Source organism: Prinia subflava, chromosome 1 (genome assembly GCF_021018805.1).
Source record: "Prinia subflava isolate CZ2003 ecotype Zambia chromosome 1, Cam_Psub_1.2, whole genome shotgun sequence".
Lineage (NCBI taxonomy): Eukaryota > Metazoa > Chordata > Aves > Passeriformes > Cisticolidae > Prinia > Prinia subflava.
In genome coordinates this window covers 35,036,189-35,098,891 of record NC_086247.1, presented here as the reverse complement: position 1 = coordinate 35,098,891, position 62,703 = coordinate 35,036,189, and the positions used below count along the sequence as shown (strand labels likewise).

Genomic DNA, 62,703 nt, shown 5'->3' with positions numbered 1-62,703 from the left:
TGCAAACAGCTTCTCTCTTGCAAGTGTTGTTTTTTTTTTTTTCCCTGAATTAACCAGAAAAACCACAAAATGAATGAAAGGGAGTGAGCAAGTCCAAATGGGTGGTGGGTGTATAACAACAGGAAGGGTGTAATGGCAAACAAGAGTTTGCAGGGGTGGAGGTGGTGCCTTTTTCTACTTGGGCATCTTGGACTCGCACCTATTCTGCCAGAGAGATGATCCACTGCATGCCCAGGCCAGGCAGGATAGAGGGCTTCAATGTAGGAGCTCAGAGATTCCAGGGATGCTACCCCTCCCTGATGAGATGAAGAATGATGTTAGAGAGGGATAGTCTCTCAGATTTCCATGAATTCCAACAGAATTTCTCTGAGCAAACAAGGCTGCTCGGTTTTGCCTAATGCAGCATGTCCTGCATTCCAGAACAGCTGTGTCATGGTGTCTGGCAATTCAGAAAGCAGGATCCAGTGAGATGGGCCCTGATTGAACCATAGAGAGGGCTGCAGCCAAGACTAATGGTTTGAGACAAAGCCTGGGTCAAGTAGCAAACAATCCTGGCAAAAACTGGAGTCAGAGCTGGGAATTCAGGCTAGTGGGCCAATAAGGCAGTGAATACATGTAAGAGCTAGAAATGAGAAGGGGTAAGACATCTGTTTGTAGGAAGACACTTCTCCTTGCCTCACTGTTGTCTGGGGGAGAGCATGGGGGGTACAGCTGAAGGGACATTGCTTCGGGTATTTCCACACAATGCTGTGGATGTCATGGAGAACAAGCTGGCAACCCAGAGTGCTGGTAAGGTGCCCCAAGCTGTACGTGGAGTTTTACCACATCCTTTGGCAAGGAACAAGTCATTAGTATCCAATTACACTGAAATCATACTTAATGCAAGACAGGTTAAGACAGAAAGAAAATAAAAACATATACTCACAGTTGCCAATAAGATAAACTTATAAAAGAGGTAGGTGGGGAAATGAGAGAAAACCAGGCTTCAGTTACTGGCTTTGAAGATTAAATCAGCACGGCTATTCCCTCATACCCAGGCATTTTGCTGCAGGCCCTCCTGACACAGTAAGAAGCAGACAGCCTACCTTCCCCCACACCTTTACGCCTCAGGCTGTGTTGACCAAGAAGCTTTTCCTTGTGGGGGAGCAAAGCACTTCTCATGTTCTAAAAAATTTTCTGCTAAAACCCCAAATTCTTCCAATCCTGCAAATTTCATTAATTTGGTATAGAGCTCTTTCTATTTCTTCCCTATTCAAGAGACAGGATGGCCTTTCCTCTTGGCAAAAATAGGAATGATTTCATTTCTTTAGCATTACCTGGCCAGCTAACAATACCTTGGCTCCAGTGCTAAGCCTGAGTGCTGTCATGGGAAAGGCACTGACTTGATGTCTCAATGCCACCATTTTCTTTTTCTCTCTCTCTTTTTTTTTTTCTTCCATGATAATGTAAACATCTCTGCCCTGCCTGCTATCATTATTCTGGTGGGCATACACAAACTGTGCGAGCCTAGTCAGCCTTGGTTTGGAGGGGGTGTGTTCAAGCTAGTGCTGGGAATAGAAGGGGAGCAGTCCCTGCCTGCTCAAGCAGAGGCTGTTCGCTGGTTGATGGGACTTGTCTTTTCAGGGAGAAGGCCAGACAGTTCACCCCTTAATGAAAGAGGATAAAGGAGACGAAGATTGATGTGGGAAGGGTGAGAAGCAGGTTGCTGTGCTGCTGTGAAGTAGCAGAGGAGGTGGAAGCATTGTGCTGGGCTTGAGAAATCACTTTGAAAGGACTTGTTCAATGCAGACAACATCCTGGGACTTACTGCTGTGCATGCACACACAGTCTCCTTCTTTATCCTCTTGTGTCTTTTTGCCTTTGCATCTTCCACTTCCTTCAGCAAACATTCACCTGCCAGTCTTACAAAGTGGCCTCACACAGGAACCACACAGAGATACCCATTAGCCAGCTGGCAGCACAGTTTCCTCCCTAAACTGGAAGGAAATGGTTCAGCACCCTTCTACCCTTCTGCATGGCTCCTACAGCATTTGGGGTGGAGGGAGGAGTGGGAACAACACCAGTCTTGGGTCAGAGACAAGAGGCTCTCCTGCCTTCCACATGCTTCCCCAAGAAATCTGTAAAGCAAGGGAAAGGCTGAAAATGAGAATACCAAGATGAAGAAAGGTGGAGCTTCCTACTCTCCCAGTTGGCTCCTTGAGAAGCTCTGTTTTTCAGTTTCTATCTCCATGTACCTTGTGAGGTCGGGTGTAAAGAATATTTCACGTGGGAACATGTTAACAAGTCACCAGAGAAAGGATGAAAGAGTTGGCACCTTCTTCCTGCCTGACTGGATGACACCTGGCTTGTTAAAGAGACATACTTCCCTGAACAGGAACGGTGGATGACTTTAGTTCTGGGAATGAGCATCCTGTCTGGACACACTCCAGGAGCCCGGGGAACTAGCTATGAGACCTGATCTATCAGGAGTACCCCAGTGAATACGACCTGAGACATTGCATGGGAGGAGGCTTCCAAGGAAGCATCGCCCCTTCTCAGGAATCTCACCTGAATACCTGATGGTGAGTGAGAGGTCTTGCCAAATTAACATCAGCAAGGATAGGAGCCCGTATAGTTTTTTTAAGTATTACATAAATATAATCTATTTTGGATGGATATTAATGGATTTGTCATGGATTATTTTGTTTCCATGACAAATCCATTAATATCTATCCAAAATAGATTATATTATTATTTTATTTCCATTCTTACTTCTTCTGGATTAAGTGAGATTTCAGTGTTTCCGATTGCCTGCTGACATGCTGAAGCTGAAGGTGGCAATGAACTGTTACTCTGTGGCCACCTAGCTCATGTCAGGCTCCTTGCCATGTTCTCTGGAATGCTAAAGTTTAGTGATAGCCATGCCTGCCCCATTTTGGCTGCAGGAATGAGGTCCCTGGTGAGTACTTCTGATGAAGGTGAGGGACGGCAGAGGCATCCTCTGCTGACAAAGGCAGCTGTGGACGCTGGCGTGGAATGGGACAAAGGCTCTGGCTGTGACTCCTGAGGTTCCTCACTGTGTCTGTCAGGGGTCCAGTAAGTTTAGTAATGAGTAGAAATCTTCCTCTCCCTGCCAAAATCCCCTGTCCTTTGAGCTGTAATTAGAACCAGTGACTGAGGATTACTCTGAAAGCACTGCAGCCCTCTACCCTGGGAGCTGAGCTATCAAAAGATGAGAGATGCAGCCCTGAGAGAAACTCCCAGCAGGATCTCGCAGGAGCCCCAGTCCCAGCAGCATGATGGCAAGTAGCAGACACATCATCACTGTGGGATATGGGGAACCAAGGCCTAAAAGGCGCCTTGAATACAAATTTCTGCACAAAACAATGCTGCTGCAAAGCTGTTGACTTGTTGTGAAGTGCTTTAAAGCACTGATTAGGGATGGAAATAGCACCAAGGCCATACTACGTGGGTAACTTGAAGAGATGTGATTTGTAGTTTACTCTTACATAAATCTATTATCATTTGCTTCACATTTGCATTACAAGCTTTGGAATTATCAGAAGCATCAGAACAAGGCCGTGTACTGCTTCAGCTTGTCACCTAAGGGTTATCTGAAGTGAGATTGTCTGCACACCTACAACAGGATGGAAACAAAGGGAGCTGACCCCACAGCATTATAAAAAGAGCAGCACAAGTGACATGAGGAAGCAGATCCATCAGAGGCTCTGTCTTTACACCACCTCTCCGTGTTTGCAGGCTTCATTAGCAGTGCGGCTCTAAATGCTGTGACAATGGAAATGCACAGCAGCTCTGGCGTTGATCCTATGCTCTGCTTTGCCACCACATCCCAGCCCTCCCTGTGCCCTGCATATGCCTGTTCTCTCCCCCACTTGTCTTCTCCTGATCCAAAGGATGGCAGTGACAGGATGTGGGGTCAGTGGTGCCCTGTTTTCCCAGCTTCTTGACCACAGTGGTGGGACAAAGGAGCACATTCAGCTCACAGCAACACACCTTCCTTACATCCAGTGCTGGGCAGCCTCCCTCAGTGCTGGTGGCTGGGGTCACGGGGGCAATCACCCTCCAGGCCAATGACAAGCTCTGTTGGTTGTGTCAGGGGGAGAATTTTGGAAGGAGAGGAAGACAGCCAGCCCCAACTCTGTGTCTTCCACCCAGATCATTGTATCAGACTATTATGGTGCTGTCTATTGCCATGAACTATTGGTTCATATTGACCAATCCTGACTGCAGAGTGTAGAACTGGGAAGTGAGAGATGTGCATCCTCAGTCACCACAGGCAAAGCCAAATCTTACTGCAAATCTGCCCCCTCCATGACGAGGTCAAGGCTTTTTAGGAGATACACAAAATCTGAGGTATTCTATGGTGAAAGGACTTGCTGTGCACCCTTTCATCTCTTGCATTCCCTAAACTCTGCCAGAATCAGAAGAGCTGACTCCTAGGGAGCAGCCTGGTGTGGGGAAAGGGTGATGCAACACCATGTGTGTGGACATGGGCCGACGTGCTTGAGATGCTTCCTGAAGTGATAATTCAAAAGGACGTTAATGCAATAAACTGCTGCTTGGTACAATGAACACAATGTCACAGTGGATGGCATTCCTAATCGTAGCTAAAAGTGCCTGGCTTGAAGGCTTTTACAGTTATTTTCCATGCAAATGCCTGCATCTCTCTCAAGTGCTGTGCTCCCCTATGCTCACAAAAATCTCATGTGAAGGAGTGGGTGAAGGAGCCTGACTGGAAAATGGCCAAAAGGGAAACTTTCTCTTCTTATCTGACTTTCAAAAGGAAAAAGAAACTATTGGTACTCAGGAAGGAAGAGTCATGCTGGTTTTGCTATATGCCTTGAAAGCATTTGAAGGTCATATAGCAAAAGGAAATAAAAGGAAAACAGAAGAATTTAGGAAAAAAAAAAGAAAACAAACCTAAGAACATTTGTTACCTCTGACTCCAGCCACTTGATAAACAGACTTCCCTGGTTTTGGTAACAACTTACTCTGTGAAAACCTTCCTGCCCCCCAGCCCAGTATTATTCTTTTGCTGTAATATGAAAATATTTGACCCTTTATCTTCAAGCACTGAATCTCTAGTCTGTCCTGAAAGAATGACCCTGAAGATGGTTAGCCCATTACGTAGCCCATCCTGGGGAGCTGGAACAGAGTCTCAGCAGGTCTCTGATGTGGTATAAAGTTTGTGCTAAGTACAAATTTTTAATCAGTCTCTCCTTTGAACTATGGACCTGAGCATTGTCCCAGGAAAAAAAAAATCCACAGTTCTCTGCTCTGCCAGCTGAGCAATGGAAAGCATACTGAAATAGCATCAAGAGTGGCTTATGTCAAGCAGAACAAGGCTAGGGAGAAACCTGACACCAGGACAGGGCTGTATCCCTGTGAAGTGACGAGCTGATGCCAGCTGGGAAGCCTGAGCTGGATCTGTGCTGTGAAACACAAGTCTTCCTCTACTGAACATCACCCTCCTTTCCTACTGACAGAGCTAAGGCTGCGGCAGTGGGGTTTGGAGTGCTATGCCTGTTCAGTCCAGAGCAGAAAACAAATCTGTCATCCTGTCAAAATTCCTTTTAAAGCTCCGCAATACCCTCTTCCTTAAATTCCCTAGCACTGCCCCTGCTGTGCCACTGCTGTTCCTTCCCACTGCCACAGCACCAACTCCTGCACTCCAAACATCCCTGTTATTCCACAAAGTGCAGGTAACCTGGGGAGGATTCACCAGTCCTACTTTTCTGCTAGTATGGGAGACATTGAGCCATGATTTACAAACAGGCTCTCATGGGATGCTGTAATAGCAAAGTAGAGGGGAAAGGGTCAGGGCTGCATTTTGAAAAGCAGAGGGTTGTGTTAAAATAGTAAAGTACTTGGTTGCTTACTTTTCAAAAGTAAGTGGGGTTTCCCCACTTTTCTGATGTGCTCTCCCCTTTTTCTAACTGCTTTTGTTTTACTTATATCCTTTCTTCCTTCATGTCTCATTTGCACTGCAGGATGTGTTTGGGGGTGTGGAAAAGCAAGCCTGTTCCTGTTATCTGTGAAACTTGTCCATAGCCCAGGAAAGGGCCTATTTTTAGGTAGGCAGTAGTGCAGTACTATCCCTTTCCCACATGCAAGACTTTCTCCAGTCCTTTGGACATACTTGTATGCCTCGGCTGTGAAATATGGATCTCTTTCTAGCAGTGATGTGTGGAGGGGATAAGGGTTTAGGTTTGGGAATCTCTGGGTTTGTAAAGTTGCATGTGGTTTGGGGAGATGCTGAACTGTTCATCTCATGTTTGTTGTCCTGCATCTGGTCTGATCTCACTGATTTTGAGACTTTAGACAATGCAGATAACTGCAAGGAACATGATAAATGCCTCATGTTAATCACCTTGCAGGGTCACCCTGCCTGCCTGAAGGGTATGGCCTGAACACCATTTCACATCCTGATCTTAAGCACTCTGAGGAAACTGGGACTTTCTTTCAGGAGGGCTTTGTTTCTCTGTGTCCCCTAAAGCTGGGTGACAGGTTCATGCTGGCTCGCTGGCACTGCTCGAGGGCAGAAGAAACCAAACGATCTTCCTTTTCCCAGGCAGACAGGTGGGGCAGTGACCTCATGTTATGGTGTCACAATGATGGCAGAACCACAGCATGCAGGAATGAGTCCTTGATGCAATTTGTCCTCAGACCCTCCCTGTTTCAGTGTCTTTTAATCCAAATCTCTGAGGTTTGTCTGTTATAATTCATGTTGGTACCACTGATTAATTTGGAACAGAAGTTATTATCTACTTCATATGCCCTTTTATCCCATGTTTCCCCTAGTTTCCTGCAAACTGTGGAAGGTTCTTGAGCATGGATAAGCCCAGAGAAGGCTGCTTTTGAGCACAGTTCAGCTCAGGGCAATGTCCATCCTCTATTAAAGAGAAAAGGGCAGACATCTCCCTCTGTCTGGTCTTTATAGCTTGTCCCTGAAATCTCATGTCCCATACATTTGATGTGCTCCCAGTGACTCACCCTTGGAAATGCTTTGAGCTTTCCTCTTCTGCTGTGATTCCATATGTGCAAAAGAAACTTTCTAAAAGATGTCATTATCTCCTGTGCTGGTCTTTGTTTTCCTGGAGATCTGAAACCAATTGTCAGACTGTTTTTAGAAGATCTCCAAATACTGACCGCATATGGCCTGTCATCACATCTGAGGTACACAAAGACAAATATACACATATATGTATATGAGTTGAGTGAAAAAAATGTCAGTCTCAAAAGGCAACTGTTCTTGAAAGCACTTGTCTTTGCTGCAAAGGCTCTCTTTGGCTGCATAAATTGATTCATACACAAGGGTAGTCTCAGTATTTATCATGGAGTGTGTATCGATCACAATAAAATCATGAAATGCAAAATATAATTTGCAGTTTGCACTTGTACAGGTAGGAGGGCTTCATCTTCTAGCTGGCTTGTCGGCTCAGTAAGTTGTTGCCAATGTAAGAGAAATCTGAGTCTCTGCAACATGCTGGCTTGTAGGTGGGAATGCCAGTACTTGCCACCTGCTCCTGAGGGACTGTTCATGGCATGGGAAATGGGCACAGACAAAAGGTGAGGTTGATTGAGAACCTCCCCTAGCCTCCCCGAGGCATGCTTGGCTAAAAATGCAAATCTTTTCAGCCAGAACAACAAGCAGAGTTAGCAGTATGGGAAGAGGGGAAGGATGCATCATCATTTTGCCCTGTCTCACAGTTGGGTGAACAGAATTAGAGATGGCAACCTCATTTTTGTTAGGATGTTGTATTGCTTAGACACCCAGCAGCTCTGTCCTCTTCCAGCAGCTGGGCTGTTGTGGGAAGCCTGCAGGTGAGCCCCACCAGCGGGGTGGGTGTGGGTGTTGATCCCTGCCCAGGAATGATAAAGCTCTCATCTGCTTTAGGCAGCTGCCAGTGTAGAGGTCTGCCCACTCCTGGGCTGGGTGATGGGGTGCTGGCACATGCCCCAGGACAGGCAGAAGGTGGGGTGGCAGCAGGCCAAGGCATTGTCACCCCATGGACTGGGATGCTTCTCATCACCCATGTCCACACAGCATGCCTGGACAAGGAGCCTGCTCCTTGCAGAGTGTGCTTTGTCTCTGCAGGCTCCTTGGGGAAGCAAGTCATGTGGGAGCATATTTTTGACAGCATCCTCTGGCCAAAATATGATTTTTCTCTTCGTTTTCCAGTCACGTGAGAGAGGCATAGGGCTGATTTTCTCAGTGACACACAAGAGCTTCACCACTCTGGTACAAGGTAAAAGGTTGCAGAGGGGATTCTGTGAATGCAAAACCCAGAGATATCATTATGGCATTGAAACCTGAACCTGGACATCACTCGACCTCTCCTTCCTCCTCCAAATCCCTCTCCTAAACCCAGTGCTTTGCAGCCAGCTTTTCAGGTTCCAGGCTATCAGTCTACACGCCACAAGCTGTTATTTGGCTGCAAAATAGAGCAGTTAGAAGTAATGTCTGTAAAAGCAAGCCTATATTTAGGCATCAGTGTTCTAGTTATGTCAACAAAGCCAGGTAACACTCCCAGACAAGCAATACTGAAATAAAAAAAAACATTTCTTCTTGGTGATGGCTGGCAGATGTCCAGATTTTCTGTCCAGGAGGAGTGTTAAAGCAAGTCCTCTTGCCCTTTGTTCGTCCCTTGAGAGGTGGCTTGACTTGGTGACTCTTCAGAGGTGGACAGCTGTGTGTGCTGGTGGTCTTCCCCTGCAGGAGTGGAAGGGGAGGAAGAGAAGGGGGACAGAGCTGCCAGGGAGAGACAAGAGGGTGCCAGGCTCTTTCTCAGTGTGAGTTCTTTGAAACTTATCCTAAGGAGTCCCTGCTGAGGACCAGCTGCAGGATCTTTCTGTTTCTCCTCAGTGTCTTGAACTTGGCTCTTCTCTTCCTCCTTGTTGCATAGTGGTCATACAATGTGTGGCTTTCCTGGCACTTCGCACCCTGCCTTTGCAAGTGTGGTCAAGCCTCTGCTTTTCTTTACCTATACTTTATTGCTGTGGTTCATAATACCTTGTCAGAAAACCCTGTACTAATTTTTCACCTGTCTGGACTACATGTTCCTGCCAGAAAAATACTTCAGCTCAGGCCTGGTTGCAAAAGGTGGGTTTATCTTTGTTTTGTTGAGTCCTCTTTTTGGTTGTGCTGTTTGTTACCTGTTCCATGTTAGCATGCTTCAGCACAGAAAGGGGAAAACCAGCAGCACACTGTCCCTTACCTTGTTGCCACCAGATGTCCTCTGCAGATGCCTCAGATGTCCCCCTCAGCCAGGTAACAGGAGGCTTCTGGGGGTTACTGTGGGTGGGTATAAACTCACTAGAATCACATTCCAGAGGTGTGTTACACCCTGAGAGGTGCCTCGGTTCATTCTCCAAAGGGCCAGCATGGCTTTTTTGCATGCCATGTATAACCCCTTTCCTACATCAGCATATGCAGGTATTTTTGTGTGCTGACATTTCTAGCCTTCAGCTTTTCTCTCCAGAGTTTCTCTGTTTCTGCTTGTGCAGTGAGGTGGAAGTTCCTGCCTTGCCAGATGAGGATGGCTTTCCTCATCTAATTAAGAGCCCCTTACTGGGGCAGGTTTTGCTATGCAAGGAGCAGCTGACTCAAAGTTAGGAGGGCAAGAATGAGGCATTCAGATTCCTCCAGATGCACCAGTCACCTCTGACCCAGCTATGGAGGGGAGGCAAAGAAGAGAAAGATCTTCTTGCTGCTGCCAGGAAAGGCTCCCTGACAGAAGGCCAGCCCTGCCAAAAGCCCCAGCTGTCTGCAGCTCAGCTGCTGGAGCAGCGTCTCCCACCGGACTCCAGGCTCTGCTCCACACCAGGCAGTCGAAGCAAAGGTGTGGTTTCAAGTGGATTTAACTAAGCTATGACTAATTTCCTCTGAATGCAAGACTTAGAAAAATCTATGTTTCTATGGGACTGCTGACAAAGGTGTATAAGTTTACACAGGGGAATTTCCAGCTCGGTGGGCTGCAAATGAGTACAGGAGTTCACTCAAACACTTAAGAAGCATGTGAGCCACTGAAAGTAAGTCACTAATACATTTAATTTAATGTTATTTATTACAATTGCATGCAGAGGATAGTGTTGATTTTCATACAGAAATCCATGAAAACCTTCACTTTTATATTTTTCTGAAGTGCGCAGTTTCCAGACTGGTGTTGTATGCAGACTGAGGGCCCTGCTTTACAATTGGGGTCTGCCCCTGGATGTGGAGGGCATTCACTCAGCTGCTCTACTGCATTTTTCAGATGCAAGCCCTACACAATCATAAGAATAAACATTAAAGCTTTCTACAAGACACTGAACTGAGAAAGTATTGCAGTTATTGACTAAAAGAGATGAAAATATTCTGATTACATGTACAGTATGGTGGCAGAGGGGTATTATACAGTAATGCAGGGACTTTGGCTTAAATTTGAGGATGAGATATTTATTGCTTGTACAGTTGTGTGATAAATTATTGGCGAGTAGAAGCACAGATGGCTTTCCCTTAAGATCAGGCATCACATGTCACAAATTATCTGGGAAATTGTCATTTTAAAAATAACTCAGGAACAAGTGCCAAGCTGAAAGGGATATCAGTGTCTAATAAACAGATATAAACACAGCAGTGCCCAAAACTAAAATATATTTGAATTAAAGTGTTGGAGAGAGCATATACAATTAGTACCTATTCTCTAGCAGCACAAGTGAAAGCCTTTCACACTGTATTTCTCTGTTTTTTCCTCATCAGGAAATTCAAATAATGTTTTTCACGCATATTTAACCTGCCCATGGAGTTAATGGTACAAATAGTCCTGTTGGATTTTTATTAGCCCCTAAGACCAGAATCTTACCAGAACAAACTTAAGCACAGTTATAGGCAGGCAATTTTGTTTGTCTGGATTTCAAGGTGGTGAGATGTTTACACCCTGTAGTGTTCAAGCACCAGAGCAGCCATCACTCCTGTTGTCTTCTCCAGTAACCACAGGTACTTCACCCCTTGGAAAGGCAGGATTCTGGAGTCTGCCAAAACACATGGGCAAAATGACCTCCTGCCTCTTGTGGCCAGGGCTGCGCGCTCACAACAGAATGTCATTAGGCCGCAGGCTGTGGCAAGCCCTTTGGTCTCCATTGACCTGCAAAGGTGAGGAAAGGGAGCGGATGGCCTTTGCTTATCACTCCCACAGCTCCTCAAGGGGTGAAGGCTGCCATGTGTGAGTGAGGAGAGCCAGGGCCCCTCCGGCCTCCCCCCCTGCGCTGGCAGCTGTCACCTGTCCCAGCCCGTCCTGCTCTCACGCGCATATATGGGCACGGCAGGACGGCAGCTCGTGACGCCGCGCTGCTAAAAACAGCCCCGGCCCTGCTCGGCCCCTCGCTCAAACAATGTCCTCCAGCCTGAGCTACACGGAGAGCCTCTGATCGCAGCGCAGCCTTGGACTGATCTCAGGGGAAATTAACCCCAAAACCTCTCCACAAGGCCGTGGCCCAGAGTGGATGCCCCAGGAAAAGCTAGGGATGAGCACCTCCCTGAGCTACAAGTCGTTCTCCAAAGATCAGCAGACTATGGATAACCTGGAGAAACAGCTGATCTGCCCCATCTGTTTGGAGATGTTCACCAAGCCAGTGGTCATCCTGCCCTGCCAGCACAACCTCTGTCGGAAGTGTGCCAGTGACATCTTCCAGGTAGGTTCCTTCCCACAGAGAGCTCTGCTTCCCCAGCAAGACTGGCTAGAATGAATGGGAAAGAAGATTTTTTTACATGTTTTGGTAGGTCAATTTTAACACTTGGTGAGACAGGGTGGGGGCAGTAATTTAAGGCCGAAGTTGATGTATCGGGGGGCCAGGGCTGAGCTCACAGCAGGTGAAAGTGCCACCTGTTGGCTGTGGTGACATGGCCGAGCGTGAGCTGAGGAATTGGCCCCTTGCCCAGCAGTCACCAGGTGCTTTCCCAGGGGTGACATGTGGGAATTACCCTCTCACTGGGGATAGTGACAAATGGTTTCCTACCATTTGGTGCTTTTGGAAGAGGCTTTCATGTTTTTTCACGGCCATACCTCCCTCTCCTTGTGCTGCTCGGCAAGAACAGGCCTCCAACCCCTACCTGCCGACCCGGGGCGGTACAACTGTGGCGTCGGGAGGCCGCTTCCGCTGTCCCTCCTGCAGGCACGAGGTGGTCCTGGACCGGCACGGGGTCTACGGGCTGCAGAGGAACCTGCTGGTGGAGAACATCATCGACATCTACAAGCAGGAGTCCACAAGGTAACAAGGGAATATGTGTCCTGCAGAGGACACGCGTGAGGTTGGTTTAGTCATTTTGTCTCTTGGAAAAGCAGGAAGGGATCATGCTGCCATGCCTGAGTGTCTGCTGCACCATGAAGTCAGCTCTCACTGAGGACAGAGAACTATATCCAAATGGACGCCGAGCTTCCCTGTTTCCACTTACAGCATTGAGCCATATGTATTCACATGAGCAACACTTACCTGTGCAAGCAAGGCCCTTAAGGTCAGCACAGGTACTCACATGATTAAGGGAAAAGTATCTTGGTTAACATCATTTACTGCAAAAACAGTTCACATCGTTCTTTTTTCTCTTTAATCTGCACGTTCTCGTGCTAAAGAAGAGAAAGGATTTCAAATCTTATTAGAAAATCCTGAAGTACAGACAGTTCAAACAAGAAAAAACCTGAATTTGTCACAGAAGGTACCCTGCATCATAATGCCAAATGAAAATTCTGTTAAATATATCTCCATTCCTGTCAGTTTGGGATGGGAACCTATGAAATCAAGTCTTATTTAGGAGTCCATAAAAGAGAAGGAGGAGCAGTAAACAATATATATCAGAGCTGTGTGGCTGAGCACAAGAATCAAGACCTCAGGGCAGAGGAATGGGTTAATTCTAAAAAGTGAGATTACTCCTCAATGATCATTTCTTGTATTTGATGTGTAATGGATCCAGAAACAGGAAAATGTTTTCTCATCTTTATTTCCTTGGGATGGGTTGGATTCGTGGTACCACCGTGGAGAACTTAGAAGGGGGGAAGGTGAAAGAGATAATCCTCTCCCTCTATTTTGCTCTTATGAGACTCCACCTGGAGTACTGCATCCAGCTCTGGAGTTGTTAGTGCAGGAAAGACATGGACCTGCTGGAGTGAGTCCAGAGGAGCGGCAAAGATGCTCAGAGGGCTGGAGCATCTCTCCTCTGAAAGAGTTGGAATTGTTCAGCCTGGAGAAGAGAAGGGTCTGGGGAGACCTTAGAGCACCTTCCAGTACCTAAAGGTCCTACAAGAGACTGGAGAGGGACTTTTGACAAGGGTATGAAGTGATAGGACAAGGCTTTAAACTGAAACAGGGTGGGTTTAGATTAGATATAGGAAGAAATTCTTCACTATGAGGATGGTGAGGCACTGGCACAGGTTGTCCAGAGAGGCTGTGGATGCTCCATCCCTGGCAGTGTTCAAGGCCAGGAGGGGTGGGGCTTCACACAACCTGGGCTAGTGAAAGATGTCCCTGCCCAAGGTAGAGGCGTTGGAACTATATGATCTCGCAGGTCCTTTCCAACACAAACCATTCTATAATTCTGTGATTCCATGGTGAAGTTAACCTGGCCCCAGGCCACCAAGCAAGGAGCTCTCACCCAGGGAGGCTGTTTTTGTCACCAGCATGGATCCTTAAAGCTGGTTCTGTATAGCAAAGTGTTCTGTTCACCTGGAAGGTGTAATCCTGGCCATGCTTCCTAACTTCTGAAGACTGATCAGCCTTCTGATCCCACCATAACGAGGAGCTGGGTTTCCCAGGGATAGAGAGATGGCATCACAGGTGCCATCACAACCAACAGAACCCAGTCCCTGGGGTGGCTGAGGACGCTTCCTCCAGCAGAGGAGGACAGTCACCAGCAGAGAGAACGCTTTGGAGCCTGACAGTGGCTTTGGCTATTCTCAGCTGTTTGAATCTCTCTGAGGACTGTTGCAGCTGGGTTGGAGCTCCAAAGCACTGGAGAGCACGAAGTTGGCTTAAAATTGTCCTTTCTGCTGCCCTTTGCGCTCCGTGCCAAGTAGAGGTCAGCCGTGTGTGTCATTGATACTCAGATATTATTTTAGTCCGGAGAATCTCAGAGGAAATGAATCAACAAAGCTGCAATGATGGACTTTGCTTTTGACCAAATAAGCTGGACATGCATGGCCTCGTGTCTTCCTTGGTTTTGATTTTTCTTTTCAGCTCACAGTTGTATTTAACTTCAAAAAAAAAAAGGAAAAAAAAGGCTGCTCCTCTTTCCTACATAGTTCAAGGAGAATTGTAACAAAATACAGTTCAGTAGAAATGTAAGAATAGATTTACTAGAATTTTTTTAATTCCATGAAAGTAAAACACATGATGAATAAAATGGAAGAAGAGGAAAAGAACACAAAAACAAACAAACAAACAAAGTATCATAGATTTGCTTATATATTTGTCCAAAAGATTTGTTCATTCAATCTGTTAAGATGCTTATTTAACCTTCATGTATGTCTTTAGAATGAAAGTTATTGTCAGGGTTACATAGTAGCAGCAATACATAGCAGCATTATCTAAACTATTCAGCCCTTTGTGGGCCTCAGCTGCTTATCTCCCTCTGCCCAACATTCCTTGGGCTCCCCTGAGAGTGTGAGCAGATCTTTCATGGCTTTCCCCCCCCCCGTGCTGTCCCACTGAATGCAAAACGTCAAGGGAAATCAAGTCTTCCCCACTTATTCCTTTTGTACCAGTCTCTTCTATCCTGACAACTGGGGTCTGGCAGAGATACGTAGGAAGAAGTGTGAGATGTGATCTTTGCCTCCTTGTTCTTCCCAAGACAACCCCTCAAACTGGCAGCATGTGTGATTTCCAGACAGGAGCCTCTTCCCGTGGAGTTCTCCTGTGGGTATATTTCACTATAAATGCCAGAATGAGGCCAGCTCGCATCTGCATTTCACATGAACTTGGAGTAAAGGGAGCAGGAGAGCAAGCTTTGACTCCTGCTTAGACAAAAATAGCTTATTTCAAAAGGTTTGTTGTGTGGGGTTTTTTGTTTCGGTTGTGGGGGTTTTTTTTGGGTTTGGTTTGGTTTTTTTCTGTAATTGGATTTTCTATTTGAATTAAGGAATTGGGGTTTTTTAAATAAAAACTGGGGCAGGAGCTGGACTGAGATAGGGAGATTCCACCTGAGCCCTCATATGCAGCCCCTCCTATTACAAAGTATCACATCATATGGTCTTTTATCCCATTGCACATCAAATTCCAGCTGATGGCAGCATAGCCTGTTGCCCAATTTAGAATGTGTTAGCAACACAAGGGAAGAATTCTTCAAGCAGGAGGTGGCTTGTAAAAAGCTTTAAAAGACAGCAAAGGACTGAAAACAGTGGAAATTGAGTTGGCTGAAAATTAAACCAGTCTTTGAAAATCTGTAGGACACTGATCACCTAAACTATCTGAGGAACATCAGGATCCCTGCTGTCACCAGGAAAGGGTAGCAACAGGAGGATGTGACTTTTTATGAAATCTGGCAGGTTCTAATGATCTCAGCTGGCTATTCCAGATCAAAAGGTGCTTTGGGCTTTGTTACCAGCTGAATCCTGATCAGGGAGGGTAAAGCACTCTTTGTGCCTTGCACTTAGCAGGAAGAGCCTGAGGAACAGGCTGTCCCTGCAGCCCTGGACATGGATGGAGCAGAGTGTGCAGCAGGGACCAGGCTGTGCTGAGAGCAGCCTGCATAGGCTCTGTGATGGTGCTGATGTCCTGCAGGGCGCCATGGCCAGCACCGCCAGAACATTCTGTCCCTGACATCTCTGAGGTCTTAGCCCAAACTCCCAAGGCAGGATGTGTCTCTCTAGGTCAGGCTGCAGGGGCATCTGGGGATCTCAGACAGGCTGGGCCAGGGAAATGTGCCTCACCAAGAGGGGAGAAGCCCCACAAGCTGTGCCGTGAAAGAGATGAGGAGTGAGATTATCTGGATCTTCTCCAAGTCCCCACGAGACAAAGCCCCAAGCTCACCTGCACCAATAGATTTCTTGGGCTGGGCATTCATGATAGTAGTGTAACAGAGCTACAGGAATCCTTATGTCCACATGAAAGTCTATAGCCTTCTCATTTTTCAAGCCTCATTTCTACCCTGGGTGTTGGTGGGCATTTTGTTGTTTTGGGGAGAGTCCTTCATTGAGGCTGATTTTCAAGGACCACCATCCTCCAAGGTCAAAAATGGTCTATTCCCATATACAGGAACTCAAGCAATGGTGACAAAATGCCTGTGTTGATTAAAAGGGAGCTCCTAATAAAACATTAAAAAAGAAGCAGAAAGAAGATGGACAGGTGATTCAGCAAGATTTTGAGACACTCCCCAAGCACATGCAGATGAAGTTAGAAAAGCCAAAGTCCACCTGGAACTGGAGGGACATGGAGTCTAATGAGAGCCTCTACAGCTGCATCAGCAGCAGCAGAAGGAAGATTAGGGAAAGTATGAGTTCACTGCTAAACAGAGCAGGGCCTCATGCAACATAGGACATAGAAAAGGCCAGTGTACTCAATCCTACCTTCACCTCAGACTTTACCATAGAGTTTTCTGGAATCATAGTACCCTGAGACCAGTGGGAAAGTCTAGAGCGAGGAAGACTCACTTTTGGTGGAGGGGGATCAGGTAAGAGGATATAAAAAATTAGACATCCTCATGGGAGCCATCTATAACTGGTGAGGGAGCTGACTTCCATTACTGCAAGGTCACTCTCAATAATCTTTGGAAGGCTGCAATAATTGGAACAGTTTTCTGTGGACTGGACTGGAAGAAAGGAATTGTTCCTCCAATGTTCAAGGATTTCAAGGAGGAGAATAAAGGGAACTACAGGCTAGTCATGCTCACTGGTCCCTAGAAAGTATTTCATGCAAACCCTCCTGGAAACCATTTCTGAATGTATAAATGACATGAAGGTGATTAGAAATAGTCAGCATGGATTTATGATGAGTAAATCAGCATGACCAATCTGATAGCAGATTATTTTAGTTTTTTATTGTGAGATGACTAACTCAGGGCACGAGAGGAGAGCAGTAGATACTGTTTATCTAGACTTTAGGTACTGTCTCCTGTGACATCTTTATTGAAAACTGTGGAAATAAGGCGTAGAGTGGACAGTGGAAAGTAAACAGGACTGAAAACTGACTGTACTACAGACTCAAGGGGTCGTGGTGAGCAGCATGATGTGGAGGCTAGTCATTAGCACTGTATGCCCAGGATTGATACTGTGGCAAATGCAGTTTGTATCTTCACTAATGACCTGACTGTGCCTCATAGTCATGCAGATCCTCTCCATCCCCTGACCAGGTGCATATACCAGGTGATGTGATGCCACAGATAGGGCTACAGCTGTCTTAGGATCCTCAGTAAAAACACTGTCAAAATGGGATTCAGGATTTCAGTAGAGGCCTTTTTTGATTTGAAAAAGTCCTACAGAAAAGATGATTTCTAATAGCAGTTTTCCTAAGATTTTACTCTGTTCTTAATTAAAGTGTGCTTCTTTATGTGCCCAGTGACTTTGCACTGCCTCACCAAATCACAGTCACAGAATGGTTGAGACTGGAAGGAACCTCTGGAGGTCATCTGGTCCAACCACCCGCTGCTCAAGCAGGACCACCTGGAGCCAGGTGCCCAGGACCATGTCCAGATGCCTAATGAGTATCTTCAAGGATGGAAACTACACAACCATCCTGGGCAACCTATGCCAGTGTCAGTCACTCTCACAGTAAAAAAGTGTTTCCTGATGTTTAGAGGCTACCTCCCATGTTTCAGTTTGTGCCCATTTCCTCTGGTCCCGGCACTGAAAAGTGCCTGACTCCATCCTCATTACACCCTCCATTCAAGTATTTAGATAACCAAAGGTGTTGATACGATCAAGGTCATGTTAAGATTCCCTGTGACTAAGATTCCCTGTGACCTTCTTTGATCTAGGCTGAAAGTTGCAACTCTCTCAGCCTTTCTTGACAGGAAAGCTGCTGCAGACCCTTAATCATCTTCAGGGCCCTTTTCTGGACTCTTTCATTATGTCAATGTCTTCATGTACTGGGCAGTACAGAGCAGGACCCAGTCAGTTCTTCAAGTGAATAGAATAAGCCCATGGCAGTCAGACACAGGCTTAGCATCTCAAAAGAAAAGTCCAAGAATGAACCACAAAGTTATCAGGACATTTCAGCAACCCCACATTTCTCTGGTACCAGCACAGCTGTGGTGAATCTTTTCTGTTACTAAAGCCATTTTCCTATCAGCTGCTCTTTAATCTCATGTTTTAGAAGCAATCTCCATTTTAAACTTAGAGGTTGTGTTTTGGCCTTTGCTACCCCAACACAGATCTAGAGGATCCTGTCTGAAGTCAGGGAGTGGCGTGCTAAAAATCTCTCTTTTTGCACTGCCTGGGGACGAGACTGTAAATCTGTTTATTTCTAGTCTTCTGACACTGTCTTCAGGGCCCCACTAGTTCAGGGAGTTCTGCCAGGTTGCTTCCAGCCCTTCACGGCACCTTTGAAGGTTGGCTGCTTCTGGCTGAACTTGCTTGACACCGTCACCTTTTTGCTCTGTGTAATGTGTCTTTCATGCAAGTGGCACCATTCCAGGGTCCAATAAAATTCTAGTAGTTTCTGGCTCTGATCTTGTAAATAATTGCAGGAAGAGCTGCTATCTCAGGCTTAATTAATCACTTTGAAATTCATTGTATTGCACTCCCACTGGTGCACTACGACATGAATATATTAGGGGCTGTTTGCAGTAATCCACAATGTAAAGCATTTTTTATAGAGGAGACACACCTCTTTTGACTAGCATTGAAACAATGCTGGATTTGACAAAGTGCCTTATGTTAATGAATGCTGGGAATCTGACCCAAATAACACAGGCTTTCTACAGAAGTGTTTGTCTTGTTTTGTTCTGGTATATCATGTTATATGGGAGATTACAGATTTTCCTTATGAACCCTTTAAATCCCAGGGCACTCTTGAATTAAAAAACAAACAACAAAAAAAGGAATGTGTGAGACATTTTGTTTCTTGCTAGATTTTTTAGACTTTTTAAAAATGCATTTAACTGATCATATTCTATTCCCTTCAGAAGAGAAAATCTGTACTTTGTTATTAAAAACAAATGCCATATTCACTCTATCAAATGGTATGGAAAAACTCCATGTAATATAATATAAAATAATTACTTTCTTTTTACATTTTAAGCTTAAATAGAATGCCTGGTTGCCTCCTTGCTACAGAGCTCTGTAGAAAGGCTTTAAAAAAGGTTCCCATGTAATTCCATTAAATACCATAGTCTCTAATGATGAAAAAATATTTATATGATGCCATTGTTATACTTGCTACAGGTAACTCATAGTTCTCTTTCCAAACAGTAGCAGAAGGGGATAATGGTTTATGCCTAAAATACTTAACATTGCCACAGTAACAGTGATGGCTTTTGAAGGCTTGAACCCCAGAGACACTCTTTCCATCAGACTACTGGCCCTGTCTTCTGTACCACATCCTTACACACTCATATATTTGCCACAGACGTGCTCAGGGTGCTAAGCCTGAAGTGTGGGCTCGGGAAAGGGCCACCCTGCCCGCACACACCAGACCAGACCTGTCACTTCCACTGGGAATGTTGGTTAAGTGGCTCATTTGAAGGAAGCTACAACTAGATTATCCTAAGAGAGTAGGTTGTGCAGATGTGTTTGTATACAGCTAAATTGTTTTGGTGAAGAGAGGATCAGACTGAGCTATAATGTGGTGACAGTTCCCAGCTTAGCACAGGAGAAGAACATTTGTGTAGCCCGTGCCCTTTCTGTTGGGTACAGATGAATAAACTACTGCTAAAACATTTGTCACTGTAATGGCAGACATTTACCACCTGGAATTAATTCGTGTAACACCTTGTTTTGGTTGCTGGCCTAACGTAAAGGTTGTAAGGACCCAGTGCTGTTTGATATGGACAGTCCTGACCAGGGCCTCACAAAGCTCATCAGCAGAGATTTAAAGTTACAGGCCTAAAGGTTCATCAGTATCTACAACTCTTGCTTAAAATCAGTCTCCACCAGAACAGCTTTGCTGCATTGAGCCAAGTGCACAGCAATTTGCATGATGAACCAGAAAGAAATTACATATGTTTCATATTTCAGACAGATGTTAGATAACATGCTAATTAAAATACATGAGTAGTCTGAGTCCAGGCTTAGTGAGGTTATTTAAATTTTTAAATATGAGCAAGTGTTCTGTCACACTCCCAGTCACATTCCTCATTTATATGGGAATCCCCATATGAAGTCATGTTGCTGTATTGTCATCACATCATTGTGTCAGGACATTGAGCTGTACCACTGTCTCTTTAGTCATCCCATGTGGCAGGTTTATGTCTGTGCTGCATATTCAGTCAACCTTAGATGCTGCTCTACAAATGTACCATATTTCATGATAACACTCTGAGTGCTGTTATCAGAAACCCATGAGCACCATCTTTGTTTTAAACAAATGTTTTCTTTTGCAGACCTGACAGGAAGTGTGACCAGCCAATGTGCGAAGAGCACGAAGATGAGAGAATTAATATTTATTGTTTGAACTGTGAAATGCCCACCTGTTCCTTGTGCAAAATCTTTGGTGCCCACAAAGACTGTCAGGTTGCTCCTCTCACAAAAGTTTACCAGCAACAGAAGGTAAATATATTTTTGTTTCTCAAAGTCCTTGAATAACCTGACAGGACCATTAACAGGAAAGTATTCCTATGAGCTTCCTGCGAGTTTCCAAAAGGGTCTGGGGTTGCCTTTGCCGCTTTTGTGTTGGCTGAAAGGCTCTTACAAATCTGTAGAAACTGTTTAGAAACACAGGAAAATGAATTTATGAGAGATCACACAAAAAAGACATTACAATTTGATGTGGAGCTGAGGATCTCTCTTTTGAGTTCCTAATCCCTATCCTGCAGCACTTTTAGATCAAACAAACAAAGAGATTTCCAACAATAAGAATTGGAAAGAGAACAGACTATTTCAAATCAAATACTTATCTATCAGACACTTTCACATTGAAGCATGCCATTTTTAAGGAAAGTTAAGTGAAAAACCTCCTCCTGCAAGTGAATGAAGGAATATTCAATAGTTGGCAGCACAGGATGTACCTAACATCTTCTGCCCTTGCTGTCACCAGTAAAAGACTTGTTTATTTTTAATACAGTGTTAATTTAAAACCTGACTCACTGGGTTATCCTCCTGAGATAAACAGCTCATTTTTCTGGAGGGCCCCAGTGGGGCAAGCAATCAGACAGGCCAAGTTTGCAATCCCAGCCTCTAACTTTGTCACACAGATGCATGTGTGTGTGTAAACTACAAATGAGGAGTTGCTTTAGGAAAGGAGTTAAAAACATCCTTTTCAATCAAAAAAAAGGTGGGAGAAGAAGGAGAAGTTTCTTGGACTGAATCCATGTCCCCAATCACTCATTTTGCATGGAGATTTGCAAGCTGTGTCTTTCTTTCCAGAGTGCCCATGGAAAGGGACTGTCGTGCCCAAGATAAGAGGCATAAGCTGGAGGCTGCAGGATGCATGCTTCAAAGGATCCTGTACAGAGCTGGGCAGGCCATGAACACAGTTTTCTCTGTTACTACACCAGTGTGCCAAGGGCCCCTTGCGTTCCCCAGCACCCTCCCCAGGTTCCCTAGGACTGGCTTCTTTTTCTCTCTTAGGGATACCTCACAATCATCTCCATCCCCACACTCAGCTTATTTTCTTTCTCCACTCATTTCCCTTGTGCCAGTGGCTCAGCCTGTACCTTCTTCTGTTCCTTTTCTCCTGTCCTCTCTTACCACAACACCAACCCCACTGCCTGCATGCCAGAGACTCCGTAACATCTTGGTCCCTCCAGGTCCATGGGCCACCTCTTCTCTATTCCAAAGCCAAGAGCTGCAGTCCTCAGGAAAATACCACAGTGGTGTGGCTAGACCCAGACACTGAAAAAAAAAAACCCTCAAGAGCCTTTTCTCTCAACAAACCCAAAGGTTTGTTGGGGTCTGTTGAAACAGCACTTCAGACAAAAGCATCTAGAAGAACTTCTTAGAACAGAGTGCTTCCCTCTTTCCAAACCACGGTTTCTTCTCCATTAAAAATTCAAAAATGTCAATGTTCTCATAATGTGTTGAGGGAGGAAACATATGTCAAAATAGAAGCAGGTATCTTGTGGGCACATAAAGCTCCAATTTTTCTCAGTTCTGGTGGAAAGACAAAGTAATATCCTGGGTACGGCTTATTTGTCCCCTGCTCCCCGCTGTTAGGTGTGTCCCCCTGAAGTGTGACAGCACCTAACACCCTTGTGCTTGCTCTCCCCTTAGTCTGAGCTGAGTGATGGCATTGCAGTCCTGGTGGGGAGCAATGACAGAATGCAAGGGATTGTCACGCAGCTGGAGGAGACCTGCAAGACGGTTGAGGTAGGTACCCCCTCTTTAAATGCTGTTATTTCAGTGTGAGTTTGCATCTTTTAAACTTCTGATAATTCCTTAACAGACCTCCCTTTACACCAATGCATTCCCACATTGTTTCACTAAACCATTCCTTGTGGCTTTGTACGCTATCAAGAAGTAGTGCCTCATCCAAAGGGTGTATCCTGCTCAGCACCCCTGACATTTGCCATATGGTGGAGGATAAAGAGTAAGGATAATCCCCAACAGCAAGTCTTGGTCAATATTCGTAGTGGAATAGAATCTCACTGCAGTTAAAAGCAGATCCGCCAAAATGCCGTCAACTCCCAACTCATTTAACATCTAAGATCAGATTCTAGAGCTGTAAAAGACCAGTTAGTCTGAAGTCTGACAGGTCTGGGGAGCAGAGCCTTAGTCTCAGACACAGCATGGTTCACAGGTATTTCAGTCTTTGTTCTGTATTTGCCTTCTGCACAGAAGTAGTGTTTTATTATGTTGTCCTTTAAGGAGTCTTGTTGCACATGGGAGAGAAGAGTTTGGGTTCTAACTGGACTTTCCAGTGAAGGCCCCACTCTGGAAGAGTTGCAATTAGTTTTATGTTATTCAACAGGAGAAGTGGCTTTCACTTTCTCTGAGAGCTTTACATCAGCAAAGCTAATATAAACAGCAACTTTGACCAGTCTGAGGATCACAGAACAATGGGCTGAAGGGAGTTCATATGAATTGATTTTGTGATCAGAATTTGATGAAGCATCTAGTGAAGGAGTTGCATCCCTCTCAGCCCAATTAGAATTATATTGACCCTTCAGAGCTGGAGCAGAAAGGAGAAATGGTAGGGAAAAAGAAGCTAGTCCAAGATATACAGATTCTAATTAGTAAGAGAAAACAATTACATAATCTATGTACACAATTCCAAGCAAAAAGGAACAGAAAATGTCTGAGTTTGTTTCAAAGAACACAAAACCATTGGCCCAAGTAAAAGAGAGAGCACATTAATGGCAGTCAGAACTTTGTAGTTGGGAAGCCTTCACGCCGCAGGGATGAAATTGGCTGCTATCAGGACTTTGCAGACAGAAACAAGCCTTTCAAGTAGGTTAACTGCAGAAATTTGAATTATACAAAAGAAAAAGCTTACACTCATTTAAGTTGAACTAGCTGAACCAGAAACAAATCTTCAAACACCTAGTCTGAAGTATGGAGAAAACACTGTGCTAAAAATACCTTAAAAAATACAACTAGCTTCAGAGTCATCCACTCAGTTTAAAATCTAACCTTTAAAGTCAAAGCCCAAAGAAAATGCAGCCATTTTACCTTCAGATGTTTTATCAGGCTTTTCACCTTTAAAGTCAAATGTTGTAGAAAACAGATCTTAGAGTCTACCTTGGCACTTCCATGTTACATTTCAAGCAAATCATGTTTCCGACTATGCCAGAGGTTTGTCTGAATTGACATCAGTTTGTCCTTGAAGACAAGAAACTAGAGCTGGAACTCAGAAATATTTACACATAGAAGTAACACAATCCAGGATTGTCTCTTCTTTCTGCTTTGAACTTTGCAGAGAACAATAAATATCTGCTTTAGCAGAAAATACATTTTACTTTTAGCTGGAATAAGTAATAGCCTACAGTTTTACATTTAGCCACTGCTCCTGTCCACCCTTAATAAACAGAAGAGCAAAAAACTACTTGTATAGCTTTTAACCGATTGAAAAGTAGACCTAATTCACATATTATACTGAAAATTGAGAAGAGAATATAAAATGCTAAATACCAGAAAACTATAATCAATAATTAGGTTCTGTGTAGCCCTGTAAATGAGCCTAATAACAAAGGAAAAATTACAGTGTTTTTTCAAGTGCTAAGAGTATAGGCCAGTCAATACAGGTTCTTTGGAACAAGCAGTGAGATTCATGCTCAGTAGCAAGGACTCCTTTCTTTTTGATGTAGCTGTGCTTTAAAAAACAAAAAGGCTGAGAAGTTTTTAGAATGCAAAGTCATGTATTTGTTAACCTTTTTCATTACACAGAATCTGATTAGAGTAATTCCATCAGGCAGAGAGTTCATATGGGAACTTCTCATGCAGAAAGAGAATATTTCAGAAATACTTCAGCATTTGCAGTTAGAAACCTGTTTTGCACTCTCACTCTTGAGATTCACAACTCTGTAATATCTGCTGGCAGGAAATATTATCTATTAGTGCTTAAAGACAGGGAAGCATCTCTCAAGGCATCCTGCTATCACTTGCTTGCTCTTCTTCCCCTAACACTTGTCCTGTGTCAGATGACAAAGATAGCACACAACTGTCTTGAAATTAAGGTTGTTTCACAAGTGATCTGAATGACATTTCATGGGGAGAAAGCTAGGAGAGGAGTGGGAGAAAGTTATTTGAGGTCTGAACATAGAAGGACACTCAGAAACCATGACTCACTTGGTTTGAAAACTTCCTTAACCCCACCCTGTAATTGCACTAAGCAGGAATTCCTGGGAAGTGACAAGGACTCCCAGAATGGCAGGACAAGCCTGCACCCCCTGCAAGGAGTGCCTGTTTAGCCTAGCCATCATTGGGAAGCAGAGGTGGATGCCTGGGTCAATGCATCAAGATGTGCATTCATTCCCCTCTCCACCCTTGTGTAGACAGTGATTCTTAGCCAAATGTAGATCTTTGAAAGGCTTTCTCCTTTGAATGATACAGAGCAGACTATCACCACTCATAGGAATGAGGTCTGGCTGGAAGTCAAGAAAAAAGTGGGATCCTCTCTGGCCTAGTGCTGTGAATAGTAAGTCTTATCACTACCAAAAGTTCTGTGGGACTGTTAATAATCCCGTGCTGCCAGGACCTCAGCATTATGCCTCAAGGGACAAAGATGGGGAATCGATTCAGCCTCTGTTCCTAGGAAAGAGATTTAAATAATCACCATCATCTACAACCAGGTCTAACCACAATAAGGGTATGACCTGGGGCATACAGATGACTCAAGTACTTCTATTTGGTAGACCTCAGACATTATATATAATCTGTTCCCCATTTCCTCCCCATAAATCCTCCTTTACAAGTGCAGTTTGTTCTTTTTAGAGATCACTCAATGCAGCAGTCATCAAATCCCTCCTCCTAACTCAGTGAAAGATGCTGTTGTCTGGTTGGAGGGACAATAGATGTGTCTCAAGAAATTATGTGAAAATCAGTGCCTGAAAGTACCGTTGGAATCTGATTCCTCCTTCTTGTCTTTGTGCTTCTGTCACACACCATTTTCTTTGCAGAACCTCTGCCTCATTAAGGGCACAGTAAATGGAGTATAATGGATACCTCTTGTCCAAATAGAGTCTAAGAGGGCATATGTGAAAATCAAGCCCAGCCTGGATTATTCCAGGTACTCTGGTAGAAAGAGAAAATTCTCCAGAGCTGTTTGAGATGCTGGCTTCTTTTAAAACCATTCTGCTCACGCAAATGGACCCAGCTGCTAATACGGTGGGAGCTTTTACTCTTTCTTCAGACTTTGATGTATCACTACAGACACCATAAATACCTTTTTACGTTTTTTAGCAGACTCAAAAGTTATACAATAACCTGTTTGGGGGCTTGAAACTCAGAGTTTGAGAAGAGTTTTTAAACTTTCGTTCCAACAGCTTGGACTTTGAAAATTATAAAAGTCTCTGGGGTCATTCAAAATCCTTTGCACTGTTCAGAAAGAGGAATTTCTTTGATAAAAATGCTTCCAAGTTACTGTAAAAATAGAAACCCTTTTAAGAACATAACATGTTTAACATAAACCAAATGATTCACAGGAATGCTGCAGACGACAGAAAGAACAGTTGTGTGAAAAATTTGATTATCTCTATTCTGTACTGGAAGAAAGAAAAAATGAGATGACACAAATAATCACTAGAACCCAAGAGGAGAAACTGGAACATGTCCGCTCCCTGATGAAGAAGTATGCGGATCACTTGGAGGCTGTGTCAAAACTGGTTGAATCAGGAATCCAGTTCATGGAAGAACCAGAAATGGCCGTGTTTTTGCAGGTATGAAGTCTATAAATAGAGATAGAAAAAGGTTTATTGATATATTATTTAACCATTTTTCAATTGTAGGCCCATTCAGAGTTTGGTTGTCATCAAGTGAACATTTATACAAACTCATTTTTTAAACACCTGACAAATAAGCTCAGACAAGTAACTATTCTTCTTGTGAAAAGTATCCAAATCAAGAACATGAGTATTTGCTATTTCCACCAAAATGTACTATTCTGTGTATGAATTTCTGGTCCCCATAGAAGAAACAGGAATTTAAACATTTTCCAGCTAATTTTTATTTTCCCATCAATATCATGGTGGAACAATATGCTTATGTGTACATGAACTTCAGAAAATTATAGGTTTCATTTGTAAATTGACAAAATTATTACCTTTTCAATAATTTATGAGCCAAGTTACATTTTTATGCCTTTACTTAATCTTTTTCTTCTGATTCCTTACTATAAACTTAAGAGAGATGAGTAGGGAACCATTAGCAGCCTGTCCAGTGAATTAATTGGTGTAGAATTTCTGTCTTACAAGTTTACAATTCCTCTATATTAGAGGCTGGAATGGCATTTTCTACCAAACAAACCAAAACCAAACCAAACCAAAATAAAACAACCAACGCTTACTTTCATCAAAGAATTGCCTCTGAAAAATACAATATTCTTCTGAGACAAATAGAATTTTGTGTCTCCAAAAGGATGCCCTCATGGGTAGTCAAGGATGTAGTTACTGTGACTAAAGAGGATAACAGACTAAATGCTTTCCGCCACAAATACAACCAAAAAAAAGAGGAAAAAAATTTCCTTCTTTTTTTTTTTTTACCAACTGTGCATATTTCCCATCATATTCATGTTTTATTTTAATTAAAATATCTTTGAAGAACTAAAAGGTTTATTCAGCTGTATACCAATTACCATCCAAATTCCATCTCATTCCTAGATGTCATGGCTGTCAGTTATGAAATCCTTATTAGTGCTTTTAAATGCTGCCAGTGTAAGAATTATGTCTCAATTTATAAAATCTTTGAAAAATTTGAATCATTTGAGAAGTCAGTTATTTCTTTTTTGTTTCCACAGAATGCCAAAACATTGCTACAAAAGTAAGTATTTAAACTTGAGGCTCTTGTTTTTTATAATCACAATTTATAAATTTCTCTTCAAATCCAATGCCAATAACCAATCTCTATTTTAGAATTACTGAAGCTTCTAAAGGATTTCAAATGGAAAAAATAGAGGATGGGTATGAAAATATGAGCCAATTCACAGTGAACCTTAGTAGAGAAGAAAAAATAATACGAGAAATTGATTTTGACAGAGGTATGTAATTTATTTCAACAATTATTATTACTTATTTCAACAATTTATTTCTTGCTTATATAGCAGCTGTGTGTGATTCACATGATGATACTGAGTAGGAAACCTTGAATCAGATATTTCTCTGTAGGCCAAAATGTAACCAGAGCATTATGTATCAATTACAATCAAGTCTAGGTTTATTTCTCTGAAGTGCTAGGATGGCCCTGCACATTTTTAGGATAACTAGTGTGATTATACTGAAGAAAATCCAGTGCTAGGGGCCTCCTCCTAGAAACAACCTGAGCCACAACTGCAGCCCACAGGGTATGTCAGATGGCACAGAAGCAAGGGTTTGACCAAGTTTGACAGTCTGGTTTGGGAGTGTTGGTATCTCAAACCTCATCATGCATTGCAAAGCCCTGACCTGGTAAAGAATTACGAGGACAGCTTCAATGGCATTAAAACAAACATACCTGGAACTGGAAGAAGGACATTTTTGTGACAGATTGTGCCAGATCCCAGGTAGCCTCTCCCCAAAACGTGCAGGGCCGTGCTGCACATCCCTCATGAGGAGAAATGCATTGACAGGAATGTCTGTCCTCCTTCCCATAGACAGGGCCAGCTTAAGATTTTAACCAGCATGTGTGTTCAGTGTCTTCCCTGCCCCAAAGCTCCTGCTGGCAGCTCCATGGCAGTGCCCTGTCCAGGCTGGTGGGAGCAGGCTCCTCACCAACTCCCTCTGTGCCAGGCAGAAGATTGTCAGTGACTTTGCTGTGCAATTGCAGATGGCTTTTAGACTGAAGCCATCTTCACATGGTGCTCAACCTCTCCTTTTACACGTGTCCTATCAGAGGAGGAGGGAGAGGAAGAGGAGGAGACAGAGGATGGCGAAGGCTTGGGGGAAGTCCACACAGAATCATCAGGAGAGGAGGAAGAGGAGGAAGAGGTGGAAGAGGAAGGGGCAGAGAGAGCACCACAGGCACCTCAGCAGGACCCTGAAGCACAGAGTGCAGGGGCAGAGCCCCTGGCCGAACCCACTGCAGCGGCAGTGCTGGCTGCCCCAGCTGGTCAGGTAAATGTCTCTGCTGCCCCACTGCCCTGCCAGCTGTGCTGAGGGCACCTGGCACAGCCAGAAGATGCTCCCGTGTCTTGTGGGCACCATAAGTCAGGAGCAGGGCTAAGGGAGTCGATGCACTGGAGGGCAAAATTATTTATTGCCCTTGTATGCATACATGCAACTTTACTGTGACCTGTGCATGTATCACTTGATAAGCAAAAAATTAGCTGCTAGATAAGATATATATGGGTTACATAAGTTATAAATAAAAAAGACTCTGTTTGGGAGTTAAGTGCATTAAAACGAATGTTCTGCTTGCTGTGATTTAACTCAGACTAACTGTTATAAACGAGATGATTGTTAAAATATTTATACTAAGAGAATTTGGCATTCCCTCTGGATTTAGGAAGCTTTCCCCCACCAGTTTTTAGATTATACTTCTAATCTGTTTTCTGTGAATGGCACTTGCTGCCTTCTGCTCTGATCATCCTTGGGATATGTTTATATTATGATATGCAGGAATATCATACACCAAACAGGAGAGGAAACTGCCTCTTACAACCTAACAGCAAACAGGTTCAGGGTGTGAATATTTTAGGCCAACACTTTTCTTAGGGAATTTGATTTGAATGAGACCATAATTGCTGCATATTCTAAAAGATGTATGTTAAAAAATATACTTCATGTGCTACTTTAGTTTGCCTTCCATACCATTAACTTAGCAAATTCTCCTCTTACACAATTTACTCAGTGAAGTTGCTGAGGGGGTAAAGGCTGCTGTGAATATATTTGAGGAGGCCCATGTGAAAGCAGGAAAGCACACAAGGATCCTTGATTGTAGCAAGCTCCCCACATAAAACAAGTGAAAACAAGTACTATAGATTCATTCTTTGATCTAAAAACACATGAGTTTTCAGCAGTCGTGTGAAGATGCTCTTTAAATCAGGCTTTACTGATTTAATCAAAATTTGAAGATTTGCTCTGACTTAACTAAACTTGTGTTCCCTAACTGATGCAGGGTTTTATGCAAACAAGAATTAGACATAAGCAATTCTGCCCACCAACATGAATTCCCTAGTTTCTAAGGCTAAAGTGAGAAAAGTACAGCATGCTGCTCTAGAAATTGTAAAATGCCATTAGGAGATAGTCAGGCGTGGAGTCAGACACGGTATGTGGGTGTTGTGGTGTGGAGGATACCTGTAATTGAGTTTTTTGCCTTCTGGTGTAAAAAAGCAAAGCAGAAATGCAGTGGTGATAGCAGACTGTGTGTGCAGAAGCCCCAAGAGCTTTGTGTAGGTAGAGAGGTTCATCTGACTGCTTCTCTTCCTGGCAGAGCATCAGTGCTTGGCTTACAGCATTGATGGCAAGGCTCATGGGCAAATGCTTCTCTCCAGTATTCCTTTTATTTTGACTGCTCATATCAACAGACTCATTGGCGAAAGGGTTACTCTATACCTGAAACCCAACAAGCCATTTGAAGGTACCTACCCCTGTCATTCATGACTGGTATGGGATCATGAGGCTCTTATGCAGAATTTCTTAAGTTTTTAGGATTGAACTGAGGGTTCATCTGAAATAAGGAACCGCTTGCTCGCTCCTTTCTTGGTTAACATCCCCTTCCCAGCTAGTTCTACCCTCCTGTTCTATTTTTGGGTTCATTTATTTTCTTGTCTGTGTTATTCAACATAGTTGCTTTTGCTTCCTATTTGATTGCAATTTTTCCAGTCCATATTAGTAGGACAAATCTATGCCTTGCAGTGATATCTAACAAACACAACCTGCGGAACAATGTGACTACAGCAGGAAGGTAACGTGGTGCACTCTGCTTGTTCTTCTCTTTATCTGTCCTGATTAAGGATGTTGTTGTGACACCAAGTGGTTCTCAGCAGACCCCCGAGTCTGACACTCAAGTGCCGGCCACAGCAGAAACCACCGACCCCTTGTTTTACCCTAGCTGGTATAAGTCCCAGTCACGGCAGCCAAGCAGTCCAAGCTCAACCCCGGTGAGTGGGCTGGGGAAAGTAGGGACTCCTGTTGCTCTGGAAACAAGTGCCAAGAAGGCAGAAGCCCCGACAGCAGCAACAATCGAGGAGAGTGCACCAGGGAGTGGTAAGGAAAGTAATGCCACTGCAGCCATGTCCAAGGTCAGTGCTCCCGGAGTCACCCCACGCGGCTGGGACGTGCAGCAAGGCGGGGACAGCAGTTGTTAAGGAAAATGTGACTTCATTTTCCTCTGCATGCTAAAGAATGAGAGCAATTTCAAAAATACTGTAGTTTCAGCAAATCCACTGGCTTTTATAGATGGTTTCAATATGTGACTTCAAAGCAGCATGCTGGTGGTTGCTTGTGCTTACCTGGCAGTGCACCTTGCTTGTGCCAGCTGTTATCCAAGTCACTCACACACAGGAGCTATTGGAGAGGCCAGTGATGTCTCTGCACATCAGATATTTGCATGTGTTAGTGGCAGAGAAATCCTGTGCATGAGATTACTCTCGTCACCTGCTGACAGTCTGTGTATGTGCTGTGCTGCCGTGACTGGTTGAGCAGTTATGGCTTGGCTTCACCTTCTGCAGCTCTGTGGCTGCACCTGGAGTGCTTCCCCATGTGAACATGAAGCTATGCAAATACCCAGAGCCTTCTGGTGTGTTTGATTGCCTCTCAGTAAGGAGTGTGATTTCCTGGGTTCAGATCTGTGGCAGAGGGTTTGCTCCAAGGATTCTTGAGACTTGATTAAAAGAGAACATGAAGATAATACATTTCAGTTCAGTGTTAGACACTCAGCAGCATGCGGGGATAACAGATACTGATGTGTTGAGTACAGGAAGATATTTTCCTTAAAATGACAATATTGGAGTTGGTATAACTTGAATTTGAATAATCCTCCATCAGCACATGTATATAAACTCCACATGGGCCAAAGATACAAGAAAGAGAGTTGAGGGAACTGTGCAAAGATTTGCACACTACACTAAGTCCTGCTCCAGTGTCTGGTGTCCAGCCCATGAGCAGCACTCTGTAAATCAAACCATCATAATTTACAGGTTCTAGCTGCATGTTTTAACAAAGCAATTACCTGTATGTGTGCAATGAGAGGAGATTGTGTGTGTGTGTGTGTGTGTGTGTGTATGAGAGAGAGAGAGAGAGAAAGCAAAAGTGGGTATTAAGTATTTATTAAGTATTTCATGCTGTTTCCTCTAAGTCTGGAGATGACTGTATAGTATACATAAGCAGCTATTTTATAATTAAAGTCTGTATGACAATAGATAAACAATCATATGCCAGGCAAAAAGCTAGGAGAAGGGGAGATATGCTAAAAGGGGCACTTATCTTCTGTGAGAGGTTTCAGTCAGTGGCACTTGAATTCGGTGGCTCACTTTGCTGACTTTCTTAACAAAAGGAACATTTGACCACTAAATTTTAGTGGCTCTTTTTCAAGTCAGACTCAAATCAAGTCTTTGATTTGAGAATATTTGAGTGGAATTAAGACCAGAAGTACCTTAAAATTATCAAATCTACTCTGACATTGTGTTTTAAAATATATTCAAAATGAGCTGGCAAAAAGTAAATTCACAGTGAAATTTATCAGTGCTGTTTCTTCTTATCAGTTACACTGATGACCAGGCAGCCTAACCTCACTAGGTAGGTAAATTCTGTACTAGGTTAATTTCCTGGCATCTTGCCTAGGTGTGGTCTGCATCCCTCAGCCCCAACAACGAGAAGAGGAACAAAATTTGTGTTTGATGTGGGCAGCTGTCTAAAAAACAGCTGCAGCCTGGTACCCAGCTTCACTGAGAACCAGGAGCAGAAAAAAGGCACATAGGAAAGATATCAGTTCCTGTTGGCGTGTGAGTTTGGGGATGCTGCATCTCAATATTTTCCCAGATCACAGGTGACACTGGCATTTTGGAAGAAGGAGGAGGATGTTAAGAAGAGTAGCTCATGGTTCTGGTAATGTGGGAGAAAGGAGCAAGGGAAGCAGCTGAAGATGGGATTGCCAATGAGCTGGAGACAGGAAATAGGATAGCACAAGCAGGAAAGTGCAGAAGAAGAGGAGAAGCCTCTTCCTGGAGAAGAGGAGGCTTAGAGGTGACCTTATTGCTCTCTCCAACTTCCTGAAGGGAGATTGTAGACAGGTGGGGGTCAGTCTCTTCCACCGGGCAGCAACTGACAGAACAAGGGGACACAGTCTCAAGCTACGTCAGGGAAGGTACAGGTTAGATATTAGGAAAAAAATTTTCACTGAAAGAATATTAAAGCACTGGAATTGTCTTCCCAGGGAGGTGGTGGAGTCACCATCTCTGGATGTGTTTAAAAAAAGACTGGACATGGCACTTAGTGCTGTAGTCTAGTTGAGGTGTTAAGGCATAGGTTGGACTTGATGATCTTAGAGGTCTCTTCCAACCTCATTATTCTGTGATTCTGTGATTCTGTGAATAGAAAAAGCAGAGTGACCAAGTGAGGGTGATACCATGAGATGACACTGTGGTCAGAATTAAGGATCTGAGCTGAGATGTGTCTATGTCACAAAGGAAATGACTGCTGCTGCGGGGCAGTGACCATTTTCAAGTATATGAACTTCAACTTTGTATTTTTCCTGCATGTGGTTTTACACAACCCACTGAAATGCTATAGTCCCTTATTTTTTTTAAAACCCCAGCTGATGCTCTTCACACCACTGTATTTACTCCTTTCCTCTAATTAAAGTGTATCATGGAAAAGTGCTGTGGAAACAGAGCTTTTTCACAGAACATAGTGATAATGGCTAGTTCATGTGATGACAACACTGGTGAAGCACTCTTCTTATTTTCTCACAGGAGTTAGCATTCTGCATAACACTTTTGGCATTTCTTATCATACTACATCGTCTTTGGAATCTGATTCAATACATGCTTTGTACTTTCATGGGTAGGAAATATTTCATTTTACCATTAACTAACAGTTCAAATAGTGTATCTGGTGATGCTCCTACATAGCTTTAAAGGACTTTTTCCCTTTCTTCTCATCCAAAATCATCATGCTAGTTCACAATACAAGCTGCCTAAATCATTTCTTCCTCCTCACAAATGCCACCCTTCAGCTTACTCCTGCATGGTTAAACATTGCATCTCCCTGGTTAAAAATGAAAAGACACTTACTCTTGCAGATATATGGGCTTGTATTTCAGTTGCTGTTCAGATGACCAGCAGGATGGAGAATCTGTTGGTCAACAGATGTGAAGAACCAAGCTTGTTCAGTCCGACAAATAGGGGAGGAAGAGTTTGAGGGTAATGATTGTCATCAGAGAGGTTAGGGTCAGGAAAACAAATCCACCGATTAATCTTGCTGCCAGGATTGCCATGGCAAGCAAATCACCTGTGCTCCCTTGGGTGGATGGCTCGAGCCCCACTCTCCAGAGGTCCCCGTGGAAATAGTGGAAAGGGTCTCCTCACACCCCAGCCCACACAGCACACCCCACATTCCCTTCAGGTCCCACCACAGGCATACAAAGCTATCTCTTCCCACATTCCCAGTGAGCATGGAGTAGCAAACATGGCCCTGAAATGCAGCATTTGCAGGAATCCCACCTGATTTAGACAAAGGCTTTTTTGCCTTAGGTCACATTAAGAGCTGAAATATCCACAAGATCAAGGACTAAGAACTTCACTTAGCAAGTGAAGTTGTCCCAGAATACAAACTCTGTAATCTAAACTATTCCATAACATCTCTTCTGTAGTAACCCCTTTTTTGGTAGACAATATCCATGACTCAGTTCTTCCAGCTCCAAATTCCTGCTACTCTTAGGTAAGACATACATGTGTGTTCAATTTTCAGTATGATATGGCGGATCTACAGAGAATTCTGTATTACAGCTGGGATATTTAATGTTATTTACTGATGATCAAAAACCTCTGACTCAAAACAACTGTAGTTACCTTTGGGTATTTGCTCAAATGACAGACAAATTCAGTGTTGATCCATTCTTCAACACAAAGATGATTGTTTTCCCTGCTCACTTTCAGCACTGTACTCAGCAGATATACGGAGCATCTATGAAAAATGACAAATTATTATTCAGCTTTTATGTGAAGAACTTTCAGCACTGTGACTGAAGAATATCTTTCCATTAAAAAAAATAAAAAGGGAGAGGGAAGAAGTTATCATCTACACTTTAATTGCATAGATTAGACTAAAAGAATCACTGGTAGTAATTTGAATTTGAAGAGCATTGGACAATGCGAATCTCAATTAGGTTCATGGATCGTAGTTTAATCTTCATTTACTTGAGTTTGGTTTTGAAAATTTGTTGTATTATTTCTAAAGGACATAGAGGTTGTTTGTACTCCTGGGAAATCAGGCATGTGAGGAGCACTATACGTTCTTTCCCCCTCTCTTTATTTTTTTTAATTCAGAATACCTTTTGAAATTAAAAACAGACAAATGCAGAAAGCTCTTATTTCTACAATTTGAGACTCTTTCTGTGTGGTCTCCAGTGACATCTTTATGGTTTATTTAATAATGAAGTAGAAAGGAGGTGAAGGAAAAAGACGTTTTGGTCTCAGATTCTATTTGCTTAAAAATGGTTTTATTCTCCATGCATAGTGAAGTGGCTGGTTAGACAGGTTATGTGTCTTTGTCTTTCATATGAAAGATCATGTCACTGACCTTGTTCCTTTGTCTGATAAGTCCCTGAAAGTCAAATAACAAAATTACTTTGAATAAATGTACAATTATTTATTATAATAATATAAATCTGCATGACTCTCATCATAAGAGCAGCATATAAAATATTTTCAAGCTCTTTTAATAGAATGCACCAATAGGGTTTTCATTGTTTTTCAGCAGCAAAAAGACTGCAGTTCCCCTATTAATTCCCAACATTTACTTTATTTAAGGGTCATTTCACTCTAAGAAACTGTGTTGATGCATCTATAAATTTCCTCCAGAGTATGGGAGGGCATAGTAGCAGGGATAAGGCAGCAGGAGTTGCAGCCCATGGGTGTACAGATTGCTTGGTATAAGAAAGGCCAAGATAAGATTATTCAGCATGAACAAAATAGATAACTCTGCATTAGACAGCTTCATCCTTCTTCAGGGAGTGCCTAAGTCAGCAGTGTGGTCACCACAGGCTGCTTCTGCCTCTGATGGAGAATGAGAGGCATCTCCAGTAAGAGCAAGTTCAGCAGCAGCTGCTGCCTCTCACTTGGCACCTCTTCCACCTGCCTGCTGAGCGTGAGGTGACTTTGCTCCCAACCAGCTGCCCTGTTCAGTGTCTAAAGCTGGGGGGATCTGAGCCTCTGGAGGTGACAACCAGCAGCAAATGATTACAGCATGGGCAGCAGGGATAGCATCAATGAACTGCCTTGCCACCATGGGGAGGGATGTATTAGTGGCAGGTGACACAGACAGTAGCACACAGCCCTTTCCAGTGCATGGGGGAAACAGATCTTGGAGTCCCACAGCTTTCCCCAATCCTATTTTGTCGGCAACATCTCTCATGCAGTGAAACCATATAAATTTGTGAGCCTTCATGAAAGTCTTGGTTTGTCTTTGTCTGTGGTTATCCAGTTTATTTCAGATGAAGTACTGGACCCTGCATTCTGTTGCTCAAATTCCCCGTAAGAAAAGGGTCTGTCTATGGCTCCAAAGCACTCCAGCATATACATTTAATCTGAAAGGAAATGCAAGTTAATCATCCACAAACAGTAGACTGATCTAATTTTCCTTCGCAGCAAGCAAGTACAGTGCTTTAATTCCATGAGGATATAAAATATAATCAGGACTGAACTGTTTGGGAGGAGAAATACTAATGGAATGGCCTATGCTAATCTTGTTTCATTAGTTTTAAAATTTTCTATTACTTGCTTGCAACCTTATGCCATCTGCCAGGATTACCATAAGGACAGTCCTCTCTGTATTCATGTACCGTAGTTCTCTTTGCCCTGCTGCTGAGTATTTCAATTTCAGCTGGTGATCCTTCCATTTTTTTTTTCCTCGAGACAGCTCTAAATCACATCAGAGGGGTCAGTATTTAGCCAAGTTTTAGCTGACTGGTTGTCATGTCAATATGCAGACAACATGGACAAAATAAGATCATTGAAAACCAAAACAAGGCCAAGAGATTACGCTGTGCTCACATACCTCCATTTTTCCATCAGGGTATAAAAGCCATGGTCCCACATTTTGGCACAGCACTGCTCTGCAATGTGTGCACCAGCATGGCAGCAGAATGCACAAATAATAAATGTTCTCTTCACCAAACTGGCAACTCAGTCTTGCCAATCTGCTCAGGTAAGGAAGACAAGTACCTACTTTAAGCCAGCTGTTCCAAGATGGATTTCTTGCTCAGGAGAAGGCAGCCTTGCAAAGCTGGATCTTGGAGGAATGTGCTAAGGAATGGTCTCCATTCCCTCTGACTCACCCAACACAGCCTTCCCACAGTTTCCCCCCAGAGCAGAACAAGAAGTTTGTTAGCATCAGCCACACACATGGCCCAGGTAGCTCTCTTTCAATTCACCAGCTGCTGCTCCAAAGGCTCTCTGCTCCCTACAACAAGTGTGTTTAGTGCTAATGAAAGATCCAGGAATGAAGGCAGCAAAAATCAACTTGATATTTGCAATCCAGATCTTGATATACCTGTATTTTACCTTTCCTTAAGTAGAAAATTGATGGGTTTATTCCTGTACCATTAAAAATCTTCAAGGTTTGAATGAATGAAAATGCATCATCTATCCTCCATGAAGCTGAGCTTTTTGTAGGAGAGCCTTGAATCTCCTGGTACAGAAGCTCAAATCAATCTTTATTTCAATCTTCTTCCTAAACATCTCTTAAATTTCACCCTGGGAGGCGAGGGAGGAAAGCATTCAGCCTGAACCTGAACTATAGGACAAACACTAGATGCAAGAAACTCAGTTAGCAGTCAAGGAATTCTGCCTTTGCTACTCTGTAGTTTGACTCAGTGAGTTGAGACTCAATGATAGCAGCTATGTCTGTGGCCACTCTGGCTGATATTCAATTGGTGGCAAATTTTGCCTGTAAATTTCCATTTTGTATCTTGACTTTGTGCTTCAGGTGATTTTTTTTTCCCCTCAGTTTGGCAATACATGCAGAGGAAATCAGGAAAGTCTTGATTGTTCCTCTTTTAACACCTCCCTCTCTCTTAATTTTGAGAATTATCTGGGTGATTCAGAAGCAGCAGTGACGAGTCGTGAGGGCAATGCATTAAGACCAGATCTCAGACAACAGTTTTTCATAATTAGTATGAGCAGCAAAGACTTCACCTGAAGTTTTCCCTCAAGTAGTCTGCTCTGCTGTTTGTCTGGTGAGTCACAGATACGATCTGATTTATGGATATTTCATTTTTTTTCAGTCTATTACTAGTAAAAGGATCTCCACAATGACAGTTTGGACAAAATTATTTTTCCTGTTGAAATTAATACAAAGCCAGGCTCACATAGGCATTGTCTTTCTGTGACTAGCTCATTTAAATACTGACTTCTACCTCCATTCAGCCCCCTTCTCCAAGCATCACTCATTCTGCCCATTGTTAAGGAATTTGGAAAGGAAAATAGAATGTAAACAAAAAGTAGGTCTTAATCACGGATGAACTGTTGCTGGTTTACATCACATTATGGTAAATGTATGTCACAACTACACAAACCATCTGCTTGTGGAATATTTGGTTAGTTATCTTACTGCCTGGAGACAGCCCAGGCTTTCAGTGCAGCCATTCACTCACCTCTGGAAAGCAGCACTGGTAGTCCTGTAACCAGTAGAGATGGATCAATATTTAAATGCCTTTAAATCAGCCTATGTGATTGAAAATCCCAGTGGTGGTAATTAGTTAACTGGGCCTAAGTCCCAGTTTTTGAATAGGGTATCATTCCACCTGCAGGGTTTCCAAGCTTGTGAGCAGGCCAGGGGCTGGATTTCAGCACCCTGCAGTCCCACCTACCATGCATTCAAAACGGAGATAAGGAGCAGGGGGCTGCATTTGCAGCCAAAATTAAATGGAAAATAGGGAGACAGACATATCAAACAGTGGTGATTCAGTTTCGTGTCTTTTTTCAGGTGATACATCTCTTTTCAGGTGATATATATTCCTGGCATCTTTGCAATAATCTTCAGGTCATTAAGTAAGAGACCAATGATTAATTAAAAAACCTTGTTATCCCTGGCTGTCAGCCAAGAGGTGCTGCAGTGTTCAGACCATGCTACAGATGTCAAACACAGCCATCATGCCTTTGACTGAAGAGGGAATGAGGATCTCACAGTCCTGGAGGATAAGTGATCTGAATTGCTCATTGCTCTTTTCAATTTAGAGAGCACCCTATAAAATGTGCCTATCTCAGCCACTGAAGGTGGTGATCAAAATACAGATCAGTCACTCAGAGCACTCCTGGCTCAGCACTTCTGTACACAGAGGTGGTTTTTGTTCATTATGAAACACTTGCTGTATGACTTACTCTGTTACAAAATGCCTTACCGAGAAAATATAGCTGTCATTTCCCCATTAGTGGTGATGAGCCCCTTCAACATCTGGCAAAAGATTTGTTTTTAAAATACATTAATTTTTATATTTATGCACAATTTCAAATTTTGATTTTATAAAATAAATAAATTTCTTTTTTTAAAAAAATTGAGCTGGTGCCTGCCCAGATGCAGGTCAGCTCCAAGCTTGCCTCTGGTGACAATGACTGCCATCTGTACTCTATACCCTGTCAATACCTGGTCAATAACTGTGACTGAATCCAAAGCTCTAAGAGCAGCATTTATCACAGCTTCCTTGGACTCCACCTGGGAACAGTGTGAGATGGACAGAAGGAAGCTTGATTTAATATCTTGCTCATCACTTGGCTGAGTGCTGTGCAAGCAGGCCAGCATTGCTAACGGGCAAGCAGAGATTACGGTGTGAGATTTGACGTGACAGACATTCATCTGGGCAATCACAGTGCTACTCACTGAGCAATTTTGGAGTTTTGGAGCAGAGTCATAGCTTGGATAACAGCTTCACTTGCTGTGGTTGCGGTAAGGAGCAGATTCAGGCAATTGGCAACATGGAAAAATGAGCACACAAAGAAAAAGTGGTAGCAGCAACAGCTGATGAGGGAAAAAATGTTGTAACTGTGGCCAAGACACTCGTTTTCTGTTATGTGGTGGCTTTAAGGAATGGCAGTAGGTTGCTTTAGCTGACAATCCAGCTTTTTGTCCTGCACCTCCACTGGTTTTGTCTCTCAGAGAAGCTGTGCTGTGTCCACAGCTCACATACACTACTCTCGCCCCCTGGATGCTTGCAAGAGCCCAGGTCAGTCAGTCACTCACAACGTGAGCAGCACAGGATGAGCCTCCAAGCATGGGATGTGAATGTCTACACATCCCCAAGTTATGCTGGCTCTGTTATCTGATCCCATGAATGGAGCTCCAGGGTGAATCACAGTCTGAACTATCACTCTGTGTCACTCTTTGGGTTTCCAAAAGTGTCATTTGCAGAGGAAGAAAAAGCTTTGATATACAAAAGTCCATATTAATCAAAGGAAAGGCTGCCTGACTGAGACAGACAGGACATTAAACCATTACTATTTTTGCTACTTCTCCCCAAAGGCTAATAGCAAAGTTTTGACAACATGGATTAGATTGATTACTGCCATGGTGAAGTTCTTGGAAGGGCTTTACTTCATATGTAACTCGTTAATCTGAAGTCATGTCTGTTTGTGTGACAAAGCAGCAGTAGGAGGAAGAGGGAAGAACTGGTACTGATGAGTAGCTTCCTGGCACTGGTGACCAGCGTGTACTACGTGACCAGCACTTACTCCTGCAGCCTCTGAACAGGATCCTTCCTTTGCTAGACAGTTCTCCACCAGGGCTGGAAGTGAGCAGAAATAGTAAAAGGCTGATTGATCAGGAGGTCCCAAGAAACCTTCACTTGGAGAGAATGATGGGGATAGATGCAGGACAGGCTGTTCTGATCATGCAGCCTTAATATTCACATGTTTTTAAGACTCTCCTCTTGGGTTTCCTTCATTTTCCTGGACAGTAGCAGGACTAGGTTTCATGCAAGTGTGTACTTAATTATTCTCAAAAAAGTTGGATCAATGAGGTGCAGCAATGGGTCAAACATTACACAAGCATGTTATTTCTGCCTTTTCTTCTTTGAGTCATGAAAAAAATAGGTGGCTTATATAAGGGAGCTGTATTTCATTTGTCCCAATTAGTGCTGAGAAGAAAGCTGCTCTCTCACACTGTGCTCTAATGCAGTTTCCACCACAGGTTTAAGTGTCTGGACCTCCATGTCCCCCATGGGAAATGTGTGGAATCTATACCAAAATAAGCCAGTTGGGCTGTTTTCCTCTGAAATGTATTTTATCACTTGGAGATTATGTAACTTGGAGTTATGTAAGAGACTCTGCATTGGACATTATCTACATAATGTTAATTGTAATATAGTGATGATCTATTGAAGAAAGGCATTTCTTCCCAATGGACTTTTAAAATTCATTACTGACCACTATTAAGAGAGGGATATGTCTGGGTCTGATGGAGCTTGTCTGTGCATATAATTTTGTCTGCTACCTTATATATTTCTGTGGCAGGTAATTGTAGTAAATATTTTGTAGAATGCTCTGTTGATTCCTGTTGATAAAAAAAATCCATGCAAAATAAGCAGCCTCTTAGCTTTGAAACAATATTGTTGTGACAGCTGCCAGGTGTTATGCTGAAGGAGCTAGACTGCATAAAAATAAGAAAACAAAATGCTTGAACTAAAGTTTAAACTATTTAAAAATAACCTGTTGTGCTCCCTTTGTTTCCGTTGCCTGCAAGTGTTGAGTGCCAGAAGTGTAACACTTGACATTTGAGGCAGACAAACATAGCCTACAGATTCTGTGATTGCTTTGCAACCAGCTAGCATTTTTTAATCATGCTTGTTCTTGTCAACACCGGGGGTTGTTTCTAAACAAGCCAGCTAAAAATGGGAATTAAATTTAATTTCTAGCTCATTTTCTGAGGTTACAGAAACCTTGGAAGCAAGAAATCTGTATTTTCACTGCTTCTCTCTCCACACTTTCTAACAAATTCACTCCCTTGCTCTCCTGCTGGATCAAGAGAAGGTAGCAAAGGCACTGGGTAGTTCACGTGCCTCTAAGGGTGTGGATCCATTTTTTCCTCTGGCAGCAAAGGTGATTCAGGAGGTTTTTTTGCCAAGTGGCCCTACCTCTTTTTGCTGCCCAGATGCCACCACTTACAGGGCATTTGTGCTGAGGCAGCTGTTTGTTGAGCTGTGCTGAAATCAAATCATTCAAATGATCCAGGTTTAAAAATATCTTCCTTCACCTAAATATATATATATATATATATATTTGATGTTGTTCCAGTGACATTCCCATTGTTAGCACAGCCCTTCAAAGAGCTGCAGCAGTGCAAACAGGCAGTGAACCATGGAACCAAAGCAGGAAGAGGTGAATGGGCACCCAAGGGGCAGAACCTGCTGTGGTTAGCACTGTTGCTGCAGGAAGCCTTCATATAGCTTGTAACCAACCACCTCATCCATCTGCATTAGAGTAGATTGTGAAGCCATATTCAGCCCTTCACTTTTCCTCCCCACTTCCTCAATTTAAGAGTTTGTGAGGCCTAGTCTACATATTTTCCCCCAGCATAAATAGGATAACTGCTGAGACCTAATAAATGAAAATGTTACGACAAACCATCCCACTGACCTCTTTCCTCATCTCCACACCCTTTTACAGGAACCTCATGCAGATTTAAGTGGAGCCCTGCTTAAGGAAGCAAATACCAAAAGATGCTGAATATTTGCAACTTTGAAACGACTCATCAGGCTCAGCCCTGAGATCCTTATACTGTTTATTCATCCAAATTCTAGTGTGCCAGATGCTGAGGAGTGCTGAATGGCCGCTCAGTGGGAGTTGTGGCTGCTCAGCACCTCCGTAGAATTGGCGTGTAAACTCCAGCCTGGACTTTGCTTATGGGAGGAACAAACCCAACCATCACTCATGCCTGGTGTACTTCTCTCCCCGCTTCATGAGCTGGCCTGGTGAAAATTCTTGGTGCTTATTGAAAGCACCATCTAATGTCACTCAACACCACAGGGGAAAACATAAATCAGAGTGTTCAGCACTCTCTCAGCATTGGCCTAATGTGATTAATGTAATCTGAGGTAAACACTTTACTTATTCCTTATTACTTTTAGGGACCCAAAGGGTTGGGATTTGTTATTCTAGGTAACGTGAAAAACAAGTCCTACCCATGAGATCTCCAAGGCAAAGATAAGGCTCAGGTAGAAGCTTGACAAGTTACCTAATAGCAATGGACAGACACGATGAAGTGTTGAATCTGGACTGTGTTAAAGGCATGTGGCAAGGGCTGTGCCATGCTCAGCACTGAGCATGGCACTTCCTGTGGGAGCGGAGTAGGGTTGCAGTAACAGGGAGAGCAAGATAATCCAGCATGAGATTACAAGGACCTACAGAGCGGTCAGATGCCTTAATCCCAGTGACCTGCTTATGCATTCTCTTTCACAATCACAGCCTGATTCAAAACAGGTCTTTTTCAGTAAAATCTACAGCTGAAATCTTTGTCTTGGACTATTCCAGCACACTGTAGAACTCATGAGTTGTGTGGGCTGCTGTTGGAAGGGAAGAATGGACTTAATAACATGGACAAAGTTGCTGCTGGCACCTTTTGACAGTTTCTTGTCTTACATGAAGAGAGCATACCTCAGTCACTGTATGATTCAGAGACAAACACTGAAGTGCCACAGGTGTGAAAACACAAGCCTAAAAGCCAAGTAATGGTCCTACTGTCAGTTTTGTGCTTGCTTCACTGCTGGCTGGGTGTGATGGAAGATGATTGCTCTTGGAAAGGCACATCGAGGTATTGCAGACTAGCAGCCTGCTGAGTGCAGCAAGGCACAGGGAGCAAATGCCTCATCCAGCCAAACCCAGTGGGAATGTGTTGGAGTTCCAACATTGTTTTGCTGACACAGGAAGATGTCATCGCAGCAAAATATGAAGGAGTTAACACATTATGAAATACAGTTTTGGCAGTGATGCAGACAAGGATTGTTTTGCTTGAAATACAGTACCAGCAGTGGTGGTTAGCAGGGTAATGCAGTCAGCTTGCCAGTCTAAGTCATTGCTTTGTGCTTTCTTTATTCTTATTTATTGTGTTCAAATCCTATTAAACACTCAGTGTAACTTTAAACTCATAGATAGTTCTTTGCTTTGAAGTTAATCTTGATTTAATGTAAATTGTTGGATAATGGCTGGTTAGAATAGCAAGTGGAAGTGCTAAAGGAAGCCTTCCTTGCACAAGAAGAGAAATGGCAAGGTACCAGTGTGGGTTAAAGTTAAAAAAAAAAAAGCAGGTATTGTATTTTAAACCTCTTTCCAGTCCTATTCCTTTATAGGGTTAGAAGTGAGGAGCGTTGTCCCTTTCCTGCTTACACACACTGCTCAGGGCTTGGTGCACAAAATTGTACAACCAGTTTCAAAATTACTCTTAGCTAGTCCAGACACTCTGACTGCCCTTCCAAAAATAAAGGCAAAACTTTCAGCATCACAAAAGACTAATAAGCCACCTACACACTCCTGCATCTACCCAGATCAAGAGAGCACCAAATGCTTTATAACTCAGAAAGTTAGTCGTGTATCTAGTGTAATCAGGTTGAAAGATTTGCAATCAGCACTTCCCAGGTCTGAGAGGCAGCTCTTCTATAATCAGGCCTCAATTAGCTACCTGCCTTTCAGGGGAAGGTCTGGCCCCCTGGGCCCAATTCTTTGCCATATTTTTGCATGAGCCTGGGAGACCGCCCTTCTCACCAGCATTGCTGGAAATGGGCTTTTTGCATTCAAGTAGGCAGCTGTTTCTCCCATGTCTTCACCATGCTTGTGGTCTCAATAAAACACATTACAAAGTTAGCAAGCAAAAGCTATTTTCATCTGCAAGGTCCTTGTTTGGGTTTTGCAGTAAGCTGCAATCAGGGCCTTGCTTTGAAAATATGAATCTAAGTCAAAGATTGGTCTGCATTTCAAATAGTAAAGCAGTTTAATATTTCATTGAAATTAATAGGGCTGTTTCAATTTAGAGCAATCAAGGATCTTGATAAAAATGGCACTGTGAACCCTGATTAGATATAAATAAATAAACAGGGATCTATTTCTTTTCATACCTTTGTACTCTTTAGTTTGTTGGTGACACTTAAATAGATAGTAACTGGAATGAAGCCCAATAGCCAATTTATACTTAACACACCTCTAGTTCTTACTTATTCTTGTAGTATACTTTAACAGTAAGTACTTGCAAAAATGCTTAGGAAAGTCATCCATCCCATGCTTCAGTTCCTCACAAGCATCCCCGCTTCAATGTTGCTGGATGTATTTAGTAGCAACACTGCTTTACTAACTTTCTGTTGTAGGACAATTCTAGGACAATAAATGATTGAGATGTTGGAATTCGGAGGATACTACTTTGTCATTTGCCCTGTATTGAGTAGTATGTTGACATCAAATTGTTCACCTGAGATCGTGCTGGGTTTCCAAAGTAAGCTAAAACCCTGCACAAAGGAGACTGGCAGCATGGCTGGTTTAATTTTAGGAGTGTACAATAATGTATGTGTGCATCTAGGAATACAAATGGCAAAAAAGTCCTGTATATTGCAAGTTAAATTGTGCTTTTAATGATGAAGACACAAGGCTTTCCTTAGCTAGCAAATCACCCATTTTTATATATTTTATCTTTCTGATTTCTGATACTATCACAATGCAGACTTCATTCTTTGCCAAAGGGATCTGGAACTAGTAAATTATTTCTGCCTATTGCACTAGTCTGTTAAATATTCAACTAATTTTAGAAATTCCTTTTATTAGCAGCTACAATACACATGTTCAGATTCATTTTTCTACTATAAGTGTAGGATACCTATGCAAAAAAAAGAGGATTGTAAACTGAAGTTTATATCTCTGCATTATTTATTTCCTGTTCCTCATCTGAGTGAAATTGCAGAGAAACAAATATTAGAAGACTTTAAAGAAAAAAAAAAAAAGAAAACACTTCCAAGGCAGATTTCATAACAGCAGAACAAGTATCATTTTGAGTGGCAATGCACTGGCAATAACTTTTGGCTCTGGTTCACATCAATCTGGAGGCCCAGCTACACAAGCCAAGCTGGCTCAGGATCACTTCTGAACAGGCATTTATCACCTTCAGTGCAATAATATTCCAGAGGTCCAAATCAGGACTAAGCCCTTTGCACAGATGCAACACGCTCACCCAGCATAACCCTTCCTCAGACACTGGTCATGGCAAAAGCCCCTCTGACTTCTTTGGTGTTAGAAGTCTTGTCTTAGCTTCCCAAATTTCCATGCTCCCTGCCTTTTCCCTTCTTTCCCACTTCATTCTGTTTCCCTGCACGTTGTGAAATCTTACGGATTTTAATGCAATTCATATTTTCCTCTTCCATTTATCAAGTTTTCCTTCCTTTGCAGACTAGTTCTGAACCATGTCCTCAAGGACGAGTGGAGGAAGCTCCCGTGAGCAGTGAGAGGGGTGACGAGCCGGCTCGTCATGTCTTCTCCTTCTCCTGGTTGAACTCACTGAATGAATGATGACTCACTCTGGCTGGCTTCTGGTGTGCTTCTCCTCTGAAGGACCACGAGTGCAGGCAGTCGGCTGCAGTCAGCAAAGAAACTGGCCTGGGAAGGGACATCTGAGCAGGTTTCATTCCTAGGAACTCAGCTGACCTCCACATCACACCCTTGAATTGACAGACCTGAGAGGGAGGGGAGCATGGGGACAGATTACTTATATGTATTGTAGTCAGAGTGTTTTCCAATAATTTCTTGCTTCCAAGGGGGAAGAAGCATCACTACAGCTTTATGCTAAGCACTGCTAGTTTTGTAACTCACTTGATGGCACATCCTCATGTAGGTGTAAACACATCACCAATGTTCTTAGCTGAAATGCTGGTATGATATTCTCTAGTAGCATCCTTTGCCAAAACAGTGTTTCTCCTCAGCATCCTCCTGCGTCCCCGCTTGTCAGTGCTGGTGACTTCAGTGACACTATCATGTCCTTGGCAGGCCCGAGTCAGGGTTGTGTCTGGCAGCACTGGTGCCTCCCAGGCTGCGGAGGCTGAACACGGGAGGAAAGAAGGAAGCTGCCATTTCTTCCTTTGCACTTACTTGCTCTTCCTACTAAACCACAACAGATGACGCTCGCAGAAACACATTATTTGTAAGGAAGATTCCCAGCGGCAGGAGTGAGGAAGATGTACATATCAAAAGCACTTGCCAAGACCCCACACAGCTCTGAGCATGTGGGGCAGTTGCTGAAGTGCTGCCCAGTCTGTCCAGCTGTGACCTGTGTCCTGGCTTCTCAGCCGTCGGTGTGTGCACCAAAGGGGACATGTTCTTACGTGAAACCAGAGTGCCATAAGGCGGTCACAGGTACTGACCCAGGTTTAATTCGAAGCCCCTGTGCTGTGCTGTAGAAAAGGCAGATGCTGACTGTCCTATTCTGTGTGCACTGCAGATGTTGAGCCATCAAATGAAACCGAATTTGTGTCTTAAAAGACGCTCTGCAAGTTGTGCTGAAGGCAACACTGATTTTGTCACCAGGAGTAGGGTATCAACACTCAGCAGTGTTTAAGAGATTGGCAGGCTGCTGGGAGCGCTTGGCGCCATAGGGGACCAGGTGTCAAGCTCTGCCCTAGGGTTACTGTGGATCTCTCCCAAATCCCCGAGCCAGGCCCTCGGTGCACGGTTTTGGCAGGGGCCTGTGTGGGGCCATAAGGCTGTGCCGTGCCCCAGCAGGACTGGTGAGCTGGCAGTGCAGACTGGTTAGCAGGCTGTGTGGGCTCAGCCCCTGGCCTGGACCCCCGTTGCTACCGGCCCGAGTGCCACCGACCCTCGCTGGTGCCTGTTTTCCGTGGAGAACGTTCCCTGGAAATCTCTCCTGCGAGAGTTTTGGAGGGCTGCACGGGCGAGCTCCGCGCAAAGCTTTGGAACTCGCTCATCCCAGAAGGAGCGCCGCCCAGCACCGCCACCGCACCGCCTCCGGCTGCTGGAGCAGCTTTTCCCTGGGATTTGGTTCGGGATGAGAGATTTACTATTTTCTCCCGGTCGTCCTGGAAATTTCCCCCAGTTCCTCGCGGGAAGTTTCTCCACACCCACTGCCGCCTCCCAAGAAGCCCCGGGAAGGACCCTGCTCGGGCACCGCCGTCGGGACGGGGGAAGCCGAGGCAGGGAGGAATCTGCCTTTTCGGGGTGCGGGGAAGATGCGGAAACGCAAAAGGGATGCGGGAGCGCCTCACCGCTTCTCCGTCGCTGCTCCCCGGCGGGAGGAGGCTGCCCGATCCCGGCCACAGCGGCAGGAGCCAGGGAGCCCCCTCGGGGGGCTGCAGAGGAGGGACTCGGCAGCTCTGGGGGGCACCGATTTGCCCTCGACACCCCGTTCACGGGAGCAGCCTGCGCCGAGGGCGGCGGCGGGGGCCGCCCCGGGCCGGGCCGGCGGCGTCGGGGCGCGCCCGTGGGAGAGCCCGCGGAGCCGGCGCTGCCCGGGGCGGCGGGGGAAACATCCCCGGGGGATACTGGGCTCCCCGAGGCTCCGGGTGTCCACGGCCGCGGCTGCCCCCCGCCCCGGTAAGCCCTGAGGGAGGCGGAGCAGCTCTCCGGCGTCTAGGCAAGAAAGTCTATCAAGTCGTCTTTACTTTGCAGCTTTTATTAAAAATATAAATATTAAACATTCTCTTACACAACCAAATCGACCGAGCGCTGAAAAGATGTTTTATTGTGAAAATGTTTACAGGAAAAAAAAAATGGATTGAAAGTAGCTTACAGAGATTCCCCTTCCCACCTCCCTGCCCCCAGCAGAAAAGTTTTCTGTCTTCTTGGCACCATTTCTTCCAATGCTCACACATCCCTACGTAGCGATGGCACTAGAATAACTGGGAAATGGAGAAATAAATAAAGGTAGGGGAGGTTACGAACGACACTCGTGTTTCTGCACTTGGTACACGGTTGTGCATGCTAGTCAAGGGACAGAGGCTGTTCGGAGTACACCCTTCTAGGTTTAAAGCTATATAAAAATAAAGAGATGACATCAGAGCAGCACTATGGTACATCGGACGGTGTAATTATTCTTGTGCTAACTGCGGAATCTCTTTGGCAAGGCGGGGAGGGGCCGTTTCACTTCCCGATTATCTCCATCAGTTTCCTGTTGCTGTGAGCTTGCTGCGCTAACTGCTCGGCTCGGGCCATCTCTAAGACTTCTCGCAGGAGGTGGAAAGTCAGATCCAGAGAAATAGGGGGCTCCTCGGATCGCTTCTCCCTCTCCACGGCCTCACCCTCGGCTTCGCCGTCCTCTCGGTTCCCCGGCGAGCGCTCGGGCAGCTGCTGCAGCTGTTGAACCGCCGCCCGGAAAAAGTTGCTGGCGGAGGCTTCGGGCTGTAGGTGACTGGTGCTGCTGGAGGAGGCGGAGAAAGAGCCAACGGGTCTCTTGTGAAGGTTGCCCAGGCGCAGGAAATACTCTTCTCCCATGCGGAGCAGGACGGGCAGAGTTTGCTGCTGCTGCTGCTGTTGCTGCTGCAGCTGGAAGAAATCTGGCTGGCGCAGAGCCCCAGAGGCGGCTGCCGGGCTCTTGCTGAGAGCTCTGCACTCCTGGCAGGGCAGGAGGGCGACCAGCAGGATTCCCGTGGAGACCAGCAGCGGGATCTTCATGATCGGGGCCCAAACCTGCGGGGACAGACGGGGGACAGGGGTTGGCTTACAAAGCCGAGCCGCCGCGGCGGGGAGGGCAGAGCGCGGCCGGGGAGGGGGCGTCCCCGCCGCCGCTGTCCCGGTGCTGAAACGCGCAGCTCCGCACCCCTCCGCGCCCCTCCGCGCTCCGCACATCACCCCCGGCCGCGCTCACCCCGCGCCCGTCCAGCCGCGCCGTCGAGGCGGCCGCCCCGCGCAGAACAACCCCGCGGAGCAGCCCCGCAGGGCGGCTCCGGGCTGTGCCGGCAGCGGCTCCCGGGGACCGGGCTGGGCTGAGCCCCTGCGGAGGGTGCACGCGTGTTCGCCACCCGCGCCTCTTCACCCACCCGGGGGCGAGGGGGAACTGGGGGTGCCTGTGCGGGGAGGCTCTCCCCACGCGCTGTGGGGTTCGAGCGCCCGTTCCCCACCTTCCCGCTCCTTGCCCGGCCAGGACAGCTCCCGCATCCCGCGGGACGCGGCGCTCAGCCCCGCTCAGCGCAGGGCAGCGCATCCCCTGCGTGCCCGGGCGCGGCCCCGCACCTACCTGGGGCGGCGGCGGCGGCAGGGCAGGGCGGGCGGCGGCGGGACTCGGCGGTGCCCGGCGGTCCCTTCCTCTCCTCTACCTCGGAGCCGGCTCCTGGCGAACTTGGGATCAGATTTGGTACTAATCAGAGCCGGGGCGCGGGATTTTTATAGCTTAGACCCTCTCCTGGAATCACGCAGAACTTGCCTAATAAGCTGACGCTCTCCTGACAGCCCGATTGCGTGCCCCGATCTACTGCTGAATAAATCATGGGGGCCCGTCGGAGCGGCGATGGGCCGAGTTTCGCTATCGCAACCCCAAATCTCACGTCCAATTATATCAACAGATATTTATCGCCTCTGCAGTGACGTCAGCCGGGCCGGGGGCCGGGGAGCAGGATGCCCCCCCCACCCCATTGACAAAAATACTTGAATGAGATTTCCTAGCGGGCGCGTACTATGAGAGGTCACTCCGGGGAAACTTTCCACTCGCGGGCCGGCCCGCGGGAAGGGACGCGACCCGAGCGGGGCCGGGGCTGCTGTCCCGGGCAATCTCCCTCTCCATCCCGGTCTTTCCCGGGCCCGGCCTGCGCCGCCTCCGAGCCCGCCCGCACGGGGCGATTGTGGCGGGCTGGCGCAGGGCGCTCCGCGGGACGCGCGTTCTGCCCGGTCCCGTCTTTGCTCCGCTCCCCGGGCGGGGCCGGGCCGGGCCGGGGCAGCGCTCGCCCTGCAAGGCGGGCAGGGGCGCAGCCGAGCCCCAGGGGAAGAGGCAGAGCAGGTGCCAGCGCCGGGAGGGACCCGCGGCAGCGCTGGCACCGGAGCTGCCAGGGACCCCACCGGCGGCAGAGGGGCGGAAAGGCCCCGGGGACGGCGGGGGAGGCCGAGACAGCCGCCAGGGCCGCCTGGGAGCATCTGCCGGGGCAGGGAGCGTCGCCTGGGGGGCGCTCGGCTCCTTTTGCCCTGCCACCGCCTGCCCGTCCCAGGCCCGGCTCCGCGCTGCTCCCGCCGTCCGGCCCGGGCTCCTCTCCACTGCTTTCCCACTGCCTGCGTGGAGGCAGCAACTGCTCTTTTTCCCCGTCTCGACTCCACTAGCTGATCTTCCCCACCTCTTCAGGGCCATGGCTTTCCCTGTTTGCCCTCCTCAGCTAAGGTCCTCCCCTCCAGCCTGTCTTAATCCCACGTGGAGCTTTTCTCGAAGTGTTCTCCCATGACCGGTATGTCTTCAGGCTCCAGACCGTATTACATCAATGTCTCCACCTGGGTTTCTTGCCCTCTGATCTCTTCAAGAGGGAGTGCTGCCTGTAGAAATAGCTTCTGCCCAACATCCATTCCACGTGTAATTCCATTTTGCATCCCATCGTCTTTGCCAATGCCTCTCAGTCCTCCTTCTCTGCTGCCTCAGTTGAAACATCAATCATATCCGTCCCTTTAATTTGGAGAACTGGTTTTATCTTGCCTAGACAATAAACTCCCCCATCTGAGCGTCTCCCATCGTAGTGAGGAGCTGGGACAGAACAGGTGGTCACCTGTTATTGATGCAAAGTAAGTGATAAATTTCAACTCCATTTCCTTAACAGAATAACAAAGTTAAAACCACGTAATGTATGAAGTTGGCCACAGCCCAGTTCTGGGCATCTCCATAGAGATGCTCTAAACTTCAGTTTTAGTTGGACCTAGCTCCAGCCTCGGATGCTTTTGGTGAAGTGCCAAAGGATCAGGTCTTGTGCATCACGAAGAAACAAATGGGAAAACAAGCAGTAGTAGCAGAGATTTAGCTCTTCGTTACCACTTTTTGCTCAGGCGTTCATGAACTGAAATGTGTATTACAGAACAGAATATATTGTGTAGCAAGTCACAGCAGCAGTTATTTGTATGCTTTTAAAGCGTGTCAGCACGGCTTTCAGTGAGAACAAGAGGTTCAAAGAAACAGGAGCTAAGTTCAATCAACTGATGGAAAATATAAGAGGTACTTATTAAACTCAAACCCTTCAGATGTGCTCTGGGGTTGGTTTTATCACAGTGTCTCCATTTTTAGGTTTAACATACTCTTCAAAAACACAAAAACCTCCTAAAATAATGTGACCGTAAATGTAAAGAAAGAAGATTTTTGATCCAAATAATATATTTTTTGTTATTAGGGGCAAGATCTGGATAAGACAGAGCTGCATTTCTCTGGAAGATTGATGCCAGTGAGAAATGGCACAGGTTATGTTATGTTTTTAATCATTTACAATATTACTTAAGGTCTTCTTAGGCAGACAGTTTTGTCCCTTGAAAAAATCCAGGTATAACAAATGCAACATAGAAGAAGGCTGGGGTCCTCAAGCTTTCACAAGAGCTGTACAACCTGCCAGTTTCTTCTCCTCCATTTTTTTCCTCACCCCTGGCTCTAAGCGTGGTCTGCAGTGTCTCACACAAGCTTGTTTCTAAGCCAGCATGGTCTTATTACCCCACTTTCCTCATAGATGCTGAGTGATGTGTGAGAGGGCTTGCAGCAATGCAGGGCACACTGTGAGACAGTCGGATGCCTTGATAATGAGGGATATAAAATATCACAGAAACATAAACCAAAAAAGTACTTCCCCCAGCACTTCAAATGCAGAACTGACTGCCTCAGAATATAAAAGTCCTTTCTCCAGAGTCACTAGTTTCTGAGTGAAATGTCAGCTGTCACTCCTGAAGGAGATTGCAACAGAAGAAATCTTGGCTTCACGCCAAAGGGGTGAAAAAGGAAGACAAGGAGGCTATCAGGTACATCTGGATTAGAGGTTTTTGTTTAGTGATATAGCTTGAGATTAGCATACCCTTTGTAAGAAAAGTGTTCATATTTGACTCACTCTGCAAACATCAGGAGCAAACAGAAATTTTAGTGAATCACAAAATAACAATGTCTAGAAATAAAAAGCACTATTGAGGCCCATTTCCTCTCCTCTGCCTTGGGTTGAGTGCTCTTGCCCTTTAGCCTTGGTGATCTCAAACTCAGGCACCTACTGAAAAGCAATTACAGCTACTCTGAGGTAGCTAAGGGAAAGCAAAAGCATGCCCAGAGCATGATGCACCCCACTGCAACAGAGCACCTTCAGGTTTCTGGAGACATTCACCTTGTTCCCTTGTCTATAAAGGGAGTGCAGACAACCACCTTTGCCTGGGCACTGAATTCTTAGACAGCAATGTGAGGCGAGAAGAATCCCCTCCTCACTGACTGACCACAGCAGCGAGATCACACAGTTCTAAACATGGTAATACAGAGGGGATGATCTTAAACTGAGGGTATGGCTCTTACCCCAGGTATTTTTGGAGATGTCCAACTACAAACGTGGAAGGACACGCACTAGATGTAGATCAACTTTCTACCACAGTGCAATATTTCATTACCACTTTGTCAGAAGGCAGTGAGGATTTTTTGCATTGCTGAGTTCAGCAAACATTTCCATATCTCACAGTACCCCTTCATGGGATCCTCATCACTCTTGATCCCTGTGATCTTACAGTCTGACTATTTCAGGTGATCTCAGCTCATGTCACCCCCTCTGAGATGCCAGCAATCACGCACTGACACATGTGTACATCACTCTTCCATTTCATCTATTGGGAGTCTTGATACACAGAAATCTGTATCTGACAGTTATAAATATTATGGATTCTAGGACAACTGAGAGAAAAAGAAAAGAAAAATTCAGGGTATCTTACTATGCCTGAAGGTGATGAGTTTGTTTAAGAACAAAATTTGCCTATTATTCCTCAGCAGACTGAATTTGCTAGAATAATCATAGAGAACCTCAATTAAAGAGAGTTATAAAAATCAATCAAAATAAATCAGTTAAATACAAAAAGGTATGTTGTAGATCAGGATGAGGAATGAAACTAATAAGGATTTCAGCTATCTGCCCTTGCTTCTGACCCCAGAAGTTTTCAAAATTCTCTCATTCACTTTTAATTTCTCTTTCATTTTTCAATCCCCTTGCTCCAGGAAAGAAGTCACATGCTCCTGTCACAGAGATTTTCTGTGGTGCACCTCAATCTTACAGCAGAGCTCCACCTCTCACTTGTACCAGATTTTCCTACAGTCCCGTGAGAGAGAGAGGAAAGCATCTTAATTTCCCAAACTTTCCAGTGGGAAAAACAGCATTAGAAGGTGAAGAAATTTATCAGGTATCTGTCCAGGAATTTTGTAAGAAGCAGGAGTGAATCTTGCATTATCTGAGACCAAGTTCATTAGCTCAACCAGAGGACTATTTTCATCTATGACTTCATATTCATACTCTTGATCCTAGATGTGTGCTCACAAGACATAGTATTATGGGTTTGGGGGTCCCAGCAGAAGGAAAAATTCCCCAGGAATATCCTCTCAGTTTCACCTTGTCTGGAAGAAACACAGCTGTTCCCAGCAGCTCACACAGGGGTGGATTTGCAGGGATGGCCTGACCCCAGTTGAGCAGGAGCAGTGTGCACTGCTCAGGAACCCCAAGCACAGACCTAGTGCCCCAGGCAGAGCCTTCCCTTCACTCAAAGCCCTGTCTGTTCAGGGGGATATTCCCACCAGCGAGGGTAACACAGGGAGGAGCTGCTCCCATACCCTCTTGGACAACACCAAAAAGCCCTTCTGAAGGTGTCACAGCATTGCTCTCTTCTTCTGAGCAGGGAAAGCACTTGCAGAAGCTGTGAGAAACACGCAGGAGGGAAAGAGCTGTGCCTCTCTCCTCCTGACAGCCCTCATCCAGGGAGGCAACAGCTGACCTTTATATTTACCTCACAGGACTTGTCAGCTGCTATTCTGGTTCTCAAATAAGGGCTGGAGAAGGCTGCACAGGCACATGCATGAGCCTTCTGTGCTCTTAATGATAATGCTGCAGGAAGTAATCTCAGAGTTCTTGGTAGCAACAAGGAAATCCATCAAACAGGCATGTCCCAGGAGCGCCGAGCAACTGGTATTCCTGCTTGTCTTGGTGTCTGGGTACATTTGGCCATGAAAGAAATTTTGCTGGTTAGCTGAGTACCCAATTTGTCTGTCTGTCCTTGGTGCAGACTGAGGCAAGGACAAGGATTTGGGTTTGCATCTGGAACAAGCCCCTGAGATAGCCAGGTTCACTTCAGAGTGGCAGAGGTATGGACAGCACAGACAGGATGGGCAGCAGGGCATGGCTGCAGTGAGAGAAACAGGGCATGCTGAGCCACGGGAGAGAGGCACTGGGCACACCACTGGCCACAGCCACTGGCCAAGGGGAGGTAGAGGAAACCAGGGTGGACCTTCAGGGAAGGGCAGGGAGGGAATTCCACAGTGCCTCTCTCCAGGAACATCTTTGTACCAGGAGGTGAGAGCTCAGAACTGACCCTTAACTTGGGGCTGGGAGAGGGGCACAGAGGAGAGTCCACAATGCTGTAACCATATTGTGGATGGCTATGGGCAGGCTTGTTCCAGGAAGGCTGTGAAGAAGTGTCCACAAAAGGCCAGGAGCAGATGAGAGCCTGTCTGCCCAGCCTGGATGTCCTCATGGGCAAGATCTCTGGGCCAGCAATGTCTTCAGCCTTCAAACACACCAGTGACACCAGGGACCCTGCCTTGATCTTCTCATGTGCAGCACCAGGCCTGTCATCAGCCATTAGTGTCAGCAGCAAGATTTAGTGCATTCTGCTCTGATGTTGTAGCCATGTCACAAGCAGGGGGAACCAGGCAGCCCAGGTAATGGATCTGAGCACTGCTAGAAAATTCAAGAGAAATATTTGAGCACAACTGAGCTGTTGTGGCATTTTCCAGCATCCAGGCAGAAGAGATTTGAGCAAACTTCTGGATCGATGCTCTTTTCAATGGTCAACCCACTGTTCTCCTGTTGGAGAAGAAGGTAATGGAATAAATGCTGGAGTCTGAATTTTCAGGATGTGAAACCCTCATTCAATTGCAAAACATCCACCATATGTGCTTGTTGTGAGCCAGGATTTCCTTTCACAATCAAAGAATCACAGAATAGTTTGGGCTGGAAGGGACCTTTAAAGGCTGTCTAGTCCAACCCCCTTGAAATACGCAGGGACACCTTCCACTCAGTCAGAGCCCCATCCAAACTGATCTTGAAGGGTTCCAGGGAGAGGGCATCTATTGCCTCTCAGAGCAACTTGTTCCAGTTTTACCAACCTCATAGTAAAAAATTCTTCCTTGTATCTAAACTAAACTAATTCTCTTTTAGTTTAAAACCATTACCCCTTGTCCTATTGCAACAGGCCCTGCCAAGAAGTTTTTTCCCCATCTTTCTCATCAGCCCCTTTTAGGTACTGGAAAGTGCCCTGAGGTTTCCCCAGAGCTTTCTCTTCTCCAGGCTGAACACCTCCAGCTCTCTCAGCCTTTCCTCATAGGAGGGGTGTTCCAGCTCTTTGGTCACCTCAGTGGACTCACTCCAACAGGTCCATGCCTTTCCTGTGCTGAGGACCCCATGAGACTGAAAAATGACAACTGACTAGAGGAGGAAAGTGATCAGTGAAATTAAAGGACTTCTGTGATACCAAGGGCAACTCTTGGTCTTGGAATCGTGTCATGATTTCCACTGTTGTTAAAAAAAAAAATTTTCAAGCTTAAAGACATCATCCATTTATATCATCATGGCTGAGAATCCCCAAATAAACACCATAAGAACTGCCCCAGTCCTCTTTAAAAATCTCATGATTTTGAAAACAGCCTCAGTATCTGGGGGAAAAAGGAGATGAGGGCAGAACAATTTGGAGCACTTGAGATGTTGCAATTGCCTTCTCACTCCTTTCAGATGGGAAGAAATACAAACACACTGTCTATCTTGAATGGCTGGGCAACGAGCTATATATAGAACCTTCTCTGTCCTACTTAAGTTATGACTAATGCTAAACAATTAGAAATTCAGATGTCTGAATATTTGAAGTAGCAAACATCTCTAATGCACCATTTGTTGTTCATTAAAAAACAGAAGAATCAAAATCTCTCTAAGCTCCAACTAGGCTGCACTTAACAGGTGCATGTTGCTGGAAGTGGAGCCCCATGAGACTAATTGCAAGGGATAATGAACAAGATGAGGCGTTTCTTGGAAAAAAAGATCATTGTCTTTGTAATGACCACACTCATGCCAGGGACTACAAATTCTTTAGGGAAGGGACTTTCTTTTTTGTACCATGCCTGGCTGGTGTCTAGCACAGCAATGCCCTAGTCTGTGACTAGGAATCCTAAGTGCTACTGCAATTCAAGCAGTACATTATAGTAAACCGTAGTATTAAATTAGCTGGGAACATGAAGTTGGTTTTCATCAGCATCTCTGGTGTACAGGATCAACAAACACTCCTCAAAGCCAAAGGTCAATGGTGTTTTATTTGAAAACACTTCATTTTTATGAGAAGACAATGCTAATACAAAACCACAGTTTACTCTTAGGATTTTGGCAGGACTTTTTGTCTGGTCCTCTTAATTTAGGGCTGCAGTGTCTGGAGTAGGTTTTGATACAGCCAAGATGAAAGACTGGGTGAGGGAATCAAAGTACAGAATAAAACTGCAAATCTTGCCAGCCAATAAATGAAGAAATTATGAGTCTCCACCAGACAAAATACCCATATTTCTCAGCCATTCCCCATATCACTGTGGGTTGCTGCAATTGCAAAGCATGCACTTAATGAATTGATTCACTAGATGGTTTCCTTCATCCCTCTTCTGCTTTTTCATCATTACAGATGTCGTGACAGGGACTATGGATGGCACTGCCACACACACATCACCATATATTATTTTGTAAGTATCAAAGGAAAAATTTAGTCTAAAAGGAAATACTGACTTCATTTTTAACTCCTGGTACTGAAGGAGCAAAGGCAGGTAGCAATGAGGTATTGTAGTTGCCTCTTCACAACTAGGACTTTCCAAGAAGCTTAGAAGCAGGTATATCTTTGGCCTGAAGATGTCATGAAGAACCCTTCTGATCTATCTTCGTGTATATGGAAATCAAGATGGATTATTAATATTCCTAAGTACTAAGTTTTTGACTTCTTCTTCGCCAGAATACAGTAGTGCCAGAGGCCTGACACCAGATCTGATATCAGGCCACTTGATACGAAGCAGATCTCAAACTGCTTTGCAAGTACTTCCAATGAAGTTAATGAATACCCATATACAACTGATTTTGTTTAGCACTGAAATGCCTTCTGTACTCAGATAGTCCATCACTACCCAGAATCAAGGCCACAGAGAGGGCTAAAACAGCACCAGGACATCTTTGAATGCTGCATCCAAGCAAGGCTGCAGGATGGGGTGTTACAGGCAAGCCTAGCCCAGGTAATGGGCACAGAGATGCTTGGACTATCCAAGTCTGCTTCACACTGCTCTGACATCTCATGTAAGCGTCTTGCTGGAGGCTGGTGGCTCCTCACATTTCTGTGCAAGAGCAAGTACATGGGTTTGGAGCAGCAGAGGCTCAGCACCCTGTCACTGTGTGCTGCTGTACCTGCCTTGGGGTCACCAGCAAAACTGAAACTTGGCTAAAATTATCTGGGTAAATGCCAAGAGCTCTTCAACACCCATCTCTGACATAACCTAGCTCATTGTAAAGGACAGAGAAAGGATGAAAACTTTGAGTTAGTTGCTGAAGTGGAGAGTCACAGTTGCCTCATTACAACAGTTGGCCTCCAGTCCACAGCTCCTCCTGTGGTGCGTTCAAACAGAAGATAGCTGCTACCAGAGGAGCCAAAGCTTTTCTTAAACTTAAAAAATAACATCAGAACTGTAATCAGTAAATAAAGTCTAATTTTAGACAATACTTGAGTTGATAGTGTATCTTTTGAGTCAGCCACATATATGGGCATACAAAGGTTGGGAATGTCCCTATAAGGCTTTTCCAGTTCCTTCAGTGAAAGCTGTGCGAAAAATAATTTTAGAGGAGCCAAATTTAAGGTGTTAACAGTGCGTGCAATTGACCTTTGAGTGTTGCTGTAAGACAGCAGCGTGAATAATAATAATAAACTCCCTAAGGTTGTCTCTCTTCAGTTTTCTTGTCTCCAGGGAAGATTTAAATAATTTGTGGCTCAACCAGAGAGATCATCTGAATCTCCAAGGGATGCCACGCCGGGACAAGGGCTCAGCAATGCCTCTGCCGTGAGACTTGAGGGACCTGGAGACACACCCAGTAAAAATGTTGTCACAAAAGCAGCTGGAGCTTAGTCAGGCTTGAGAGTGAGAAGGGTCTCCCTGCTACTAGGGGAAGGAACAGGATCCCTGGATCTAGTGTAGGGAATACATCTCAGTTCCTTGTTTATCCTATCTGCATTCATGATCCTGAATGGGGAAAGGTACTGGTTTTGACTCAGAGGGGATGAAATTTTGCATCCTGAAATCTAGGGGTTTGACACTGACTGTAATTAAACTTTTTTTGGCCTCAAAGTGAAAAGCACATGCTCTCCTCCTATTTGCCTTGGCAGATCTTTTGGCAGAGCTGTGTGATGGAGGCTGGCTGACTCTTGCAGAATAGCAATGGGAAGGAGATGCCAAAAAGAAGAAGCTGGTGAACTGGAAAATAAGGACATCAGTAAATGAACTGGTTTTAAATAGCAACAGGTGATTGAACTGCATCATCATGTCTTTATCATGTCAGCAGGAACAGTGCAGTAGGCACATATCTGTAACTCAAGATACCCTCTAATTTCACCCTAGAGTGACTGTGCCTAAAGGGCAGGATTTCTCTCTGGATCCTTTTGCTATTTCTAATAACGAATAAATCTCAAATTGAAGAAATGAACAAGAAGAAATATTGAGAGATTCACAACCAACCAACATTTCCAGGAGAGCTCTATTTAGACCCAGGAAACACTCAATGAGGTCCTCCAGGGAGCAAGGAAAGAAGGTACTTATCCACTCTGAGGCAGTAGAAATTGTGACACATGGGGTTTTATTGGTGTTGTAACTGAGTGCTATGTCTCTTGCTGTAGACACATATGCTCCCTCCTTCAGCTGTTTAGTGACATGTGGGGACAAACTTCTAATAAAAAATATATCCTACATACCTAGCTAAGGGGTAGGTATCCCAGTTTTGTGCCCTCATAACAGGTCTTAATTTCAAAAAATGAGCTACATGATACACCATTAATAAATCCATTAAAGTCAACACCAAGCAGAGTCAAATCTGCTGATGGAAAACAAGGCGTTATCTGACTCTTCTTTTGCACAGAATGAAAATGAAGTCCAGTTCGGGATCAAGGCCAGATTTTAAATCTTGAACACCATCCTGAAGTGCAGCCTTGTCTCTCTGCATGATTCTGCTTGAGGTAACACAGGGAGCTTGAGGCATAGGTGCCTCATGCTCCAAAGAACAAAGGCCATAGCTTAAATATCTTTATATACTATCTGTCATTATGACTGAAGCCACAAGAAACAAGTTTCCCATCTGCATATACTTCCACTACAGCATCCTAGAGGTCCTGTTCAGTTTGATTTCAGTCCTCCAAGGTTTGGACATCAATGAAGCCAATTGCAGAGGAGTGGCAGACAACAGTCTGATGAATCTCTTCGTGCCCATTGACATCTGCTGATAATCCGTCTCTGTTCAATAACAAAAACAAATTATCTACTTATGCTTCAGCCTCCAGTTATGGCTAGGGTGTAGTTTGAGACAGACTAAGATGTTTTCAAGACTCTAAACTGAAGTAAATCTTCCAGTGACCTCTCCCTTCTGGCAGTAAATGCTGTGATATCATGACATAAAATTCCTAGTGGTTTTTGAGAAATAAAGAAATGTTTTGATAGAAGTTTCAGATGGGGCACATACATATTTTACACTCTAAATAACCTGGCCTTCTCCAGTTTGCCAAGCATAGCATCAGTATCATGCCCCTCATTACCAAGGACACCAATCTCAGGCTGTATCTCCCAACAGGATTTTCCCTCAGGAACTAGCACATGCTTCCCTTACTAGCCATAAACTAGATGTGTCTTCAATTGTACCATGCTTTTGAGGGCCAAAGAAATAATAACTATTACAGTGCTTACCATATCTCACAAATACAGCACAGGTCTGTCACTTACTTGCCAGAGCCTTCCATCAAATATCTCTCTCTGCCTCCTACTCTGTGTCCTAGGGCCGGATCGTGCAGCTCTGTGCTCAGGGGCTCTGATGGCAAGCAGTCTGTGGCTTAGGGATTTGGCAGTCCAGAGACAGGTTTTGTGATGAATACAATAGAATTTTAATAGGCTACTATAGAATTTTATTTTGTGAACCTGTCTGGACAAAGATTGATTGAGAAGTGCTCTGTCTGTGAATGACATCTGCATTAAAAATAAACAAGTCCCATAACAGATCCTAACACGTACATGACTGTGATAGGAAAAAGAGAACTGCAGCTATACAACCCATCTGTAAAACTGGCAAGATCCTTTTTTTCCTAAGAAAGATATCTTTGCATCTGACATTGCTGCCCTTACACTGAAAAAGGAAGGAATTGATTTTATAATTGACTGTAGAAGCCCTGATTCTTCCACAACATAAACAATACATTCATCCACAGCTCAGATTTCCAGTGGAAATACCAGAAATTCCAACAGGGTTTTGTAAAGCTGCCAGGTTATTTGCTTTGTGCCTCTAGCTAAGGAAGTACCATCTCTCCAAAAAGAGAAGAATGGAATGATTTTTAGCCCCCCCAAAAAGGCTAAGCTTTGTCATTTCCCATTATTCACTTATTTGGCTGAAATCTTCCCATACCTACAGGTGGGAGCCAAGAGGTGGTGCTACAACTCACCTGTCTTGTACCCAGCAAACCTCTATTCCATCTGGTTTTCAGGTAAAAGATGGCTGCACTCCTCATGCTCTACTCTCTCTCAGCTCTCTGTGCTTTTAGGAGGACTACAGCCCTTTAGTTTTAGGGGCTGGTTATTCTGGAAAGTAATCACCCTGATCATTTCCTAAAGTTCTTGAAACTGTACATCCAGAAGCATTCATTATCAATGTAATGAGAACTACCACAAATGCAAATATTCATGAGTTAATCTCATCTCATGGTTCCTAAGCTGAGCACTAGAGCCACACACTACCAAATATGCATGAGTCAAATAATGCCTAAAACTCACACAATGCCTTTCATCGGTGACAATGTCCTACATCAGGGATGAAGTACCAGAACCTCTTTTAGGGACAGTGAATTGCACTATATTTCAGGTTAAGGACCTTGAGTAAGACAGCAAGAACAACACCAGAGTGAGTTACAGCATCACCAAGCTCAGGCTTTTCTTGACCTGCTGGTGAGTGGCTGAACTGAGAAATCAATCCTCTTGGAATTGTTCCCTCTATGCACCATCCTCAAAGGGAAACTTCCATGCTGCAGTGGAAATTTGAGCAATGATAGGAAGAGCAGGTACATCTTGGCTGAGAGAAACCCAGAATGAGGTTTCAGTGGCAGGTTTGCAGCACAGACCTCTCCAAATCAAACAAAGAAGAGACCACAAGAGCAGCAAATAGCCATTTTCATGATCAACTAACAGTACTTATGGCTTGTTACCTGCACCACCCTTTAGCAACTGATGTTGAAAGGCCTCCAGAAGAACCTTCCTCTTGCAGTGCGTTTTCCATATTAAACTTCATTAAAGTCTGGGCAATTGCACCTCCTTCATCAACTTTAATCTATGAAAATAGACCATGAAAGACTGTTAATTCTGAATCAACAAGAGGTAGCTAATAAAATGTAGTATCATGG

General features: G+C 44.7%; 2 protein-coding genes across 2 annotated transcripts; one reads left to right on the top strand and one right to left on the bottom strand.

Annotated features, from left to right (window-relative positions):
• Window positions 1-11,484: 11,484 nt before the first annotated feature.
• Window positions 11,485-30,996, top strand: TRIM55 (tripartite motif containing 55). The gene is made up of 9 exons (XM_063393400.1): window positions 11,485-11,673; window positions 12,077-12,249; window positions 20,504-20,669; window positions 22,332-22,427; window positions 26,201-26,434; window positions 27,511-27,533; window positions 27,626-27,750; window positions 28,581-28,801; window positions 30,643-30,996. The coding sequence occupies exons 1-9, from the start codon at window positions 11,485-11,487 to the stop codon at window positions 30,994-30,996; spliced, it is 1,581 nt and encodes a 526-aa protein (XP_063249470.1).
• Window positions 30,997-48,960: 17,964 nt separating this feature from the next.
• On the bottom strand, window positions 48,961-50,287 carry CRH (corticotropin releasing hormone). Its single transcript, XM_063393188.1, has 2 exons — window positions 50,054-50,287; window positions 48,961-49,506 (listed from the first exon to the last, which is right to left on the bottom strand). The coding sequence occupies exon 2, from the start codon at window positions 49,489-49,491 to the stop codon at window positions 48,961-48,963; it is 531 nt and encodes a 176-aa protein (XP_063249258.1). The 5' UTR covers window positions 49,492-49,506; window positions 50,054-50,287.
• Window positions 50,288-62,703: the final 12,416 nt, after the last annotated feature.

What these genes read in the sequence shown, in the direction of transcription:
- TRIM55 (XM_063393400.1), top strand. Translation starts at nt 11,485, where the DNA reads ATGCCCCAGGAAAAGCTAGGGATGAGCACCTCCCTGAGCTACAAGTCG. An exon ending in AAATGGCCGTGTTTTTGCAG is followed by an intron (nt 26,435 to 27,510) that starts GTATGAAGTCTA and finishes TTGTTTCCACAG; the next exon opens with AATGCCAAAACATTGCTACA. An exon ending in GCCAAAACATTGCTACAAAA is followed by an intron (nt 27,534 to 27,625) that starts GTAAGTATTTAA and finishes TCTCTATTTTAG; the next exon opens with AATTACTGAAGCTTCTAAAG.
- CRH (XM_063393188.1), bottom strand. Translation starts at nt 49,491, where the DNA reads ATGAAGATCCCGCTGCTGGTCTCCACGGGAATCCTGCTGGTCGCCCTC.